Consider the following 59,529-nt stretch of genomic DNA (forward strand, 5'->3'; position numbering starts at 1 on the left):
GAAGTACATAATTATGATTATTTAAGAAATCAGTGTCTAGTTAGTACAGTATGTCAGGGCATTAACGATAGTTGGAAACGTGGGATAATTTGCTTAACGGGCGAAGCCTGTTTGCATAAATTAGTCTATGTTTCCAACTATCGTTGATGTCCCTGGTCTACTCTACTAACTAGACAGTGATGCCTTTATATTTATAGTGTCCATCCACTGACGCCAGACACAAAGACAGCCGCACGAGATTTACTAGATATTAAGCCTCCTTATCGCCAAAGACAAAGATAGACACACGAGATTTACATTTACATTATGCCTCCTTAGCTCCTGATCTGTTTAACAAAGTTTACATACCGGTAGAATGATAAAAAAAATCAACTTAGTTTACTTTCAAAGAGTTACACAGAGTTCATAGAGAAAACAAGTAGTAATGAAAATATTAATATATATATATAAAAACAAACATTTTTATTCGCCAAACCGCCACTATGCTTCATAAAATATTCCCGAAAGTGAGTAACGTAATTCATTTTTAAAAGTACATATTACATTATATTATACATGTACCTGAAAACGTTAAGAAAAAAGCGCGGAAATCCAAGTGGGACAGACTTATAGACGGACGAACAGACTCACAGGAAACCAGTAGAGAACTAAAAACCTTTTCAGGGATATGTTGCTTCGGATTCGTGATAAACAGGTCCAGTCCAAAGACTATTTGTACCTACGTAGCTATTAATAGCTACCTAGGTATTTAAAGCTACCAAAAGTAGCTATTTTTACCTACTTTATATAATTTCTGCATTTTGCGACCAAAAGACCAAACGTCGCAACATGGTGAATACCATATTTTTTGATACGGTCACACTGATGATGAATATGACAAAATTTTGGCCGATTACTTTCTGAATCGGCAATTTTACATTAGTTTCTATGCAAAATTGATAATATACGAAGTTTTCATTTTTTGGCCAAATTTTTGTCATATTCATCATCAGTGTGACTGTATCAAGAAATTTTGTGCTCGCCATGTTGCGCCGTTACTGCATTTGGCCACAAAATGCAAGTAAAGCAGAAAGTAGGTAATAATAGCTACTTTGGGTAGCTTTAAATACCTAGGTAGCTATTAATACCTACGTAGGTAGAAATAGTCTTTGGACTGGACCTGATAAAGCCACTACATGCATGTAAAACATCTGTATAAATGTACATGCACTTCGTTTTCTAGAACATGATATTGTATTTCAACAGTAGATTAAACTCAACAGCCTTCATCTTGTGCCATTTTAGGATCTTTATGACACTTTTAGTTGACTTTATACAGCTTGAGTATGTACTGCTTTTCTTTTCACATACATGTACGAAAATAAATATGAAGATGTTATATTTCTATTTGTTTTCTCTGTGAAAGTTGGTTGAGCTGATTTCTTGATACATGTAATTCAACCGAAATGTAAATTTCACAAAGCAAAAGGTTAGGAGCTAAAAATGCCTAACATGTAAATCTCGTGCGGCGCTGTTTTGTGACTGGCGTAAGTTGGCGGGGACTATTGAAATTGACACAGGAGGCCTCTTGTTATTTCAATCGATTACACAAAATTTTTAATTCATATTTCAAATTTTTCAAAATTAAATGTAAAGGAATCATTATCTAGTTTGTTGGGTATGCCAGAGACATCAATGACAGTTGGAAACGTGGAATAATATATGCATAACGTGATTCGCCCATTATGCAAATTATCTCAAGTCTCATTCTATCGTTCAGAACCTGGCATACCCAACAAACTAGACAGCGATTCTTTAAATAATTGCAGTATTATATAAATTCAAAATAAAGATTGCAATGAAATTGTTACAATAGCTAATGGGTACTTAATTTCAATTATATGCTTTAATTCTTTAAAAATCAAATATTTTGAGTTTTAATAAAGCTTAATCCTTTTATATATATTTCCTTTGACATGATCCTGACGCTTATATCCGGGTTAATGAAACATACTAATAAATTCTATACAAATATTGTCCGGAGGAAAAAAGATCCTGATTATTTGAAATACCGAGGCTCTGCTGTACCTCACTTTGGAATTCAAAATGAATCAATAGATGAAAATCGAGTTAATTCATGAATATAAAGGGCTGGGACTAAAAAACACGCTGTCTATAAGCCACAAAGAGATTTCAAAGATTATGATAAGTGTAAACTGGAGTTAACATCTTAGGTCAATATTGCAAAAAGAAGATAAAGAAAAATTCTTAAAATTATAACATCTTCATTTTTAGCTCTACTGGTCAGAGACCAGAAGAGCTTATGCGATAGTAATGCGTCCGGCGTTCGTCCGTCTGTCTGTCTGTCTGTAAACAATATTTCAAAATGCTACTCCTCCTACAGTTTTGGTCTGATTTCAATATAACTTTGCATACAAGTAGACTACACTAAGGTACATAATATACAGTTATTGACTGGGTATGAGGGCAACATATGATTTGTTGGATCTGAAGGTGAAAATGTTGCCCGAGGCCGCAGGCCAAGGGCAACATTTTCACCTTCAGGTCCAACAAATCATATGTTGCCCGAATCCCAGTCTATAACTGTTTTGTTATACCCTTCACTGCTCACTTAAGATTGATAAATTTAATCAATACACGCTATATTATCAATCATTTTGTATGGAAAATTATGGCTTCTTCAGTAAATATAACACATCAAGCTGAGAAAGAAAAAAATCAATTATATATCTAATGTATCACAAAAATTATTTATCACAAAATGTACTCTTCCCTTCTTCCTTACCTAGCTGTTAGCAACAACTCTTGTAGCTCTTAACTTCGGCTATTTTCGCGTCGCCGATATTTCACGATGATTAATTAATTGTGACGTAACAGACGAGTGACGTTGCGGTCTAACAATTCTTATGTAAGACCGGTCAATAGTGAAATTGTTAGACCGACGTAATAAACAGTTCTTTTGTTGGACTTTTTATAAGTAATAAATATATAGAATGATATTTATAAGGGTATAACAATTCTTTTTATCGGTTTTTGATTTCGATGAACGGTGTTGGTGTTGTTACTAAAAATAGAAATTTCTGCGAAATTCTTTCAAAATGCTACTCCTCCTACAGTTTTGGTCTGCTTTCAGTATAACTTGAAGTAGACTACACTAAGGTACATACTTCTGTGTGTTGGTTTTTGATTTCGATGAACGGTGTTGGCGTGGTTACTAAAAATAGAATTTTTTGTAAAATTCTTTCAAAATGCTCTCCTCCTACAGTTTTAGTCTGATTTCAATATAACTTGGCACACAAGTAGACTACACTAAGATACACAAATCTGTATATCGGTTTTGACTTCAATGAACATTATTGCCTTGGTTACTAAAAATAGAAATTTCTGTGAAATACTCTCAAAAAGCTACTCCAAAGACAGTTTTAGTCGGAGTATAATATAATGTGGCATGCAAGTAGACTACACTAAGAACAAAAAGAGACTTATTCAAGGATCATTATTCTATTTATTGCTGTTGTAAAGTTTCAATTCCCAACTGCTTAAGTACTTTCTTCTTCCTTTGCTTTAAGTACAAACCAGTAGAGCTTCAGTCTTGACAGAGACTTCTGGTCTTTACTCGTACTCTTATGTAAACTAAGAAATTGGACATTTAGAAAATACAAAATATTGCAATTGAACAAAAAAGCAACCAAATATTTATAATTTTGCTGTTTTATTGTGAATAATTTGGGGATTTTCAGTTATGTAAGCTGAAATTCAAATGTATGCAAAACGGGAACAAACCACTCTAAGATATTCAACTTCTTCTATTCATTTTATAAACACCAGTATTCTTTTTAAATTGTCCATTTTGTTAGCAATTTACAAACATATTTTTATTCAGATAACTTTTATCACCGAGCTAAATGGTTTGTCAAGATTTTCATTGTGTTCAAAGTAAGATCATTTAATTAAGATACCCAGAGCTTCAAGAATCGTAAGCATGTTTTTACCACCGAAATGACATCACAGCGACTTAGTCGCCCGTGTGGCGCAGTGGTTAAAGCGACTGCTCTAGTGTAACGAAGTAAGGAGTTAATCCTTACGTCGCGAGTTCGAATCCAGCTGTGGGACGTGGAGACCGGTCCTTCGGATGAGACCGTATAAACCGAGGCCCCGTGTCATAATAGGTGCTCACACGAAAAAGATCCCTCACTGCTGAATGGCCTAAGTGCCGAGTATAGGACAAAATTTGTAGCTCTCCACCGGCAAGTGGTGGCGTCTCCATATGAGTGAAAAATTCTTGAGAGGGACGTTAAACAATATACAATCAATTAATCAATCACAGCTAATTACAAAATACCAGTAAAGTTTTCAATAGCTTCCTGGATAGCTCAAAAAGTTGTATAGTTTGGTCTAACTAGTATCACATTAAGTTTGAATCAGTTTACTAAGGTGTATAATTAGACAGGTAAATGTGAGTTGATTTCAATGTTATAGGAACTACTTGTATATGCTAACTAAAAAAGACATTTATAAAGGTGTTCTACTATAAAAATGCGATATTTTTCTGTATGCTAGCTCTTTCAGCAATGCATATATTTTCATGCTCTTGAGTATCGAATTAACCGAGAGATATAAATTTCGTATACAGGTGGTGAAGGTATGTTGCTGCATAAGTAAGGAAAGTTGACGATTGAAAAGTAAAAGTCATCTCGTTCGTCATAGAGCTTCGTTGTTAGATTGCCATTAACGTCTTTTTCGAGTAAAATATACTATTCTTTCTATGAATTGATTCAATTTCATGTCACTTCCGAAATAAAATCTATTGTAATCTATTTTCATGACCTACAAGCAAGTAACAATTCGAGGGTATGTAATTTATTTTCTTTTGGACAAAATTTTCATTTTTGTCAATACACAATAATATGGTGGCATACCCTAAAATCTTGAAAATAAGACGGATTTAATAATAAGCCGGTTTTGAAAATAAGCCACCTATTTCTTGCATTAAAATTTACTCGAAAATAAGCCAGTTTTGAAAATAAGCCGGTCATGACAAATCCATTAAGGACAGATGTTAAACGTTTGACGATTTCCGCGTCTTAAAAATTTGTAAAATTACTAAAGTAGTTGTTGTTAATAAAGTTAATTTTTTAGCCATTAATCATATTACATGTACGTTTGCTAAAAAGAACTTATTGCGAAACCAGCTAAAATGGTGAATTTTTTTCATGAAATTGTCAGAACAATAATTACATGTATCTCATCTAGACTTGTACAAGCTAACGATGTGTTAAAAGGTGGTAATAATTAAATAAGTAAATAGATAAAGGAAGTTTTGTTTGTAAAGCATTTAACTGCCAGGTAGTACTGCCCAAGGCAAGATCGAACCCTGCTGATCGGAAGGGCTTGGTAGTAATTACATTTCAATGTACCGCAACTGAGTTGTATAACAATGTGTTTGTTTGATTAATTTATCAAGTAATTCAATTGAAGCGGATATCTTATATATTACTTTTACTTTTTTAAAAACAAGTTTATGTTTCATGTAAATTCATATGCTGTATACAATGAAATAAACTTTTCGGGATCGGCATTCTCAGAAAATAAAGTAGACTGTACACCTGGAAAAGCCAATGAATACAAGAGTGCTCTCTTCTATTACCAGTATTTTGCAATGATAATAAGCCGCAATTTGAAAATAAGCCTGTCTTGAAAATAAGCCCCCACTTTCTTACCAAAACTTAAAATAAGCCGCGGCTTATTTTCAAGATTTTAGGGTATTCTACATAAATATGTTGCAAGTTAACATAATTTATCTTGCATGTTGGGACAGAAATACATCACCATACAATACACCAACACCTCATGCTTTAGATTAAACTGTCCAACATTTTTCAATCCAGCATCTTAGTATGTAAAAAAAAAGAACTATTAATACACTTCTTATAATGTACTTTCCCAAAATTCTTCATGTACCCTTGATAATCTGGTGAGATTTTTATAATCTCGTTAGATTAAGAATTTTAAAACAACATATTTTGTATGAAAACTAAAAACAAGGGAAAGTATGGGGGATGTTGAGGATCGAGGAATCAAACTACGCTAATGCCAGCAGCCGCAAATATTAACTCTTGGGGACCAATTTATGAAAGAACTAAGTCTAAGAATTTAAAGATAACACAGTCTTAACTCTCATCACTGCATAATTTTGTGATAATTTACTTTCATAAAATTACAGTATTAATTTTTGTAGAAAAATGGAAAAAGGGAGAGGGGGATGTTGTCACTTATTAATGCTGCAAACTAACTGCAAAATATTTGCAATTTAAGAAAAATATTGCATGTTTAACTGCAGAACACCTTGGCATATACATATGGCTTCTGACAGCTTTGAAATCAACTCAGTGATACCTGTAAGTTCTAATGATACACCTTAGTAACCTTGTGACCGAGATTCAGACCTAAAGTGATGTTTGTTAGACAAAACTGTATACCGTATTGAGCTATCCAGCAGGCTATTGAAAACTTGACTGGTGTTTTATAATTCGATGTAACATATCGGAAGTACAAACCATGTATCGCAATGTACATTGATTGATTATACATTGACTGTGACAGAAACTAATGAAATAAGTCAAATTTGATATGAAGTTATATTATTTCCTCTGTTTGTGAAATAAGTGTAATAATATTATTGTCACTACAGATATCTCAAACACATCCACCCCCCTCAACATCTAAAATGTCATCTGTACAAAAGACAGAATATTTTCTATTATATCTTGTAATAAGAAAATAGATTATAGTTGTAGTATTCAAAAAAACAAGACAAATCAGTAGCAAAGCAAATACAGATCTAAACCAACAGAATTGGGATCAAGTGCCATTGAGAAATGAGCATCCCTTGCCGAACGATCACACCCGCCGTGAGCTCCTTGAAATGTTGTTTTTCATTTATATATTTTAAAATTACTTCTACGGTGATTTTGAAGACATAATTTTAACGTTTCGAGACCCAACACTATTATTGTCGTTAAACTTCAAAATAGCGATATGTAAAGTCAGTTTCTTAAAAAGAGAGAGAGAATTATGAAGTCAATTATTAATATTTAATATTTAACACAACGTACACATTCCTATGATGAATACTTTTACAATCAATATTGATATATAGTTTAAATTTGGTTTAAAGAAGTCTTTTTTTACTAACCTTAACAATTGTCCAGAGTTTTTTTTTATAAAAATGAAGTGACAACAGCCACTGGAGAATGTTGTCATAATGTCTTTACCTTCTTCCTAACTGAAATACTGTAATATTGTTAAGGTTAATAAGATTTTTTCACCATAGATTACATTCTTGGAAAGCAGCCCAGACATTTTTAATTTGATGTTATGTTTAAACTTGCAAGTTCTTTCCTTCTTGTTTGTCCAAAGAAATTAACGAATATGCCTAATTACTAAACATACCACCGACCTCTCAGAAACATAAGATATACATGTATACGTAAAGAACACTTTGACCCCATTTATAAACATCATTAATAACTTCTTTATTTACATAATTTTTTATGTTGGGAAGCTTGCTTTGAGCAATATTATGACATTATCACCTGCATATAGAGATACTGGTTCCAAATTGTTTCCATTCCCAAGAGCATTCTTTACAGATGAACAAGCAACAAAAAAGATACAAGGAATGCCTACTCCCCTATGACACCTGATCCAATCTCTATTTTCGAGATTTGTATTGGCTGTGTTCAAAATTTGAATTGATAAAGGGACTATTGAGCATGATCACTTTACGTTATTTTCATATTTAATCAAAGCAGTACTCGAACACTTTGCCAAAGTAATTGCCACCCTTCAGGTCTGCAAAGAACGAAAAAATTGTGCTTACACATGTATTTTATACTGGAGAAGGTCCATATATCATTGATGATATTGTTTAATTGTAATATATTTTTTCCAGGAATACATTTATAGACTTCCTACTCTTGAAAAATGGCACGAAGACCTATGGGCAAGAGGAAATCATCACACCTAAAGTTAGGGTTATCTAGTGGACGTAAATGGGACGCCAAAAGTTCAGTAAGAATCAAATGAGTAACATCAATTAATTTTTCAGCTGAATGTTTCATTTGAAACATGTACGTTCTGTAAACGTGGATATTTTTACGGGATAAAATTTTGGGATTTCCGTGAAACGTAGTATGGCGTGAACCTTATTCTTAGGAAATTTGAATTTATAAAATGTATTGTTTTGCATTGTATGGAATACTATATGAAACCGTTCGCGTCTTAATAAATTATGTAAAGCTTAACTCATCGTTGATTTCGAAAAACAATTACAACACGAATATTTACACCTTTAGTTTAATTATAGCATAAGAATTTATGCAGCAGAATTATACATGATTATTAAATTTCTTTGTCAATATTTGTGCGAATAATTGTGTTTATTTATATTTGTAGTTGTCAGAGGTGGAGGAGATATTTATAGAAGCTGCAGAATATGGAGATTTTCCTACTATCAAATCTATCTTGAAAGAAAGAGAAAAAGAACAGCTTCCATTTTCAGTTGATTACACGGACATTGTTGGTCGCACACCACTGCAGTTGGCAGTTGCAAATGAACATTTAGAGGTTTGTGTGAATATTTGTGAGTACCTTAACTCAAAAACTTTTAGGGCTATGTTATTATTTAGGATAACTGATCCTCAGCCAGGAAGGATAACTCTTTAATTTATAATTTAATTCAAACATTCTAAAAATGAAGTCTGAAATTGAAATCTTTTCATGCAACAATTTTCAGTTTAGGCATCTCAATGTGATACAATGTTTGATTTGATTTGAACATATTTTATTGCGTAACAAATACATAAACGGATTGGACAGCAGGCATAGCCTATATAAGTCCTTAAGTTCTTAGAAACATTTTTTAAGTCTACATGTACCTCATAAAAATATTTTTCTTTAAAATACGTATTTGAAAAAAAAAGACTTTCCTTAACTGAAGCCTTCAATGCAGGTACCAGTGTTAATTAGCATGATAATATGAATAATAAAATGTGTGAAGTAAATAAAGGAATTTAAAGAGTACCATATAAGAATAAAAACATGAAATTTTTTAAAAGTCTGATATCTATAATTCTTCATCCTCAAATGTATTTGTACGCTTAATTTTCAATTAGAAAATGCATATGGCAGATTTTACATTTCCTTTAGATATAAATTATTGGAGATTTCGTAATTCTCCTTAAAAGCATGATAAACTTCACACTAAATGTTATATAGCATAAACATTGAAACGTATAGTTTTTTTAAAAACATACAATTTTTCTCCAAATGCCTAGTTGTTCACCACAGGCACTTCTTTTGTAAATAAAATTTAACCCATAGTACTAATAGTAACACAAAGTATCTAATACCGAATTACACTCAGTTCCCCTTCCTCAGAAACGCACTCATTTATGACGTCATAATGCACTGACTAAAAGGGAAATTACTTCGTGTTTAATAGATATACAAAGTCACCAAGAGTCTGTTATAAATACTGCATTTTCGGTCTAAACTGAGCAGTTTTGATTTTTCAAAAAATCTCAGGGCCAAAAAAGCCCTAAGTGGCTTTTGCTCTTTGATCGCTAAAATGATCTTGTTTGCAAATAAAATCTGTTCAATCGAATAGTGACTAAAGTCTTTCATACAAATTGTAAGCCTATTATTTTCATAAAGTCTATGTCAGTGCAAACCAAAACTTAATGCAACATTTTACAAAAAAAAAAAAAAAAATTAAGTAAAAAACTACATTAACTCAAATTTAAAGGTAGTATAATTTTTGCGAAAAAGAATGCAATTATTTCATGAATCGTATTTTATTTAGTTCCTGTTTGGTATTTAAAAAAAAAAGTTGGCGCTATTAGACATTTATATATTTTACACAATCGTAACAAAAAATACGCTGTGGTTGTGACTGGTCGTCAGGAAATGCTTGATCCTCTTTGGCACCTGTTTCCACTTTTGTTTTCAGAAATTAATGTTTACTGTACTCACAACTAGTTTTCTTGATATTTCATGTACAAAGTATTAATAACCATTCTAGATCCGTGCAAAGATCGTATAATTGCATGTTATATGTTTAAGTTTCGAGATTGGTTAGAATAAATGAACAACGATAATGGTGTTTCATTTTTATTTTTCATATATGAAAGGTTTTTTAATGGAGAAAATTCATTTTATAAAACGATAAAATGTTTATCATACTAATTTCGAAAGCGACAGATACACGTAATAAAGAAGTATACACGGCATAATGACTTACATGTACCGTTTAACAACGTTGTTTGGTTTTCTCATCAGTTTATTCCAGTCCGACAGGAAAAAAATAAGGTAGGTGTGTACATGTATTAATAAGCTTAGTTTTAATTCTAAAATGCACCGGTATATTTTATTTATTTATTTTTTGGTGAAATTTAGTTGAGTTTAATTTGCCGTGTGAAACTTGGGGATCACATTTAAAGAATGAGGGCGTACAAAGCATGGACAATCCCTCGTTCTGAGATAATATGTTTCTGAATTTTCAAAATTCAGTGATAAGGAATATTTTTTAAAAATCATGTTCTCAGTAATGTCATCTTCAAAACATATATTATTATTTTATTTTACCGAACGTCGTATTATTTAACAATCTTTTTTTAATTGACAGTTAAGCATATTTAGTAGAAAATGGATTTATTAGAGCCATGAAAATGAATTTGGAACATGAATGGGTCGAGTCTCCATTCTTCGTGAACGCTTAAAAGATGGAAATGTGATGGGTCAAGTCTCCATTCTTCGTTAACGCTTAACAGATGGAAATGTAATTTACATTTACATTTCATCTGTCCCAAAAATGGAATTTGAACCCATTATATATGAAAACCAAACATTTCTGAAAAAAAAAATGTACGCTCCAACAAACTTTCATTTAAGGATATCCGATCCTCAGCCAAGATGGATAACTCCAAAAATTAATATTTAATTTGAAATGCATTAAAATGAAGATGAAGCCTGCAATTGAAAATGAAATTTTTTCATGCAACAATTTTCATTTTTTTTTTCATCTTTATAAGATTCAAAGTTTTTGGAAGTCTTAGAAAAAAGGTCTTATAAAAGTTGACATTTGTATCCTATAAAAGGAAAAAATTCAATACAGTTTTAGAGAAATAAGATTTTCTTGAATCCAGACTTAGATACCAATGCTTATCAGCATGATATTAAATAAGAAGTGATTTGTGGTGTCTTGCAATGATAGCAAAGGCTTTTACACAAAGTATTATAGAATATATGACGGAAATAGAAGACAAAAAATGCCAAATAACTATAAATATCGTGACAATTTCTCTGAATGCCTGGATACCTATCGTTTTTTAACCTAAAATATATTTGTTGATCAATTTGCAATTTGAAAATACATTGCTGATATTCCAATTCCAATTCGCTTTTTCTGCAAAAATATTGGAGATTTGACAATTTTCCCTATATAATATGATTAACTTTAATCTTTAAGGTTAAAGAAATACTTTGGATAAATTCACATAACTTTGTGGATTCAGAGATACTTTTATGAGTATTTTTGATGACTTAACTGCTAATTTTATAAATCTGAGGATCGGACTACCCTAAATCACACTGACAGACATCAACAACACATATACTTAGTAGCGTAGTGGGTAACGCGTTTGGTCTGGCGCCAAACCATGCACGACGGAGAGAGAATCTTATGTGAACGTTTCCCCCTTTTTGTTTTCACATATATTTAAAACACGAGTGAAAAATACATTTAAACAATGAAATACAGAATTAAATGTGTAAAAGATTATATTAAGCGTATTATTTTGAAAAATATGAATTCTTTTCATGAACTCTTAGAATTGAGAAATGTCTTTTCTCAAAGCGGGAGATTGTCCTCGCCTTGTATGCTTCCATTCTTTATTTAAAGCATACATGTTCTTTCTCTTTGAGCATTTGTTATTTTGGCTTCGAAAATAAGAATGTTTACACTTACTTATGTACGTAAAAGTGCCAGACATAGGATGGTCTGCTTCATATTTTATTTTTTGTTATTCAGTTTGCCTTGCATTCTGTGACTGAAGTCTAATTAATTGGGTTTATGTAATTGGGTTTATGTAAAAAAAAATTAAATTGTTTGAATTAACTGAACAATTGCAAATAGTCTATTAACCTAAAATACAAAAACAAGTTCAAAATGAAACATACTTCTTTGAAATAATATTACAATTTCTCTAGTCATTTTGTCTTGATATATTTTTCCTTATTTTACAAATAAATTGAAACTGGCAAAGTCAATAAAATTGTCTATTGGCAAAAATATTTGCCCTTGATAAAGTCTTCGAAATGCAATCTCTAGTGGAATTTTCTTTTAGGTATAATATAACATGAATTATAATTCATTATGTATTACATAAGAGATTACAATTGATGAGGTTTATACGTATGACTTACGTTTTCTCCCATCTAATGATTTTCAAAGTATTCTTTTTCACTACTTACGTAATAGACTTGATATTAAATATTTGCTTCCTTTATTTAAAATATTTTGTGAAAAATAGGAAAGGATTGTATCAAAGTGAGAAATTAATTGGAATTATAAAACTTATGGTCAGTGGTAAATATTGAAAAATATTGTTTGTAATATTTTGTTTTGTAGCGTACGTCTATGCGATAAAAAAATGTCGACAATAGGTCTTTGTTAGGTTCTATGGCGTATTAGAAAAAAGTCTTTATGCCTTAGTATTTTTTTTTTTCGTAGGAGATATTATTTTCTTCATTTAGGATATATAATTGACTGCAATAAATCACGATTCATTGCTTTTTAGATCACGAAATGGCCGAAGCAAACGAGAGGCACGATGGAATTTTCCAACCGCATTCACACAAAAGATTAAAGCACAAAGAAAGCTTTGAGTTACAGGTTGAACGAGGACCAATAACCTCCCTTATCATGTATAATTGTAGGAATAATTAGAAAAATACACGAAAATACAGGATGGGCATCTACATGATTGGTTCATAAAATCATCTTCTTTGTATCTTTATGTATATATCAATGCTAATTACCAAAGTATGTAAAATTGAGCTTATATCATGTATCATGAATAGGAAAAGGCAGACTGGTGCATTTTATAATACTTTATTTCTAAATATCATTGTCATAAAGTTCATTAAATTTAGTTTCTGGTGTTGATTAATCGTTTTTTTAATTAAAAGAAATATTCTTGATTTCAACCCAGCCATGTTTATTTCATTAGATATTATCAGTATATTTCTTTCGTAAAAAAGACTTTTCAGAATAGAAATGAAAAATACTAGGAATTTGTATGGTTAATTTGATACAGTAGTACATACAATGTGTTTGTATTAATCACACCTTTATTATTTTTTTACTCTCAGATTTCAATTAATTTGTAAAGTTCGAAATTTGAGTTTTTTTTAGGAAAAATTCAAAATTAATTACCCATGAAATGATTTGTTAGAGGGGTATTTACTTACTTCTTAGGTGTTTGGACTTTGTTCTAATAATTTTATTGTAAACCTTTACCAGTTTACATTAGTTATCAAGTTTAATTTTAAAATTTGTCTTTGATTTTTTTTTTATATAATAATGAAAAAAATACTACTTTTATTATTTGTTTTATCATCATGCATACTGGAAGTTACAAGTAAGAAAATTGATGAAATGAGTAAAAATATGTTTCAAGAAATAACAAATATACGGAAGCCCTGGAGGGACATTGACTTACTTGTTATGCCTTATTTGTTATAACTTTTTTTGTTTTGACTTTATTTGTTTTGAGATTTTTTTTGTTAGTTCTAACAAAGTGTAGGTAAGCTATTGAGAACTATTAATTGTAGTTTTGTAGTTAAACGTACGAAACTGATGTGATTACTAAATTTTTATCTGTTAATTACGGACGCCCTTGAGAGACATTGACATTTCTTATGTGTTTTGACTTATTTCTTATGTTTTGACTTATTTCTTATGTTTTGACTTATTTCTTATGTGTTTTGACTTAGATCTTCTGAATTAACTTTGAATTCTTGTTATTTTGAATTTGTTATGACAAGTTTAGTTTACAAAAAGTGGCGTGAAAAATGAAGGCAACGTATAGTTTTAGAAAAAAATTCCTTGAATTTATTACTAACGACAAAATGAAATAGTAGTGATTGTCAGTTTGTCAATCATCATGCAAACTGGAAGTTACATATAAGAAACGTAATAACTTTTAGAAAATAAGAATTAAGTTATAACAACAAAAAGAATATTTACTTTAGAAATCACAACTGTACTGGACGTTAAACTTCAATTTGTTAATTAAAAAAACCACAGTTAAAATAGGACTAAATATCATATTTATCATAAAAGTAAGCCAAGCAACAGGTTTTCAATAGCTTTCTTACACTTAGTTATAACTAGCTACGAAACATTCACAACAAATAAGTCAAAACAAAAAAGTTATAACAAATAAGTCATAACAAGTAAGTCAATGTCCCTCCAGGGCTTCCGTACAAATAAGAATGAACAAATAACAAATTATCACATCTAAACTTTGAAATTATACCATGCTTGGAATGTAACAAAAAATGCATAGAAACATGTACAGTAAATTTAATTTAAAATAACCATTACATATATAGAAAAGATTTAAGTAAACTAATTTTACTGGACTTTTAACTGAAAGAGCTCGGTTCACTTTATGCATAAAACGGCCCAGGCCTGGGGGCCATAAAACTGAGACGAGCTTTTTTTATCTGTTAATTACGGACGCCCTTGAGAGACATTGACTTATTTCTTATGTGTTTTGACTTAGATCTTATGAATTAACTTTGAATTCTTGTTATTTTGAATTTGTTATGACTTTGAAAAATGCGTATAGTTTTAGAAAAAAATTCCTTGAATTTATTACTAACGACAAAATGAAATATAGTGAAAAATCATCATGCAAACTGGAAGTTACATATAAGAAACGTAATAACTTTTAGAAAATAAGAATTAAGTTATAACAACAAAAAGAATATTTACTTTAGAAATCACAACTGGGGCTTCAATTTGTTAATTAAAAAAACCACAGTTAAAATAGGACTAAATATCATATTTATCATAAAAGTAAGCCAAGCAACAGGTTTTCAATAGCTTTCTACACTTTTGATCACAACAAATAAGTCAAAACAAAAAAGTTATAACTCACTTTTTCCAAAGGAATATATAGCAGTAACAAAAAAAAGTGAGACATATATAGATCAAAAGACTTTTAACTGAAAGAGCTCACTTTATGCATCAGTTTTACTTTTGGTCTCACTTTTTCCCCAGGCCTGTAGATATATTCTTCTGACTAACACTTTATGTTCCATTTTAAACATCAAAATAAAGTAGAGACTTAGTACTTTCATTTCCTATAAACTTTTTTCTCCTTAAACACCAGGTCCAGGGATACAAGTTTTATGGAATTTAATTTTCTTTATTTTTAATGTCAACAGGTGTATTTGAGTACTGTACTCGCGAAAATTTAATTCTCGCGTACAATAGCATTTCTTAAGATTATAGAGAGCAATAACCACAATTCGGGAAAAAGTTGTCTCGCTAAAAAGCAATGACTTGTGCACCCAGTACTTTGCATCCAAAAAAATAAAACATCTATTGTAATCCGAAGAAAGAGTTCTATCAATTACTAGGTGCTTATTTTAGATGAAAGGTTGCGCTCTTTAATAAAAATATTGAAAAAAACGCTTTAAAAATTCTCCGTTTTCGTTGATTTTTTTTTTCGGGAATAAATTTAAAAATTGTATTTGCTTAAAAGGTAATCGTATCTTATTGATTGAACAGCACTTTCAAAAGAAAATCACATTACAAAGAAATTGTTGCGCGATTGACATTTTTTTTCATCATATTGGTTATAAATTTTAAGATATCAATGAAATTAGGTTATCTGTTAGCGAGTCTAAAAAGACGCATGATGATCTTCAGAAGTGTTATTCTCATAGCTTGATTTTTATTAAGTGCAGTCCAGACATTTTATGATCCAACCTTTAAATAGTTTCTTTTCTGATTTTCATTCAGGTGAAATAAAGTCTGCAAGAAAAGACAATGATTTTTTAAATTCCGTATTCAGAATGCTATTGGATTAGTTTTATCATTCAGCTTTTTGCATCCTTTTCTTGTCATAAATGTACAATTTTTTTTTTCGACCAGTAGAAAGTGAGAAAGAGAGACACTGTCTATCAAAAGTAAACAAATTTTGAACTTTTAACATTATATCCTGAAAATTTGTACAATTTTTTGCTTTCTTATAATTGTATGCCTTATATATGCCTTTATTCAAATAAATAGATAATATTTCCTATGTGTTATGTTTTATTTTACATTGCAAATTTTTCAGTTAGATTGAGATATTTTTTGAAAAATATAAAAAAAAATTATTATCTTTTAATTTAAATGTTTGCCAATATATATATTTCATTATGGTTTTAGCATATGACTCTCTTTGTCAGAAGACACCAAGTAAATAATTAAAATGAAGAAAATGATAAAACTACTCTGATATATGAATACCTAGACATTATATACGTACCCTTATACACTTTTTAGCACGAAATTTATTTTTGTAGCATGTACTCGTGTACCTTAGATACTTTGCATTGCATTGATTTGTTAATTCTCAATTTGTAATTTTAATTTTTTGTTTTTTAAAATATCCACATTTGCCAAATAAGAATGATTTTACTTGACTGCATACAACCTTAAATAAACACAATATAATTGTTTTCCCTTACAGTTAAATGTTTATAATTATGTATTTATCCATATTCTTTGCAGGTTGTTGAATTGCTCTTAGGACATTCAAATATAACCAACATCCATGAAGCTTTGCTCCATGCAATCAGCAAAGGTCATGAACACATTGCAGAATCCATTTTAAAACATCCTAAATATATAGAACTTAAGCCAAAGAACAAACGAATAGGGGAGACGGACCATTTCTTCAACCAAACAAAGGAAGACTCGCCTTTCTCTTCGGACATTACTCCTCTCATACTTGCTGCAGAACGAAATCAGATCGAGATCGTTCAGTTGTTGCTTCTACGTGGAGAGAAGATCAAGAAGCCACACCATTATTATTGTAGCTGCCAGGAATGTAGCAACAAACTGGAATTCGATGAGCTGCGTTTGGCAAAAACTCGCTTAAATGCTTATAAGGGATTGGCTAGTTGTACGTATATATCGCTGACGAGCGAAGACCCTGTGTTGACAGCTTTTGAATTGGCCAAAGAGCTTCGATATGTATCGACAATTGAGAAAAGTTTCAAGGTAATTGACATGTTACATTTTTTTGTATTTATCTGAATGATATCAAATGTTGAGAGGTTAACAGAAGCTCATTTTAGTTGATGAAAGGGATAAGAAATGTGTTAAACAATTTATGAAGAATTCTGATTTTAATGTGCAAAACTGTTGTACAGACAGAATACTTGGCACTTGCCGACCAGCTTAGTGACTATGTGGTTAGACTGTTGGACAAGGTCAGAGGTCATGATGAACTGGAAAAACTGATAAACAAAAAGCGTCGAGACCCGCAGGATGAATCTTACGATCTCCTGGCACGACTGCAAATAGCCATCCAATGCAACGAAAAAAAGGTTCAAAATTTTGTTAACATCTTAAGAAGTGAGAAAAACTGGAATACTTATATAACGAGCGACAAGAAAAGAATAATTAAATTTTAATTATAGGGCCATCTTAAAAAAAATGATCGTTTGTCCTCTCACGACCAAGTGACTAAAAATGGCCCGACACAATACTTTTTCCAGGACACGATAATTTTTTTTAAATCATTTTATTCCGTCAATAAATATGTTGAAATTTTCTCGTGAAAAAATTTCCCACCTACCTTCCAATAAAATAATTTTACACTGAATTGAGAGAGGGTAAGCAAATAATATTTTAGAGATGGTCTAGCTATATACAATGTATATTTCCTATGATGGAAAAGGGTCTTTTTTATCCGTAAAAAATACCTTTCTTACTTTATATACATGTATTTGTAAAATCGATGATTAAATTTTATTAGTTTGTGGCTCATCCAAGCTGTCAACAGAAGCTAGTAAGTATCTGGTATGATGACTTCCGGATCATCGAACGCTCCCACTGGATCACACGGATATTTATCGTGTTAGGGATATCTTTTACATTTCCATTCCTGTCTTTGTTGTACTGGATCGCTCCCAATACAAAGGTACATTTATCTTCACTGGGTTAGATTCGTGGAAGAAACAAAATGATCAGATTGCAATTTGATTCCATATCTTTCAGCAACTCCATTATTAATTATTTGAACTCAGAATATCAAATGAATGTTTTGTCTTCTTTTAGGCTGGAAAACTGATAGAAATTCCATGTATCCGATTCATTGGTCACACGCTTTCCTTTTTATTGTTCCTTACGCTTATCCTAATATCTACATTGGCAGAAGGCGTGACAGAGACCAACAAACTCTCGTTCTTCCTCTCAACACACGAGAAATATCGATGGTACAAAAATCAGAGCACTCAACCGTTGCCAGACGATTTTGCAATCCGCGGCTATAGCCCCGATATTATAACCATCCTCTTGTCTCTCTGGGTTTTTGGTAATTAAAATTTCTGTATTTTTCTTTTCTCTTTATTATGAATTTATGCAGATAACCGAAAAAGTATACGGAAGTGGTACCATCATATTACATATGATAAATATTATCTTTAATCAAATTATAAAACAAAGTAATGTCTTTCAAGTACATTCGTACTTCGGATAAATAAAATGAGCATTTTAATTTAAAGAAAAAAATATATATAGAAATTAAAGCTTTTTAAAGAATTATTTCTCATGTTTAACAAACAACTATAGAACTTTTTGCCCAGTATGTTTTTGTTGAACACCCCTCCCCCCAATTTCATGCATTTCATTGGATTATGGACTCAAATGACAAAAAAATAATTAAAAACTGGGTTACATTTATAGGTATGTTATTACAAGAAATGAAACAGGTGTACAGTGATGGAATCTCCAATTACTTTGATTCCTTGTACAATTATATGGACGTAGCAGTCCTAACACTGTACATCACTTCCTTTACCTTGAGATATCTTAGCATATTTAAGGTAAGTGACGCAATTCTCATAAAAATCTCATTCAAAATATCATATAGGAGAAAAAATTATTTCTATTATCTTCTTATAAGCATTGAGATGTATTTCGACTTTGAATTTGTCAAGGAAATTTTGGCATTACTCAATACAAAACAACTTATTCTAGCAATTTTGAAATAGGCTAGTATTATTCAAATGAAATTTTTGGGTAGTTTCATTAAGAATAATTTAATGATAGTTCTTTTACACTGTAGACTAGAATGGCTTTGAGGTACTTTGAGAATGGCTTGTCTTGGCGAGGTCTACTTTATGGCAGTCAGGAAGCAGGGGAACAGTTATATTGGATCATTGCAGGCAAGTCTAAATTTAAAACGGGTATCTAAATACAATTAAACACGAATTAACACTTACAGTTAAGTGATTTTAACTCCCCTTCACATAATTATCTGTTGTAAACTTAACCGGATAAAACGAAATTATGCAAAATCTCTTGCCCTTCGTTATTGCGTTGTTATTAATCGTGTTTTACTGTATAAAAATAGGGGATTGTTTTTGTAATTGTTTTTGAAGGAACTGTTGTAATAATATTGTTGAAATTTAATGTAACAACCAGAAATATAACTGAATTATTAATTGAAAACATCTAAGTCTAGTATGAAATGGGAACAAAATACAGAAAGAAACAGATTGTAAACAATTTCCAAGATGAAAAGCAAAATTTGATCAAAGATATCATAATTAAACCTCCCTTGTTTGCAAAACAACAGAAAAGTAATGAATTTCTAAATATTAAACTGACTTGCTTGCAACACAACAGAAAACTAATAATATTCAATGAGAAATAATGATAAGCCAGTTAGAATTATTGAATCTTATTTTTTTCAACCAGGTAACCCTTTGAAAGATAAATTACATTTTCTCAAACTTTGTATATTGTAAAATTCCTTAAATTTTGTAAATAACATTTTTTATATTTGAATTTCATTTTTTAAAAGATCGATTCTACTGGGATTCCATGGACCCACACAACGTGGCAGACGGCATGTTTGCGATGGCAAACGTCATCAGTTTTTGCCGTGTTACTCATGTATTACACGCTTATGAACTGTTTGGACCGATGCAGATTTCATTAACAAGAATGATTGGGGTAAAGTATTTTAAAGGCAGTTTAGCACAACTGCAATCAAATGAAAAAAAATGTTAAAAATACATTTATCACTCAAGTATATGACCTTTCTCACTAGAAGGTCTATGAAAATGTATGAAAATGAGAAATGTCTACTAGTGCTTTTGCATAATACTTACTGTTTAATTTTTGCATACGTGTGCTTTTTTCCAAAAAACAATTCATCTACATTTATGGTTTTGATTTTTAACGTATTCTAGGATATTCTCCGGTTTGCTGTGATTTTCATGGTAGTTTTTGTGGCGTTTCTGGTTGGTTTACACAATCTATACTGGTATTATCCAAAGGAAACAAGGAAATATATTGAATTTATCCCAAACAACATAACCACATCAGCAGAAAAAGCATTTGGTTTGTAAGTTCATAAAATTTATTATCATTTGATTCTGTGAAGAAATAAATAGATGTGTATTTCTTTAAAGTTAAAGATTAAAGTTAATCATATTATATAGGGAAAATTGTCAAATTTTATTGACCTGATTTTCATTGCAAATTATCAACAAATATAAAGTATTCTCAGAGAAATTTTGATTTCTTATTTGGTATTTTTATGCTCTTTTCTCAATATTCTATACATATTTATTCTCAAGAGATTCATATAAAATAACAAATATACACGTACTATTATGAATAAAAGGTTTAAAATATTTCACGTCAAAAACATTGAATTTTTGATAAAAAAAAAATCGTCTTTAACATTGTCTTCTTTCGGCAAGGAAAATGAAACCTTGTGCATAGGGAAGACAAAAAATTTCAATCATTTTACTTGATCCAATTCAGCCTTTCTAGTGCAAGAAAATCCTGCTGAATTCATAAAATCTTGCTGAATTCATCAATAAACTATTTTTTTTAGTCCAACGACATTTCACACGGTATTCTGGTCTTTGTTTTCCCTTGGTGAACCCACCGTGGTAGAACTGGGCGCCTTTGATCACTATTTTACTCAGAACGTCGGGTACTGGATCTTTGGTGCTTACAACATTGCTACCGTCATTGTATTACTTAACATGCTCATCGCTATGATGTCCAGATCTTTTGAAAAAATACAGGTAAATTAATATTTCTGTCTTCAAGAGAAATTAATTAGGCACATGAAAATTGAATTAAATGTGCCAAAATTTTTAAAATTGCTTTCTTTTCTCAAATATATTGAAAAGGCACAAAAATACTTTTATGATATATTAAATCAATATTGATCCGTTTTCCTTGGATTTTGGTTATTCTGGTGTCGATTTTTTTTTATCGAAAAAAAAAATCTTGGGAGAGGAGAACAAGATTAAGAATGGCATCATTCATACTCTTTTCTGAAAATACCACCAGTTTTATATATTTTTGAACATTTCCAATTTCAAAAATTTCATGTTATGTCTGTACAGGAGGAAGCCGATACCGAATGGAAGTTTGCAAGAAGTAAAATTTACATGGAGTTTATAAAGAATAGTAATGATTTGCCAGTTCCTTTTAACATCTTCCCGACCCCTCGATCGATTTGTCGGATGTTTGGTTCTTGTTGCTGTAAAAAGGGACAAAACGAATCAACCCAAGAGTCAGAGGATGTGGAGGACCCATCGGTCTGTAACTCATGCAGATCTTTTGCATAATTTGATAAAATGGCCTTTGAATGAATTTAAGAATTTAAAAAAAAAATATCTGTTAAAAAAAAACGTCCAAAGTCAAAAGTCCAATCCAATTTAAAGCCAAGCATAGTTTTACGTAAAATTTAATATTCCTTTTCCAATGATTTTTGCATTCAAGTAATAATATTACAATTCACAATTCAACGCTTTCTGCAGAATCAAATTACATGTAATGAAAATAATCATAAATTTAAATTATTCAAGTTTGTAAAAAAAATATAGGAAGTTAATACTCTGTATTAAATATAATGACTAATAATTGAACATGAACAAAGTAGGAAGTTTAATTCGTCTGAATGTAGTCTTGTTCCTTCACAGAAGCCTAAATTACCACCAAGAACTCCAGCACAGCAAAGACTTACTAATGGCTTTATGCGGAACGATTCAAACAAAAGCATAATTCGTGACGAAAAACTTACATATAGGGTATTAAATTATCATCTCATAACTAAGCTAATTTACAGTTGACTTATGAAATGGAATAGACAGTCTAGTAAATTCATTATCAAACGTCCTTTAAAACATTTGTTTTATTTTCTTTTCAATAGAAAGTAATGAAGAGAATTGTGAAACGATTTGTGTTTGACATGGAGAGAGATGTAGAGAATAGAGATGGTATGTTTTGATGTGACTCTCCTTTTCCATCAATCGTTGGGGGGATACTGAACTATTTAGCTTATTTTTTGTTTATAGCAATTATTATAGGATTAAACGTTCTTTTTGAAAAATTTATCGATGTGTAAACTCTTGACATTTTACTCACAAACTAAATAAAAGTGCGAAGCACTTTTATGTTAAGTTTGTGAGTAAAATGTCAAGAGTTTACACATCGATAAATTTTTCAAAAAGAACGTTTAATTCTTATAATTCCAATCTCGAATTTTTAAAAATATTTTAAATTATTTCTCTTTGAGGCCTCCATACAATCCGTTAATCTGGACGGCGTAGGAATACATTTTACCGTAAAGGAACGTAATCGAGACGAATTTCGATAGAGTTCAACTTAAATTGTCAAAACAATCGATAAATAAACTTATAACAACTAATGGAATGCTATTTAAGTCAACAAATATCGTAATTAAGTTTACTTCAGAATAGTTCGTCTTTGACCATGGCCATGTTGACATTCTCATTTGCAGACAGACGACGCCTTCAATTTGCACTTGTTTATTCAAATATTGAGGAACAATATAGAAAGTTAATAGGAAATTGATGCTAATAGGGCAAGAGCAGGTACGTTTCTTTTCCCTGTCAAAACGATACAGACTGAGCTTATTTTCTGCGTATGAACGTTGAGACAGCGGTTTTTAAAATTCACACTCGTGATCGGACAGTGACATAAACATTTTCACGGCGTCCATCAGTTAGGCAGTCTAGTATGTTGCCAGTTTTGTTTTACTTTAAGCCCTAATTAAATTTAAAGTTCTTGTATTCATTATTTAAAACAGACAGAAATAACTGCTTTCATTGTTTATACGATAACCTAGTAGTGTTCAAGAAAGTAGTACTGATTGAAAGAATTTATCGATGTGTAAAAATTTTCTGGAACGTGTTCTCGTCCAATCAAAACACAGGAAATCAATAGATAAAATGAAGATTGGAATTATCATGATATCAAATGAATAAAGATTTTAAAGCCCAAGTAATATTTTTTCTTCAAATTCTTTTACCTGAATAGAAACCTAAATTCTTTAACCTAAATAGAAAGAATCATTACATAATTGTAAAAACCAGTTTTCTTTGCATTTCAGCTGAACTTGATGAATTAAAGCAGGACATATCTAGTTTCCGATATGAAATTTTGAACCAAATGCAACAGAAGAAAAGACACGTCAAAGTTGTTGAAATTAAAGTCCAAAAATTAGAAACAAAACTAGATTTTCTTATTCAACAACAGAGGAAGGTGCTGCAAAAAATGAATCCTGACGTATTGGAAGATTTGCCAGAAGAACCCGAACCAGCAATTACATCGAGCAGACGATCGAAACTCACCGACAGCTCTTATTGGTCGATTGATAGTGCGTCATCAGCAGACGAACAGTATCATGCAAGTGAAGGCATGGAAAATGAAAGCATAGGCGGAGATATTTCGAAAATTGAGGAGGATCCTTTGGAACCACAACCAGAAACATGATTTGTTCCCCTTTAAACTTCTGTTAGATCTTCATATAGTTCTTTTGGTATTTTGTCTTGTGAAGATAAAGAATTGGTTTGTGGAATGGAAGTCTTTCCTCGATTTTTTTTTACATTTTTTATTGTGATAACCTAATATACATATCAGACTCTTGTGATATTTTGTTTTGTAAGTTCTTGTGCTGTTGGTTTAAATATCGGGTGGATTCTCTATGGGTTCTTGTTGTCAGGACAACGTCCCTTTCCCCATATTCGACTGTACGATATTTTTGTAGTTATCTTGAAAACTACGTTTTGAATTATTTTTGTTTTAAATACGCGCGGGAATTCTAAATCAACATTTGATAGATTAACGAAAAAAAAAGATGTGAAATGATGTCAAATACATGTACTTCTGGCCTATAATTTCTTTTGCCCCCTCAAAAAATAATCGAAAATAAAGACAGATTTTAAAAAGTCTCAAAGAAGAATTTTGTTTTATCAATAATATATTATAATATGTATACATGTAATGCTGTGTTACGACTAGTTGTCAAATTTACTGAGTTTGTATGGTGCACATTTTTAATTTTCAGAAAATGGCATTCTTTTAAAAAGCATTTTTTTCTTGATATTGTAAATATTCTAAGTTCAGTTATCATCATAAAAGCTTTCATTTCCATAATCCTACAACACACGTTTTTCCCTCCAGATATAGTTATCTGTACTTTTTTACATGTCACATTGAAAATGTTGTTTGTTATATGTTGATGTTCACCAAAGTCTTTATTGTTTTGTATTGTTAAAATTTTAATAAAATAAACATTAAATTGACATCTTTCTTAAATATATATATTTGCTCTTCATCTTATTTTTTTTTTCTATCTGTCTCTAATATTGTATAAACTCTTCGTATATGAACAGAGATTTATCAATGAAATAGTAATTTTTTTTTTAATCAGTGTGGAATATCAGAAGTGGTCCATAACGAAGATTGCTGTAAAAAAAATCTTCCTTGACCTAATATAAGATAGATGAAAATAAATTATACATAAAACTGTATAACAGAAATATGTTGCTAAATCCAACTTTTCAAATAGTATATGTACAGAGATTTGTATGAGGCAAAGGAAAAATCAAAGACTTAAAAAATTCCAAGCAATAAAAAAAATGATAAATTTGATGCTTACAAAACATTGAATTTTCTGTTTATTATATTTTTAAAAAAAATTCTTTGAATATCCTCTATTTGTATGACTTTTCCAAGCAATAAAAAAAATGATAAATTTGATGCTTCCTTCATCAGATTTCAAATCCTGACGAAAGTGTTGGAGGCTTAATTGTAAACTCTCTGATAATCTCCTCTCTTTAACAAGAGGCCCATGGGCCTTATAGGTCACCTGAGCATCACACAACGACTTTCCAGTGATTGAATTTGGTTCATATTTTAAGCCAGATGCTATGGCATTCACAATTTTATATTTTATAATTGTTATATACCCAACAATTGCTTAGTTTGGTTACTTAATACCCATAGGTAGGGTAGGGAAACAAAAAATGCATTTCAACTAATCAGTAATATTCAGCAATAATCTGAGTAGTGCCCCTACCACACATGAACCCCTGACCCTAGATCCACACATTGCACAATTTTTGAAAAGACACCCTCGCTTATCAAAAATATCTGATTAATACAAACGAGCAGATTCCAAACAATTAATTCATTTTCAGTATATAAGTAGAGCCCCCCCCCCTCTATGATACCCCTGACCATGGGGCCTTGCATTTCACAATTCTGGAAGAAGGGCTCTTGCTCATCATAACTATATAAGTAGTTCATCTGCTTAATACCCAGGAGCAGAGAAGTAAATTTTCAAAGAATTCATGTATTTTAACTATATTTTCAGAACTATATAAAATTCACAATTTTGGTTGAGGCACTCTTGATTATCATAACTATGTACTTAATTAGTTTATTTAATACCCAGGAGCAGTGAAGAAGACCAGATGTATTTTCCCTGAGCCCCACCCTAACCCTGGGGCCATAAAATTCACAATTTTGGAAGAGGCACTCTTGCTCATTATACATGCAACTATGTACTTAATTAGTTTATTTAATACCCAGGAGCAGTGAAGAAGATTTTCAAAGAATTCATGTATTTTCACTATATAATCAATAGAGCCCCACCCTAACACCAGAACCTCTGACCCTGGGGCCATGAAATTCATAATTTTGGTTGAGGAACTCTTGCTCATCATACATGCAACTATGTACTTAGTTAGTTTATTTATTACCCTGGAGCAGAGAAGAAGATTTTCAAAGAATTCATGTATTTTCACTATATAATCAATAGAGAGCCCCACCCTAACACAACCCCTGACCCTGGGGTCATAAAATTAACAGTTTGGTAGAGGCACTCCTGCTCATCATAACTATGTACTTAGTTTATTTATTACCCTGGAGCAGAGAAGAAGATTTTCAAAGAATTCATGTACATGTATTTTCACTATATAATCAATAGAGCCCCACCCTAACACCAGAAACCCTGACCCTGGGGTCATAAAATTCACACAATTTTGTACTTAATTAGTTTATATAATACCCAGGAGCAGAGAAGAAGATTCTCAAAGAACTCTTGAACCTCATCATAACTATGTATTTAGTTAGTGTATTTATTACCCAGGAGCAGAGAAGAAGATTTTCAAAGAAATATAGCATTACACTATATAATTAACAGTTTTAGCCATCATAACTATGTACTTAGTTTATTTATTACCCCAGAGAAGAAGATTTTCAAAGCCACTATATAATCAATAGAGAGCCCCGCCCTAGCACTAGAACCCCTGACCCCAGGGCCATGAATTTCACAAATTTGGTAGAGAACACAATGCTGATTACAATCATGCAAACAGTTTGACTGCTTGATGTCAAGGAGTAAAGAAGAAGATTTTTAAAGATTGCATTTATTTTAGTGGATTTGGCCCCACCCCTCAGGGTCCAGGGGGGCAGGGATCATGAAATTCACAGGTTTTGTTTCCCTTTACCCATAGATGCTTTGTGCCAAATTTAGTTGAAATTGGTTCAGTGTTTGCAGAGAAGAAGCTGAAAATGTTCAAATGTTAACGCACAACGCACGACGACGGACGAAAACGGATAGCAATAGGTCACCTGAGTAAACTCAGGTGACCTAAAAATCTAGGAATGATAGGCTTAAATTCGGAAAAAATGTTGCGACCTCTAATCTCTAAATACATGTTACAATAATTTCGGAAATGCAAAAAGTTGAGGATAAAGAAGAGATAAAACAAAATTCTATACGCAATACAAATCTATAAAGAGGGCAGAAAACACGGACCCTTGGAAATTACAGTAGTGGGATCAGGTACCTAGGAACAGTAAGCATCCCTGTTGACCAGTCACACTTGCCATGAGACATGTATTGATCAGGTATGGGAAACATTCCTAGGTAGTCGAATTCAATATTAAAAATACGCTATAAATTAAAAAGGTCAGCTAAAATACGACCAAACAAACAAATAACAGACATAAAAATTCTATTTGTTAGCAAGATGTCATAGAGAACTAACGAAAAGCAGACTTAAACAAGGTTGTTGAGGTGCCTGTAACATCACCATATTTGTCAGTAGTACGCCCTTGTTTAAAATTGATCGTACTAAAAACATGTTGTTGAGTATAAAAATAAGACGGGAGATGTTTTCTTTTATCTCCGTTAAAGAAACGGTATGTGCTAATCCCGCACAGAGATTTTGATTGGCTAAAAACTGTTTCTAAAGTTACATCGAAAAAATGTCGTAGTGCTTTTATGTTCATTCGTACTCTTGCAGAAAACTAAGACAGTTGTGAAGATTTATCTCAGTTAGCAGAATGATAATTATAGAAATTGGGACATAGGAGAAGTCATCAAAAGGTTCATTGACTGATGAAATAAAATTAGGGAATGTGAAACAATAAAACTTTCAGAAGAGTTTCAAAATTTTTGCTTGATACATTGATTTTTGTGTCGATTTATCATCAAATACAGGCTTGTCATAGTTACTTAGCTATGTCGACGTTGATTTTAATGACGTTCATCAACGTCACTGCATCATTGACTTTACATTACATCATACAAAATTTCTTATATACATGTACAAAAGTAACATACAAAAGTAACAGCAAACATACATTTTAAATACTTTATTGAAGCGCTCTACAATTCATAACATGCCATTCTTTCTCAAGTAAACAACATTGATAAAAGATACTTCGTTTGCACTGCTTACTGGGATGTTCCTGGTCTTGTAGTTTGATCCTAGCGGGTTTTTATGAAACCAAAATATCCGAAAACCAATATCATACAAACTTTTAAGAATAAAAAGTTTTTCCCTATCACCCATAGAGTGAAATTCCACTAAAAATTGCTCTACGTTTAGAAGAAGACCGTTATCAATAATTTGTTTCAAAACAATCCATTCTGAACGTTCGATGTCCATTTTCAGGATTTTTATTGGTGTCTTTACATGCTTCAGATCTTTTAGGATCCCTTCAAAAGTGTCTACATTCCAGTACATTCTTGCTCGTTGCAATAAACGTTTACTATTCCACAATCCCTTGTTAAAAAATCTTACTTTATCTGAACGTTGATGGTCCTCCACACCCATACTTGGGTCGAATGAATACACCTGACATCCATACGTGTTTGATATATCGTCATCGAAAGAAAAATCGTTTTCAATTCCAAAAGAGTACACGATGCAGGGTGATTTGGTCTCTGATTTCGGCATACAATCATGGCAAATGTCCCATCCACCATCATTGACTTTACCCATTCTTACAATATGCTTGCAATGAAATTGAACCGTGGAAAGGTATTCATGATATAACGAAATTGCTAAATCAACACGAGACAACTTTTCCCACACATTCTGTGATGTTGGCAATAATAAAAGATTGCTGTTGACTTTACTCTTAGGTCTTTTTCCGCCGCTAGAGACACTAACAAAATTAAGACTTATACATTGATATGCTCGGTTATTGTGTAATGGAACACAGCTGTAGGGTATATCAAACCACACTAATCTAAAATCTTGCTGATACAATAGCTGCAAAACGGAAATTAGGTCTTTAACACCTTCACTAAAATACATTAAAGAATGTATTTCAATTAAGAACTGACGCACACTGCCACCGTCAGATTTCAAAATGTTCCTCAACAAAACCAAATCATCTCTATTTGTGATGGAAAACGTAACCAAGTCTAACGTTCTCGTTTTCTTGAACTCGGTTTCCAATTCATTCACCTTGTATTTATGATGCTCACATTTGCAATAGGCTTCAACATGCCTGACGAACACTGACTCATCAAATACCGAATTCGCTGAAACAACACTGCAGTTGTAAGGCGCTGGGTCCAAAAAGTCTAGGCACACATACCAACCTTTTCTCTGAATCTCGCCAAACCGGCGGAGCCTTTTGCAATGATGTTGTAGAGTTCTTGTATACATCTCATATAGACAAAATAAGGTCTCATAATTATATTCCTCCAGTTTCTCCTTGAGTGGAAACACAACAGTAGTCTCCTGTACATGCGAAGAGTATTTATCCCCAAGAATGTTCACACAATGTTTTGCTGACTTCCGTTTGATTATGAATATTCCAGCTAAGAAAAGGGAGATTCCCGCCACCAACAATACGTATTTCTTGGCACATCTCATACTGTACTTGCATGTAGTCATGGCTATTATAGTCAAAAGACTTCACCCCTGGACGTTATAAACGTATCAAACTGAACTTCTACAGACAAGTCTGGAACATTCTTTATGTCACTTGCCCTCTGTTTCACGTCAATGGAACAATGAGGAAGCGATAAGCATTTGGTCCACATCATTGAGTCTTGCCATCTTAAGTCTAACAAATATGTTTTATTTGACCACCTATATAAACGGACCTCTAAAGTCACTGACGGGTTTTATGGAAGTATATGCATCATTGCGTTCACAATTTAGAAAAGGCTGCAGAATCAAAGTCAGAAGTGTCATTGATACAATATACACGAAAATAAACATCAAAACATTTATACACTGATCAGTCCATTTCTGCGTGTATTTGTCCATTTTGTTAGTAGAGGTAATCAATAAAATTCGGTACTTAATATAAGTCTTTTTAAATTTCAACCAACATTCATTCCCGGTCTTTGATCAAAACACATGCCTGGTCAAGTATGTTGAAGATAATGCTCTTATGAGACGTAATCTTTTCAAAACATACCCCTGACCTCTTCTGTGTGAACTATTGCAAGCTTGCCACCTTTATCTCGTTTTAATATATTTTTGGTATCGAGGATTAATAAATTAACAAGTTTACCACGTGGATAAGTATACACCATGACAAATGATAATCTTGGCGAACAATCGTTTTAAACTTCTATCTGTCGTGTATCTAATCAATCAATCTTTACATACAGTCAATTTTTATAAAGCGCACAATAAATTTAAAACACAGAATTAAAAAGCCCAAACACATTTATTTCTTAAGCTACTCCGATCCTCAGTCAGGAAGGATAACTCTTTAATTTATATTCAATTCAAAGTCTAAAAATAAAGCTTGACATTTTTCATTGTATCGACCATGGCGCAAAACTTACGAAATTTAAACGAGCATCATCGACTTGTTTGTCAATAACTTACCTAGTTTTAAATTTTTTTCATAGATAGAGCATGCTCTCGCGTATCGAATCACCTGAAAAATATAAAGTCTGTATGCAGGTGACAAAGGCATATTGCTGCAAAAGTAATTAAGGGAAGTTGACGATTGAAAATCATCAAGTTTATCATAAAGCTTTGTTGTTAGATAACCATTAACGTCTTTTTCTAGTAAGAGATCCAAATATGAAACAGATAAGCAAGACTCTATGGTATCTTTTACCTCAAGCTCACGGGGAATATATCGTGTCGACATAAAAATTGAGTAAATACATGTAAATTGACTGAGTGATAATTGTTATCGGATTGATTGTTTTTCGGATCACCTGTGACCTGTCATGAATGACACAACAAGCCTTTTCTTCGAGAGATTAAACAAATGAAAATAAACAATTAATGTAAACGATTTCAGTTATTTGTTATCTGCGACATATTTATAATTTACAGAGCTGGTTTTAAATATTTTTCTATTTATAGACGGGACGACATAGTTTCATAATCTCGTAGTCTACACATGTGCACACACAAATCGGTATTGTAATTTTCATCTGTAGATGGCAGTTATCATAGAAAAAAACCTAAAACATTCAATGAATAACTTTAGACAATCAATGATTTCGCTTGGGATAAAATACATGGTTACTGTGGTTGTAATAAAGCTGATGAGAGAATTTGGCTATGTTCATCGAGGGTAAGTAAAAACATGATAGCCCATACAAGCAGGTTATATCCAATGTTTGTCATTCTGCTCTCCAGCTACAACCATATGTCTACACCACCGGCAAAGAGAGCCTCGGCATTTAGTTTTTAGCTATAAAGATATTTATTATATTTGAAAAAAAGTGTAAAAGTATCACTAAAGATATTGTGTTAAAAAAAATAAATTATTATTTCTATATGATAGCATTTATCTTTCTTTATATATAAGAGTTACCAAATACAGAATATCGCAGATATATTTCTTATCCAATGCTGGGAACCAAATATATTTAAATACATGTAAATTGACAATACGTCGGCCACAAAATGTAAACGATTTGAAACAAATTCTTTCAACCCCATTTAGACGCATCTCTGCAGAGGAAACTATAATGCCAATTGCGTTACAAACATTGCAATAGACGTCGTCACAATGCTTTTAGAACGTCGGAATATGAGGCTTTATTAGGACATTGACCGAATAAAGCTTCAGTTTGTTAGTTTGCCTTTATTAGGTCAATGCAAAGGGTAGTTGCAGGATAAAAAATAGGTTTGCTAATAACGGGGCGCAATTTGTTTAAAAATGTGTGAATTTTATAAAATATGATCATCATCAACATTGCACTTCACTGAAAGTAACGCCCCCTCCCCTCCTGACTGAGACAAGTACTTCATACATGAGGCATAAATGATTGGTTATAGGTTCGAGGCATACAAATGTATCTGGCGAATGCACGTTTTGTTTTGAGGAAATTTGCATAACTACAGAAATAGTGCAAATGACAACAAGAACAGATATTTTCAAGATATATCTTTACTTCACAAGTATTAAATGAAAGACAAATACTGGATATGACAAGTAACAAAGACAAAGGGTTTGAAAGAAGTCTGTATATGGAAATATAAACGACAAAGGTTTTCAACAAAGAAATTGTTAATAACCATTGGGACAAAGATATCATATCAGAACCATGCCTTCTAGCCATTTCATTTACATTCGATTATTCTCCTTAATTTTTTAAATTTAGAAAGAAAAATTATGCAATAATTAAAATACCTTATTATATCACTCTTATAAAGAATGAAATTCCTAGAAAATAACTACTCAAGCTTTCCGATATGGCACTCCGTCAAATATAGTCTAACTATCTTAAGTAAAAAGTTGACTGATCTACCTAAACATCCTAATGTTTCAAAAAATGTATTGCACTGCATCATTTCAATATGTTACCTCAAATCAAAAGATTACGTGGTCCAGTATCTACTGTGAAAACCATGTGCAAGAAATAAAATAAAACATAATTTTATAATTCCAAAACAGTTGCTGGCATCAATAATAGAATAGTTATTTAACACTTTGTAAGTTATATTAATTTGGCAAAAAAGTATTATTCAGAAAGTTCAAATTTATTTCTTAATTAATTCATGATTATAATAATTTTTATTTTTGTCTCTTAATATTTTTATATTTCAAAATCAATACTCAATCTAAGGCATATAAATCTGAAACACTGGCACGTACATGTATGGTCTTTCATGAACTCGACATACGTAAATGTTTACACATATTAAAAACAACATATGAATACCATGACAAAGTATACTCATAATGTATTTATAGACTTTATACATTCAATAAAAATACTGGTCATATAAAAATATTCAAAAAGTTGTCAATATTATAACTAATTTATATACGCATCTGTCATGTTGAAACGGTAACGAATATAAATTATACGTAAATATAAAATCATAATTTACCTTTTCTACATTGTTGAAAAAATGTCATTCATACATACATCTTTTAAAATGAGAATCACGCAAGTACAAACATACCAGTATTTATTTATACTTCAATGGTTACTTTTCTCTATCGGTAAAACCTTGCCCTTTATCAATGTTTATGGGCTTATTTTTTACAAATTTCTTACTACATTCATTACTCTGAAGTGACCGATTTTAGTAAATAATAGTAGGCAAAAAATTAAGGAATCTGACTGGCAAGTCTTTAAAACCATCCTTTGTAATCTTATGTAATACAAACTCTTTCTTTTCATCAACAATCCCGCTTTCCAGTCGTAATAAAAAACTATTATTCAGAATTGGGCGACTTTGTGCCACCTAATAGGGAGGCAGCGGAAGTAGGCTGATACGTCATTCTCCTCTTCCGCAAAAATGCCTCAATGTCCTCTTTCGAGGCTTGCCTCAGTTTCTTTTCTTGTGTCGTCAGAAGGTCCTCTATTGTAGTTTCTTCAGTCATCTCTATCACTCGTCGCGGCATTGCAAACATGGACCCCTGGCGGTATTGTAACCCTAGACGACGGAAGTGAAGTCGTGGAAGATTGTTGGCAAGATCATTGTCTTTGAGGTTAAGACTGAGTTCACAGTGATCAGCCAAATTTTCAAGCATTTCTATTTTGGTTGGAGCGTAAAATTTTCGTCTGGCTATCTCCATACAAGCATCGAGAAACCCTTGATAGCATAGCCCTGTAAACATAACCGTAAAATTCTTACTTGTTTATTAGGAGATCAGACGAATCAAAATGGCTGTTAAAATGAACACCTAAAAAATGTATATATTGTAAGAGATGATCTCCATTATATAAATGTTTTATGAAATTTCGGCAATTTAACCTTCACTGTATTAAAAGGTGATTTGTGAAGAACGAAGTCTTAGTACTAAGTGAGCACAACCCCTCTAAAAGAGAAATTAGTTTTGGTCTTTGGCCAGTACTATGTGAATAGGAAATAGAAGTCATTATACCAATTCATGTGAATTATTAGAGATAGTACCATTTACCCGGTTATTAACATTATTTCCCATGTACCAAATAAAGTACAGATATTTTCATACGTGTTTTGCCCGCAAGTGAATACAGGTAAATATGCCTATGTGTATGCAAATTGTGTTAAAGATATGGATTCAGTTCTTTGTGCCATTCCGATCAGCAATATTTTGAGAAAAACAGCATTATATATTTGTAAAAATTGGTCCATTAATATAATATTAAAATTTGTTGAATTTAAATGTATATATGCATGTGTTGTTATGAAATTATAATTGAGATTAATATGTATATGTAACATTTTAAGCAATATTTACCCACGTATTGGGATTTTTTTTTGTTTGCATATAATATACAACCTTATAACCCCTCTTACATCTATACTAGCTATGGTAACAATAAAATCATATCCACTTCCAAATGTTACCCTGAAGTCGATGTAATACAAATCATATAAATTACATGTATATCTACAATGTATTGCATAAGTGCTGAGCAGTCTAAAAAAAAGTGCCTATGACGTGAACGTTAATTCAAACTATAATGCTCTACATCAATCCAGTGTTGAACTCCATTTAGAACATTCTGGGCACCCGTAACAAAAGCTCTAAAAAAGACATATACCAGCGTTACCACTGACTACGGACCCACCGTTGCATTTCTTTCCTGGCAAAAAATAAAGGTGGTTTCGAATGATATTCTTGTAGTTTAAATATATGGTGGCACATTTCTGTCTATAATTTTCAGATAAATTGTCAGAATTTGTCTTTTAATTTCAAAAAAAAAAAAAAAAATTCAACCGAGATTTATCTCTCTTACATGTATCTCATAGGGTCAGTGACCTGAATATTTTTTTTTTTTTTTTACAAAAATGTAAATGATTTTATATGACATTTACCTATCATCTGAAAAAAAAGACAGAAATATGGTCAAGGAGGAAAGTGATACGCGTGAAAAAAGTGTCTGGGAAAATATTAATTACTTAAAAGCATAATTATTATAGTCTATATTATACAGTTATTGTTATATATTATCTCTCAGATATTATTTATATATCAGAGATTTGTAATGATACCTACCAATAGATTTTATACCAGGACCTTTGAACAGATGAATATTATTTAAAACTCAATGTCTTTTTAATAATTTGCTTTAAATAACGCATTTCTTATTAAAATTTGTGTACTGTGCTCTACCCACTGTTACATAAACTTGTGTGCCTTGTGAAACAAATAATTTTTGAATTACTCATATCATAAATGTTTTTTGAATGATAGATGGTATGTTCTGAAAGAAAACATTAGACCAATTTTACAAAAAAAAAAAACTTAGTAGTCCAAAAACTCAATGTAAATTTTACAAAATTAATGTTTCTGTTAAAATATAAATATGAAATCTTTTTTTAATCGATGAAAACCATTTTCAAATTGATATGCATTTGAAAGTTATTTGCAGGAATTATAGGTTTAATGATCTTAGTCATAAGTTGTTTTTATAAAAGGGTCCTAAGTTGACCTAGAACTGATCAATATATTCTTTTCTGATTTGTACAGAAAGTGAACATGTTTTGTTTCAATTAAAAGTGCATCTTTCTTTTTTTCTTTTTCTTCATTTTTTTTTTTTTTTTTGCATTTAACAGAGAGGACTATATATTTTATATCCTGGTATTTAAAAAAAATTACAGCTACAAAACGTAGGTAGAAAATGATTTTCAATTTATCTTGTATATTTTTACAGGATCACTTTAATTACAAACTGGATTATAGGAAATGAACAAAGTATGCTCTAGAATTACAAGCATGTGATGGATTTTAAGATACCAAGTAATGTCTACTGGAAACCAATCTTAATTAAATTGTAATTAAATAGGATACTGGCTGGTATTGCATGATTAGATTCAGTTTTCATCATGTTCACCTATACATTAAATTAATTAATAAAACTTAATTAAAAAACAATGGTTATGTAATTTTCAGTTTAATCAAATGATCTATATAGACAAATTCCATTTCATACTTGAATGTAATGCACTGTCAAAATTCAGGAAAAGGTATATTAATGAGTACTACTTTACTAGACCTAATATTTTGAAATTTTCTCAACTGATGACAAAACAAGATGCTATGTCAATTAAAAAACTTTGTATGTTTATATAAAAAATATACGATTTAGTCTGTCCTCCATAATTTGTTCCCCTTATTTATTTCATTATTACATGTTTTATTTATTATTATTTTTTTCTTCATTTTCTTTTTCCATTTTTCTCCCATCTCATTTTCTGATTGTGTATATCATATACTTATACCTCTGACCTGATTATATATATATACATGTTGTAAATATTTATCTTTGTCCTCATGTACCATGTATTTAATATGGTGTTGAGCGAATAAATGAACTTGAACTTGGTAACCTATTTTTCTAGACCTTTTAGGAAATAAAATATATTTTAATTCTTCAAAATTCAATATAAACTTATTACCTTGAATTTAAAATAACAGTATATCTTAATGATAACTGTATATTTCAGATGTGTTAATTAAATTAACTAATTACCAGAGGTCCTCTCTGGATTCATGTGATCCCAGCGCCTCTGTAAATCTATGTACATGATGTCCACTGCAGCGTTTGTCATACCTTTTCTGTTCAGTCGACATTTTCTATAAAGAAATTGACAGAATTTCTATAGTGGCATAATGATCAGCATTTCCTTTTAGAAATGTGAAAGATCATGATTTCTGAAATGTTCAATATATAATTCCTATGCTAAAAAAGGTAAGTCTGTTTTGGAAATTTGGAAAAAAAAAATATGCAGAGCAAACAAGTTATTCAAAAGAATTTTAAAAGCATTAAAATGTAATAATGTTGATTTTTCACTTGACCATAAGATTAATTTGCATTAGCATACTACAAATGCTTTTAAATCATGTAAAGAAAATAAATGTTTTATTTTGCTGTTATTCCATTCTAAAGAACATTCAATGCAAGCTAAATGACAGTTGTATGAAAAGCTACCTGGCAAAGGTTCTGAATCCAGTTGGACCAATTCTTAAAGACCCCCTGATTCCCAGAAAGTAGATAAAAAGTCCAGCAACTCTTTCCAGAATTCTGAATCTCTCACACTCTTCATCATATATGGCAGGATACAGCTGCTTTAGACAGCTTTCTTTCAGTTTATTTTCATAATAGTTGTCCACTTCTTCGTCAATGTCAGTATCAAACTTCAGACTCGATTCCCTTTCATCATCCGAGACTGTATCTCTTCCCGTGCTTTCACCTGCAGGAAAACATATTTGAAATTAACGTAACATGAAAATATTGAAATTTTTAAAAATTCATAGCAGTTTCTTTGTTTCAAAATAACCTGTCAATATAAGGAATTAATTTTTCTTTATAAGTTGACCAATATTTTCTTTGTATGCTAATATGCTTCTTAATCTGAATTGATCACCACATGGACATTCACATTTATCTACATGACTTGCATATTGTTAATGAAAGCTAAGGCATCAAATAAAACTGAATAGAGATATGACCTTGTGATCAATAAAACAATAAAATATTATCCAAAAAAAAAATAACAATAATAATAAAAAATAAAGTTGCTGTGCTTCAAGAAATGAGAAAAGTTCATTTAAAGATATTTAAATTACACCCCTCCTCCTAAACTTAAAAAAATAGACAAAACAGATATATCATAAATAATCTTTTTTTTTTTTTTTAGAGAGAAATGGCTTCAAAACCATTTGATTTCACATTTAAAATTAAATTATTTTTTTAAATTTATTGAAAATGTTTTCAGTGTTATCTCTATATATTCGATAACAAAAATTGACAATTTACAAAATGATTTTAGTGATCCCAAGATTTGTTTCCCTTCATTTAAAAGAACATGCCGACAAACCTCATAACACAGGTAAAAGATAATGTTTATACTAAATGAATTTCATTCCTGTATTAAATTTAATGAAACCAACTCAATTCCTTCCTTAATCTTGAAATGTACATTAATTATAAAACATCAATATATTACATTTGGAACTGTTTAACTGAAATTTCTATGCCCATTGTATATGAAGCAGGGACTTTGTGTTTTAATAACACTGGAGGTGTAAGAAGCTTGCATAGGATGCCCTCTGATTAATTTAGATAGTCGTTAATATCAGATATGGTAATTTTCTAATCAAATAGTCAATGTAGAATACCAAAGGTGAATCTAGAAAGCTAGGGGCATACTCCTCATTATTTTGCATTACAAAAGTACAAATGCCTTTAATTTCAGCAAACATCATTATCTACAGTGGAAGTACATAATCAATACTGATGATTCTGAATACACAAAGGAAGCCATTGGAACTCTTTTGAAATAGGAGGATGTTCATGTACTTGGCAATCCAATGCTTCATTATCTGGCAGCAGAAATTATTCATAAATGGCTTTAATTTGTTGAAAGTAATTACAATCCCATCTATAGATTTTTCACGGTCATTTAATGATACTGAAGGAAAATTATAGAGGGCTTTTTATTCAGTATTGTATATTATACAAGTTTCTCTTTATACTAGTACACGCCTAAATAATATTCTTATTTTTTTTGTATTTGATTCTCAAACCCACTTCTGACATAAAATTACCACATGCATATATTCAACTGATTTCCTTGAGGCGGGATCAAACCATTAATACATGTGCCCTTAAATTGACTGATCCTTGATTCCTCTTGCAAAATAATTTAAACTCCAGTTGTATCCAGTGAGATAAATGCACAATTACATGTACCCCCAACCATTTGACTGAGGAACAACTCCCCCTCCAGTTCCTTATATTCTAGATATACTCCCCCCCCCCAGGCACAAACTTATCCCCCCAACTTACCTTGACTGACAACTGAATGATCTAAATCCATGTGCATTTCTGACATCTGTTGGGTGACATTAACCTCTCTCTTCTCCTCGTCAGACTCATCTGCCTTGATGATAACAATGGAGGTCCTCTGTTTTACCAGAGGCTCTGGCCGTTTGGTCTTGTGTGAGGTACTGGCCTTGAGTTTCCTTAGCATTCTCTTTCTCTTTCTTTTTCGACTATAACAACATAGAGAAGATGCAATCAGCAATCATCTTCAGACCAAGCTTTAGCCAAACAGATGTTTCTTTTTTTTAAGCTGACTTAATGAAAATCAATTCATCTTCAGACAGTGCTTAACTAGCCAAGGAGATAATTATCTTTTTAAGTAAATTAATGAAATAACTAGTCTCCCACTGGTGTCGCATATGGCTCATTGCAAAAGAGTACATATACATTTCAATAAATATAATAATAATGTGACCTGTATAGTACAGTGCAGTTGATTCCAATAAAATGTGATCATTTATGCTGTTTTTACATTAATTATGAATGATATTGATATATAATGTTTTCTTTGCAAAACTAAAAACATACTAATATTTCAGTTTTTCCATTGGCACCACATGAAGCAATGTATCCCTGATAAGTGGGAATTTAATTTCTTCATCCTTTGGACTATGAACATATTCGAACACTCCTGGGGCTACTTCTTGCTCACTATCCAAACTGAGGCTGGGACTTGCATTGACTTCCAGCAGGACTGGCTTCAAGTTATGGAGGAGGAGAATATCAAAACCTAGCACCTATAATGAGAAAGGGAGTCAAGTATGTTAAGATTTTTTAGTACAAATGAACAGTGCATTAATGTAGAATGTAAATGTTTAATGTAGTACAGTGAAACTTGTTGCTGTGTAGTCCTAGACCTTGACTAATATAATATAGTGTAATATGGAATGTTGTCTTATCCAACCAATGTCTTTGTAATCATTGGTGCTGGATTAGACAAGTTTCAATGTAGTTTTTTCCCTAAAATTTAATTAGTAAAAATTAAGTGTTTATGAAATAATTTTTTGTCACTCTTCTGTAAAAGGTTTTTGTAGATACCTTAAAGATGTGCACATGCTGTTTTTACTTAATATTATATTTTATTTTAAAAAATATATTTACTTCAATTAAGAAAAAGGCTGGTGAAATAAAATCAAATAAATATAAAAGCAAAATTTCATACACTATAGCTTAATGTAAATATATTAAGCAAAATTTAATTGCCAATTTAGTCAAACTGATTAAAATACATCTTTCAATTATCTTTAAAATTATCTTATTCAATCTGATGGCACATATTTTATCATGCAGATCGAAAGGGCTAAAAATACAAAACTAAGTAAAGAATGCCAGATTTGGTATAAGCACTTAAGGTGATTTAAATAAAAAATATAAATTGTGTAAACTCTGCTAACTGTGTCATGATTTGGTAGATATATACCAACTACTTGAACAAAGGGATTTTTAAATTCACATGGGTATATATTTCAATGGTTTATAGGCCTAAAACCTATTTCATATTTGAACTCAAACTAGAAAAGCTTATAATAAATATACTTTCAGATATAGCATTCTTAATAAACCTGGACCAACACACAGGAGACTTAATTAGGGTACAGAATTAATGCAGTAAAACATTCACATGCACAGTGTAATATTGTTATCGATAATTTTTAATAATGACTCATCTACGTGATTTTTAGCACTGTTTAATTCTCCTGTAGTGAATAAACTAATCTTTACCCAAGATATCGATAAAGCTTTCGTTGGCTGATTAGATTCCGCAGACCTGAGATTTTGAGATAATGACTAGGTTCAATATTATTGAGGCCTATGGCTGGTTGTTTACAGTACATGATACAAGCTTTAAGAAAAAGAACCGTATTTCTTAAAATGACACAAATTTTGAAACTGAATTGTTTCTGTCAGTTTGAACAAGTTCAGTGTTCTTATTATAAGGACTTATCGATAGATTGCATGAACACACTTAATTGTAACAAATAAAATCCTGGCTATCAGTGAAACCAATATCAAAGAGTGTTACCAGGTTTAAAATGTCAACCTTATCAATCTCTAACAAAAACAAAGCCCGACTGTTTAAGGCTTAAGCAAAGAAGACTGGTATACCAAAAAAGGTCATTTAAATTTTGATTTTGGCCTGAAATGACTCAATATTTTATGAAGTGGAGAATGTCTCTTGTTTAAATTTGCATTACTCTCCAACAGCAATAAAGATGTCAATTTCAGAAAAAAATGTTTATATATTTACTTGCAGGTTTAAATATTTCTAATGTGTATATTGACATTTTAATTTTATAGTGTTACAGATCGTGATTAAGATTGGCAGGATTTCAAGTTTCAATCAAACATATACTAGTAATTCTTTCCTAGACTATGAAATTAATTATGAACTTTGAAAATTAATATTAATGTTAATCAAATTTTGTACTGTGTATCATCCAAAAAGAGTTTCATTCACATTTCTTTTTTATGTAGAAAAGTGTGGTTTTAAATGTTCACTTGATAGTTTACTGTTCCACACATACATGCATGTACATTTAATGTGCATAAAATTCAAATAATTGCAGGTGTGGTTCAAAATGGAATAATAAACTTTTATAGCACACACCTACTTGGAAATGGTATTGATTATGTAAATCTTATCTCAGCACATTAGGGGTGTATGCAGAGAACATTTAAAGAAAACAAAACTCTTTAAAGAGATAAAGAATGAGGGTATGGTATAAACATACGTAATCATACATAACCACAACACATATTTCATAGTTAGAATCACGATAATTGCTGCATTAAGGTGCCAACAAATCTCAATCCTGTAGCTTAATCTTAATTCTTTTATTTATATGTTTTAAGACTTAATAATGCAAAGACTGGAGAAACTTAATTTCATGTTCATTGTTATGATCTGAGCAGTATGACTTAACTTTACCTACAAACATCTGAAAGTATATTTAATAAATATCCTCTCTATTTAAACAATATTTCAGGTACATGTACTTAATAGTGTACTTTAGAAATAAAAAAAAATACTATCATACAATGCATTTCTAAAATAAGAAAGCAACTGTATCTGTATGTCCCCTTCTTTTTGCTCCCATTATGGTTTTTCCTTTTTTTGGTGGGGGGATGGGTGGTATTCTACACATAGAGGGTTCAAATTTACACAGTTTTGTTTAACATTGCATGACATTTAATTCGGCAATTCCTTTAACATATATTTCAAAATCATCAAGACCACTTTGGGAAGGAGGAGGGGGGGGACACATCTATGAACCTATAATGAACAATTTTTTTAAGATACAAGTGTAAACAAAAGATAGTCTAAAGAACTGTGTGAGCTCGCTCTAACAAACCTGAAAACAGGAAGCTCCACTTTTTCCTGGTGGCATAGCTGCCTGATACTCCACTTTCATTTCTGGTACAATGGCCACAATGGTTCTGCACACAATTCTCTCTATAGATTTCCATACTTTATTGCTGTCGTGTCCATTCATGGCAATTCTGCGCAACACACTAGACAATGTCCTCTTGCTTCCTTCATCCTCACGTTCTGAACGATTGAATGTTGAGCTTCGTTTGTTTAATGAGTAATTAGTTAAATGCATAAAAGACTCATGTATGTTTTTATTAGTTGGATTTTCATATGGAACAGTAGAAAATCTGGCAAGTCCCTCTCGGCAAATATAGAATTCCAATGGCTCTAAACTTTTCAATAAGACATAAATTCGTAGATCAAATTTGAACTTGTCAATTAAATACACATTTGACATATACTCTTGAGCAACATGGCATTTGCCATTATAAGATGAGTATTCATTGGGTTCTCTAAGGAGATAAATTCCATCACCCTGGGCCCCAGTGTCAGGTTTTATTATGAATGTAGGTTTAGGTTTCACTCTTCTCTCATGAAGTTTTCTTATTTCACATGAAAATTCATGAAATTGAGCAGGTAGGTACCAGGTCCGTGGATAGAAATCATACTCTGTTGGGAACAGGTCTCTCAATGTGTCCAGGCATCTGAATAATGTCATCTTGCTGCATATTTCACCCATCCCTACCATTACAACAATGAAAATTTATTAAAATTTTATAACAATCAATGGATCACCTAAGTATTTTTTTTCCATGTGGTATTAATTGCAACTCTATGTATGGGGTCAAAAAAATTTCTGCAAAAGTTAGTCTCAGCATACTTAAAGTATATCTTAGGCACAAGTAGGCAATCAATTAAAAGGAAATTTAAGAAATTTGCAATAATTTTAACCTAAAAAATGAACAGAAATTTCAGATTCTGTAAAACTATGCCCATAAAAAAGATATTTACAGCTCCTGAATTTAAAATTCAGAGAAAAAACTATAAATGATGAAAGTATCAAAATTCTATTATGCATGCATTGATCAATTTCCTAATGGACTAGCTGGCTGATTATCAAAGACTTATAGTTCATTTATGAAGAGGGAAATCTATGCAGGCACTTCAATAATCAGTTAATTAATCTGGGAATTCTGAAACTTTTAAAGGTAATTGATTATCTAAATATCTTATTTTTTTTTTAAAGAAAATGTGTTCACTGTTGCGTAAATATATTAAGGTAAATAATTTAGTACACAACTGATAAAAACTACACATTGAATTCAAGTCTGAAACCTTCATGGGATTTTCCTTACAGAATACTGTTTCAATTCATTCTTATTTTCTAGTTCCTGTATGAAATTTTTATGAACTCTTCACCTGGAAATTTATTGACTTTTCCTCCATATACGTCTGGGTTATCTTCATAGTGAATTGCATGCCAATGCACATCACAGCTATTGTCTTTACGGCCAAATGGATACTGAAATTATAGATAAGTTATTAATAAAGTACCACAGCAGGCAGAGTAATCTGAGTTAATTGTGCAAAGTCAAATATTGATGCACATTGATAATTACTTCACTTGATTTCAAGAATTTCACATGATACAATGAAATATTTATTGGGTATAACTGTGCAATCTTTAAATAGGGAAGCAATTGATACATTTTCATTAGATTAATCATGTCAATTTATTTGAATCGCATTATCTTTAAATTATATTTTATCAAAAAACCCTAGGACAATACAGTAACAGCTATCCTACTAAAAATGTTATTGTAAATACATATACATGTATAGTCACAAGCACATCCAATCAATTTATAGCTCCTGATTTAATTAGTCAAGATGTATACCTCTTTAAATCCCAATTCTCTGATGCACATTCTCAAAACATCATTGTTAGACCTGGCTCTAGATGTATCAATGGTGATTGCATACTTAGGAACATATCTTGATTCTTGTTGGGCTTTCAGACGCTCTTTTTTCATATGCTCCTCTCTTTTATGGCGCAAATGTAATTCCCGTCGAAAGTCAGTCATTTTAAAATTTGTCGGCTCGGGTTTCTTCAAACTTTCCAAGAGTGACTTGGACGCAGCCATAGTTGGATTGTTTCAAATGCTGTCTTTATTTCTACTGTTTCATTCCCATGCTTTTTTTTAATTTGTTCGTATAAAAATTTCCAATGCACGCTTGAAGTATTTTATTTACGTTAATTAACCATTTTCAATAAATATAAACATTATTAACTCGTTAAACATCATTCAGCCGCTTTTTATTTACCATGTAATTCAAATGTCGTGTGTCCTGGCTGGTTTAAATATCTCGGCAGACGAACATCAATAATGTACGAGCATGACGCACTTGTTTAGCCTGTCCGCCATTGGACGCCCTCGCATGACAACGATTTCTTACTTCCGCTCAGCGAGTAAACTCCTTGTCAACCCGTAGGAGCACACTTTTTTCCGATTAAAATTGCAATGATAATATTTCCCTAGTTTGCATATTTTATTTGAAGGAGCCCCGGATTTATGATCTTATATTACACAAGAACTTATATTACATAAGAAAAAAATTATTTGAAGTTACACTCTGTAAATTTCACTTTTCCCCCCATGACTAATGACGCAAATAACTCCTTTCTTATATCCACAAAATTCGAACGAACCCAATACAATTTTAATTTTGTTTCGTTCATGGCCACTTTTTTTCTGTTTCGTGGCCATGAAAAAAAATCCCACAAAGTTCAGCGTACAGGTATAGAGTATATAAGTCATGCGCGGATCTAGAGGGGGGGTTGGGGGGGGGGTCAGGACCCCCCTGGAATTTACCAGGTTAAAAAATGTATATACTAAAACAAGAAAAAAGTTACCATTGACCCCCCCCCCGGTAAACGCAAATATGCGTTAAATGGGTATGAAAAGTGAAATTTTTGTGGCAATATAAGTCACCACTACCCCCCCCCCCCCCCCCCCCCCCCCCCCCCCCCCCCACGAAATAGGTTTTTGACGTTTAGGCGAGATTGTGGTTTTAGGCGAGATTATGGTTTTTTTTTTTTTTTTTTGCTTGTCAAGAAATTTCTGGGATTGGATTTTTTTTTTGACTGGGGTGGACCCCCCCTGGAAAAAATTTCTGGATCCGCGCCTGAATAATTACCATGTTTACTGTCGAATGAATTAAATTTTTCGAAATTTGTTTTCACCTGCATGCAACCTAATGAGTCAAGAAAGAGCAGGTTCCGGGACCATAAAACTTGGATAAGCTTACTTTTAATCCGAGTCTCACTTTTCTATTAATTCCTTTGGTAAAAGTGAGACTCACAGAGACCAAATGTGAGCTCAGACAGACAGACGGACGACGAACACCTTACTATCGCATAAGCTAGTCTGGTCTCGCACCAGTAGAGTTAAAAATGTGAGAACCAAATGACAACTGTTAATATAAAAAAAAATTAAATAGTATATTATCAGTGTTACATACATACAGCTGTGATACGATACTGCTGATGCACCATCAACGCCCTCGATCAGCCGAGGCCATCCCTCATTGTGTGTTTCGACCTCTAGCTCGGTACACTTCTGGATGGGGGTGGTGGTGTGGTTCCACAGAGATGATCAGCCACTACGCGTTAGTGGTGGGTATTCAGCTACTAGTCTCTCTTTTTATCCATGCAAACTCAGCATATTTAAATGATCTTTCTGCTGCTTAAAATATCTTGTGGACTGCTGTTCTTCTACTTCTCCCTGTCACCCCTAGCCCAGAGAACACCCTCCAGACTGACTGTGCCAGGAAGCCTAGATACAGGTACATCAAACGTCAAGTTTCAGGTCTGCCATCCTTTCTCCCTACCTTCTGCCAGCAATGAGTCATATTTTGCCTTCTTCCTTTCATGGGCTTCATCGCATCTTTCATCCCAGGAAACTGTCAGCTTTATGACAACGATCTTCTTTTGTACTTGATGACCACAGTACCACATCAGACCTAAGATTAGTTGGAATTATATCTGGGAATGTCAGTTTCTGACCTAGATCTATAGCCAGCTTCCAATCGTTTGCCGTTAATATTCCGTGGGTCTTCTCTTCTCTCTTCTTCGCTGAATTTCACCTTCTTTTACAAAGCAAATCGGTGTATGTTTCACTGTTGTTTGTATGCTTTTATTCTTCCCATCTTTTTCTATGATGTCTGCCTTCTCTTTTAGAACCTGATTATGACGCCATGTTAATCTTCCGTGTGATAATGCCCCTGGCTGGAGGATAGAATGTGCTGTAGGATTTCCCTTTTTCCACAAAGGGTACACTTGTGTACTCTGGTGTTTCGGTCCATCTGTGGAGATTGGCTGGTGTTGTTAGTAGATCGTACACTGAGCGCAGTGAAAATTTGTAGTTGGATTGGTGGGTACTGTATACAGGGAAATTTTCGCCCCTTTCGACCTCTTTTTGATTGGGCGAATTAAAAACGGGGCGAATTCGAATTACACAGCATAGAGAACTATGAATGGTCGAATTTAAAACGGGCAAAATTGTTTGCAAGTGCAAAAGGGCGAAAATAACACGGGGCGAAAATAACCGTGTATACAGTATTTCTAGATTTCTGCCCTGGATAGTTTCCGACTTCCCGTTAATCTACTTCCAATCTTATCCAAAACCCCTGGAATCCCAGCTCCGTGCCTTAGGGTGTCGGTTTTCTTCCTCTCTGGCTCGGATCTCTTTCTGCTCCATGCTTCGTCTCTCCGTTTTGTCAGTCTTCTCTTCTTCCAAAAGCTGCTTTTGGGTGTCCCTAAACCTTACCTTTCCACTGCCACTGTTCCTACAATATATTTATGTCTCAATCTGTACTTCTACTTTAGATAATCGGACCTGATCATCTCTTCAACCCTTTAAAGTCATGACAACCCTAGCTTTGCTGGCCTTTAACTCTTTCACTATTGATGTAACAGGAAGTTGTAGTTGGGCTGATCTGCAATACAAGCCGATTGATGTTAAGCTTACTTGGTATACCCCAAACCATTTCCTGACGTGTTTATTGATGATTCTCTCCAATTTCTCAACTGTTGATGTTGATATCTCGTACAGCAATGCATCAATGGCTATGCTATGCGTGGTTACAGAGGGCATGTTGGTAAATCCATACTTTGAATTTCCCTGGCAATACTGTTTTGTCTTTGTTCCTCATCATCTTTTCCATTACTAGTTGTTCTATTTTTTGAATGTTGGATTTATCTCCAAGTGTTTCGTCAAACCATTTGCCTAAGCACTTTATAGGGTTTCCGATAATAGAAGGAATATCCCTGATTGTTAGCTCGATCTTCTGTGTAACTTTCCTCCCTTTCTTTATTACACGTATCACGGATCTTGACTTCATAGGTTTAGAAGTCAGTCTTGCCCATGCTCTTTAGCAGCCATCCTGCTTGGATATGGGTACCTGTTGTTATTGTAAGATCATCCATGGACCCTCTGTTTGGTTGTTTCTGATGTTGTTTGATGTCTTGGGACCTCTGGTTATGACAATGATTTTGCTTATACTTTATTTTTAAAATCATTTTTTTCCAACTTATCTGCAGCACAATAAATTTTAACTATCATTTTACATGACCATATTTGCTGCATGGGAAAGCAGATTAAAAGATCTCGTAAAGGTTTCGTACCCATATAGAATGTCAATAATGGATCAACTGAATGCTAACTAATTTTCAAATTAATCAAAAGCCAATTGCTCTGCTTTTGCATTAATTGCCATATGCCAGCACTGCCAGCCTACATTTACATGAAGTAACGCTTGCAAGAACAGCACAGAACAATGTGACAGATGCTTTTGTGGTTTCTTTAAGGAGTATTGTGAATCACCATGTCCCAATACATGTTTGGCATGTACTGCTGTACGGTTTGATGAGAAATGCAATTTCAAATGTTTGTACTGTTTTTATGTCACAAAGACTCTGTAGCATGTTCATCATGCTGGCCAAACTATTGGGGACAAAAATGCGTGAAGAGATATGTCACGTATGTAGCACAGACAATGGTAGTGTATTCATTGTGCTCAGGCCGGGATATTTTGGAGATACATGTAAGAGTAATAAGTACTAATCAATGTGGTCACTGCCGGTGTGGTCTTTGTGACAGGGCTACCGAACGCTGTCAGTTTGGGTGCAGAGATGGGTTTTATGGTCAATCATGTGAAAATCCATGTCCTCTAAAATACATGGTTTATAACCAAACTGATGGCCAGTTTGAAATATTCATTGAATCTGTGGGGACATTGGTTAAATTACAGATGTCCCACCAACTTTGTGTTTTGCAAAATATCGACAGGATATTATGGACATCAATGTGATAAAACATACCCTTCTCACTGTGAAGTCTGCAATGCTTCTACAGGTGAGTGTCGGAAGTGTATTGTATAATTGCCAAGAAACGTGTTGGCACTGTAAAAATTTGGCTTGTCAAATGGATACAGGGTTCCGTTGTGTGAAGACGGATGGGTTGTGGATAAATGTGACGAAAAATGCATGCCCAACTGTTTCTTGCTTTTTGAAGATGAATGCTTTGCATGTAGTTCTGGGTTAAATGTGTTTGTGATATCAAATGTCCTGAACGTTGGTCTAGTTGATATCAGGATATATAATATAAGAAATTTGTTTGAAAGTTCTGTGGATATAGCAAATCTTAGAAAAACTGTTCATGTATAATGTCCAAATATACGAAACCAACATTCTATAATGAGTGGAACATGTGGAAATCTAACTCTGGATGGTATTTATCAAAAGGTGTCTGTTGTCCATGTAAACATCGTGCCGGTGAAAATCAGTTTTGTTCCTATGATGGAAGCTGCATTAATGGTTCTGAACCTTACTACTATCCAAAATATCAAGGTTGCGATACTTTCTGCAATTTGGAGCAATGTGTCTGGTGTGTACCTGTACCCTTCCCTGAGCATGGAAACATGTGTGTAGTGTGCGAGAATGGATACTTTCTGTAAAAGAAATGGTAACACTGTTATTCCTGTGGTGAGCACTGCAAAGGAGGATCAGAAAAGTATAATACAAAAACAGGTTTCTGTACGGATAAATGGTTCGGAGATCGATGCAACTCTACGAGTACGACTGCCATGATGAACACTGTGCAGAGTGTAATAATACTGCAACCAATTGTCAGTCATGCTGCAAAGATGGTTATTACGGTAAATAGTCTAAATATTGTTCAAATATGCGACAAGCTGTACAAAATGTTCTAGAGACACGGGATCTTGTCTAGAGTAATTCTTCGATTCTCCGAGGATTGCATAAAGACTTGTCACATCTGTTTAAAGGATAAAACTTAGTACAATGTTTTAGGGATTTTTTTTTACATGGTTGCAAAATGGGTGGTTTGGATTGAAGTGCAAAGGAATGTGTATGGAAGGATGTTCATATTGTAGTGTAGTTAAATGTTATAGCTCTTGTAGCATATGGAAACAATGTAGCTGCAACAAAAATGGCGAATTGAAATTAGGCCGTGTTGACGGATGGTATGGAAATAAATGCAATCTTCCTTGTCCTACCGAGTGCTCAAAAATGTAACTCAAGTAATCCCTGTATGTCTAATTTACTTGGGTTAAAATGGAAAGGAAAAAGATGCGGCTGTACTTGTGAAAATTGCAAAAGCCAACTGTGTTCAAGTGATGGGGTTTGTGATAATGGTTGTCAAGAAGGCTGGTTTGGTAAAAGATGCTTCGATAAATGCATGTATTTAAAAGGTTGTAGATTGTGCTCAGATGGTTTCAAATGTGAAAATGCGGCTGCCAAATTGGTTATAAGTTGTCTGGAAACCAGTGTATTGCTGTTTGTGATTTCTGTCTTCAAGAAGATTGTGAAGCACAAAGACTTGTCATTTACATTGGTTTTAACTGCGGTCAACAACTCCTATAAAGCATCATATGCGACACTTTTGTTTATCTGGCTGCGTAAATGGTTGCTGTGGAAAACAATGTGACCAAGAATATCCCAAAAACTGCATCTTGCACAGCAGATGCTTGCTTCAGATGCAATACTAGATATGACGTTAAGGATGGAAACTGCAGTAAGAATTGTGCTGGACGTGATCAAGCTTGCAGTTGAAACTGCATATCATGTAAACCAGGATAAAACCCTTATGTTCCATTTTGTACCAAATAAAAGTAGGGTTACTATAATAGGTATGGCGTGTGTCAAAAGTGCAGCAGTGCATGCAAGAGTAGTGCATATGTATGAACTACTGCACAGTATTCAAATTGTTGTGTAGAGGATTGGGAAGGCTTACTGTGCTATATTCTCAAGAATTAATGGCACAAAATACCAAGCACAGATTGTCAAGGTTTATGTCTGACATGTAATCAAGCAACAAAACAATGCAGTTCCTTTATTGCAGGAATATGTGACATAACTTTGAACAAAAATATTCCTCTAATTGTGAATTTGTGACCAGCAAACAATGGAGTGCCTTGTTGTATGCATTAATAGGAAAGCTAACTCTTTTTCATGTAATAATATTACCGGGACGTGTCTTCGAGGAAGTGAAGAGGAGTGATATGGAGATCGTGCCAGCACATGTACCCCGGAAAGATACCGATGGTTTATGTGAAAGAACCCAGAGAATGTGTACAGAGGAGGGAAGGAATCAATTGTAGTGGTATATTAGTTATCTAACACATTTTTTTTCATCAAATTATATCACGAGTAATTAATCTCCTATTTGCTGTTTAAGCGACTTATTGTTTTTAATCCAGACACAGTTCGTAAAAAAAATCTTCGATTTTCATTGAAGAATTTCGAAAAACATTTGATAGAAATTACTACAGATAATAATTATCATTATTGTAGAATGTAGTATGCCGCTATACCGCTTTTCCAAAATGTTTAATACCATGTTTTCTAGTTTTAAAATAATAGCAAATTGCAACCAAGCTTATGCACTTTGTAATCAATAAAATAATTTGGTTTTAAAAAGATAAACAATGTAAAAAAAAATTAATAACAAGAATCAATATCTCACAAGTATCAAGAGACACAAAGAAAACAAAAATTAAAACTTTGCATAGTTCAAGATAACTTTTAAGGTTTTTTATATACATATATTTAACGACATGCGTTTTTAAAAAGACATCACATGTACATCAAACAGAGATCTTGAAGCACTCTGTGCTCCTATTGGTTCTACCATTATTCCACAAATGAACTGTAGACACTCTAACAATATAACAACAAATGCCAACATAACATAAAATACACTTTGTAATCAATAAAATAATTTGGTTTTAAAAAAAGACAAAATGATAACACATGTAAAAAATTTAATAACAAGAATCAATATCTCACAAGTATAAAGAGACAAAAAGAAAACAAAAACTAAAACTTTGCATAGTTCAAGATAACTTTTAAAGGTTTTTTCATATACTAGTATTAAACAACATGCTTTTTAAAAAAAGACCTCACATATACATTAAACAGAGATCTTGGAGCACTCTATGCTCCTGTAAGTTCTACCAATATTCATCAAATGAACTGTAGACACTCCAACAACATCACAACAAATGCCAACATAACAACATGAAATACAGACATGTCAGTTTATATTCAGGGAAATTAAAGGGAAACTTCAAGATTTTATATAGTTTTAGATATGCAAAGTAAAATGAATATTTACACATTGCCAACAAAAAAAACTTCCAGAGAGGTACACTATAAAAGATTAAATAGACAGACAGATCAAATATCACATGTTCCAGTATAAAAGTACCAAATTGAACATACAGGTGCCTTTCACCAAGGCACCATATTATCACTGAGTGTTAATAACAGAAAGAAATGCAAAACATTTGGTTGAGATGTAAAAAACATTTTGAAAACAATGTAGAAATCAAAAGAGAATGTCTCATTGAATAATTTTTGATAAATTGAAAGAGATACAAAACATATACTCAGAAGTCCCTCAAGCATTTCAATCTTGGTTGGTGCAGAGAAACAGATTTTGGATATCTCAAAGCAAGCATCAAGAAAGGCCTGGAAGGATAAACCTGCAAAATTCAATTTAAAATACGCGAGTTTAATGGAAGTTTAAGAAAAAATTACCTCAATTTTTTTTAATCTTTTATACGAGATATAATGCTTACAAATTAACTAAACTTAGTTGTAGAATTATTCAGTATTATGTGTTATTACATATTCAGTCTCTGATACTTGACCATTGAGAAAAAAAGAACATACGTGACGAGTTAACTAGAGGAGCTTTCGTCAGCAAAGCTTAATATTTCTAAAATTTACAGGCATTACATTTTAATGTACTAGTAAGAAGTCTCTCTTAAGACTGCAGCTCTACTGCAGATCAAAATTCTGCAAAAGACATTTTGAAGATAGATCAGCCTGCCCTACAGACAAATGCAAAGATAAAATGACAATGGACACTTTATCAATGCATAAGCTTTTCTGGTCTTTGATTAGTAGAGTCCAAGAAAAAAATCTTTCCTTCTAATTGCTTACAAATGTTTGATGCCTCTGGATTCATGTTGTCCCATCTTCTCTGCAGGTCAATGTACATAATATCTACAGCTGCATTTGTTAGTCCTTTCTTGTTTAGCTGACATTTCCTAGGCAACAGTCACCAAATTAATCAATTTATAGATTAGAGTATTTAGTGAGTAACTTTAATTATATTAGATAGCTTTAAATACCATACAAGATAAAAATTATTATTTCAAGCAATTTAAAGCAATTGAATTCCTACTTTATTCACACATATTTGAAAAAGAAAAAAAATATGCCAAGCAAGCAGATAGAATCTGTCTAAAGTAACTTCCCTATAAGCATCTATTCATTATAAGCATGTTTGCAGTAAGCATGTTTTACTGTATATATACACCTTGCTGTATGGTAGTCTTTTTAAAAAAGCTTATATACCTAATAAAAGTTCTGAAGGCAGAAGAACTCATTCCTGGGGATTTTTTCACTCCGATACAGTTGATATAGACTCTGGCTGCTCTCTCTAGAATCCGGAACTGATCACACTCTTCCTGATATAGATCTGGATACAACTGCTTCAGACAACTGTCTTCTAGGTGATGTGCTTCAAGGTCCTCTGGATCTGGATGTTCCAAATGGATTTCATCTTTCAGCTCCTGATCATTATCTGAATGAGGATTTTCAATTTTTGCTTCATCTGAAAACAATAATTTATTAATCAGCTAAAAAATGTCAAGTTTTTCAAGAACTTTTGACTAGGAATTAAAATGAGTTATATGATTTCATTTACTCAAATTAACAACTCAATTAATATCTTTATAAAATTAAACTCTAAGACTTACACATTTATCTGCTGTCAAGGACATACGTTTGTTTTAAAAAAAAAACTTCAAAATCTGTACATATATTAGTTGATAATGTTTTTCAAACACATAACACACCCATATTGTATTCTTCATCAAGATGAAACTCTGACAGCTGTTGGTTCATGTGGTCCTCCTCCTCCTGCTCCTCTTCCTCTTTTAACTCCTCAATGTCCTCTTTGTCATCATAAGCTTGGATACATGTCGTCACTTCAGAAGATGGTCGTGCAAGCAAAGACTCATGGGAAGATTTCAATTTCTGTAAATGCATCATTCTCTTTCTTCTTTTCCTCTCACTGTAAGTCAGATAAACTGTCAGATATATCACAGCTTTTTAAAACATGTTTTAAAACTCTCATCCATGCAATTATCTTGTTTGTTAACAAGCGTACCAGTGTTTTCTTTTGTGTGGTGACATCACTAGGAGTATCGTGTCCCTTATGAGGGGGAACTTTACCTCCTCGTCCTTTGGGTTCCTGACATATTTCATTACCCCCGGAGAAACCTCTTGTTCACTGTCCATATAAAGACTGGGGCTTCCATTAATCTCCAGGAGGATGGGTTTTAAATCACTGAGAAGAAGGATGTCAAACCCAAGTACCTGTTTAACATGTTTAATAGAATTATAACTTTTGATTTTTGTATTCATGCAGTTGAACTTTGGTATCTCAACATTTAGATTTGTCAAATGTCAGTGCTGAATTTTCAAAAACTTGGGATGAGAAAATTAATGAGTAAATTTAAGAAAATTAATAATAAAAAAATCTAAGTATGGTCATTTTTAGTCAATCAGTCTGGAGAGGGCAAACAAACATTTTTTTAAAGATGACCTGATTTCAAATATTTTATAAGCTTCACACAAACCTGAAAACATGATGGACCATGTTTCCCTGGAGGAAATGCCTTATTCCAGGCCACTTTCAGCTCTGGTACAATAGCGACGATTGTCCTACACACTACAAGTTCTATATCCTGCCACACCTTAGCACTGTCCTGTCCATTCATCTCAATCCTCTTCATTACACTGCTTAACGTCCTCTTACTACCCTCATCATCTTCCTCTGAATGACTGAAATCCTTGCTTCTCTTATTCAGAGAGTAATTGGTCAAATGCATGAAGGTTTCGTGCATGTTTTTCTTTGTAGGGCTTTGATAGGGCACAGTGGAAAACCTAGCCAGGCCCTCCTTACAGATGTAGAATTCTAAAGGTTCCATACTTTTCAGAACAACATAAATTCTGAAATCAAACTTGAAATCGTCAATAAGATAAACATTGGCCATGTATTCCTGAGCTACATGACACATGCCTCTTTTTGAGGGATAGGAGGAGAGATAATCTTTGGGTTCGTTCAGAAGAAATATACCCTCCCCACTAGATCCCCCGTATGGTTTTATGATGAAGGTGGATTTCAGTTTCTTTCTTTTTGTTTTCATATTTTGGACTTCACTAGAAAATTCTTCAAACTGAGCAGGAAGATACCATGTTCTGGGGTAAAAGTCAAAGTCTGATGGGTAGAGGTCTCTCATGATGTCCAGACATCTAAATAGGGTCATCTTGCTGCAGATATGCTCCATTTCTGAATAAAATACAAATACATTTTCATGGGAACCTTTTAAAAAAATCAAATGTTCATTAAAATTACATATTATCAATCTCCATTGTACATGTACATGTAAATTTAAGAGTTATATTATTTTTCTGTTGTTGTTTTATTGTGACATAACTGTATGTATTTTTTTTTCTTAATATACCTTATATGTTTATCCAAGATGATTAAATAAGAGTGTGTTAATTAGAAAAAAGCCTAAATCCATCTAGATCTATATAATACAATGCATCATCCCAAGTACAATGTACATCATCATTTAGACTTTATCTGAGCACAGAATAAAAATACCTACTTGCAGTTTTACATTTTTATTATAATAATACATGACATATTATGACAATTTCAAACCTGGAAATTTATTGACTTTTCCACTTGTTGCAGCAGGGTTGTCATCAAAGTGGTGCTCATTCCAGTAAATGTCACAATGTGCATCTTTTCTGCCATGAGTGTACTAAAAATAGAGGGCCTAAATATGTGTTATTCATGTTTTGAAAGCTTGAACGTGGTGTTTTGTCATACATATATACATGCATGTTTTGAATTTAAAATAATTGTAACCCATAGATGTATATTATTATAGTGTCATGCTGTTCATTATTTCACAAAGCAAAGTACATATATTTTCTGAATTTTTAAACTCTACTATAAAAGAATGAGAAGAATTTATTATTTAGCAGAGGGTTTATAAATTTATATACCTCAACTAATCCCAGATCCTTCACACACATTCTAACGACATCAGTATTCGATTTGGCTTTTGAAGTGTCAATCGTGACGGCATGTTTTGAGATACGCTTTCTTATAAACCTTGAGCGTTCTCTCCTTGGGCTGGATACACTCATTTTGACAAACTTTTTGCCAGATGATTTTTTAATGAATAAAACAAATGTCCCGTTCGTTTTAAAAGTTCTTTTCAACACATTTATCGCATAAACGACAATGATTTTCTGGTATTCATAGCCATAATGTACAATAAAAAGTTCTAAAGTATGTTGTCACCTCAAATAAACCCTTTTGTTTGTGTTTTCATCGTGACTCACACATTTCGTCCGCCATTGGACGCTTTTAGCATAACAACAGCAACATTTCCGTTATGGGAGATAACTTTCATAAAACTACGAGCAGAGACAATCACAAATATTCATATCACAGGGGCTTGCTCCCGGCGTGTAATAATCATTTATTTAAAAAATTAATATACCGTAATAATAAAACTACACATATTATTACGGTATATGAATTTTTTTAATAAATAATTATTACACGCCGTTAGTAAGCCCCTGTGATTATACTTTAAAATATTTATAATATTAAAATATTTTAGAACTAATATCTTTGAACATTCGAACGAACAACTCAATGTCCAAAAAATATGAAAAAATTAGTAAGTGCAATACATATAATAATCTCATACTTGTCTGTTCTGGGCTCTAAATAGAAATAAAATAATCTGTTCTCTTCTAACATGGATGATAACCACTATAATACTGTAATAAATTATTGTGAGTTGACTTTAATATGCTGTTGTCAGTGTTGACGTCACAATTGCCCGATGACGAGATTAAACGCAAATAATTGAATGACGTAACTACGGAAGCGTATTAGGGCCGCAGCAGTATCTTTTTTAAATTTGTTTTAACAAATTATCAATTTGTTTTAACAAATTATCAATTTGTTATAGCAAATCAATAATTTGTTATAACAAATTAATAATTTGATTTAACAAATTAATAATTTGTTATAACAAATTAGCAATTTGTTATAACAGATTAATAATTTGTTATAACAGATTAGTAATTTGTTATAACAGATTAATAATTTGTTATAACAAATTACTAATTTGTTATAACAAATTACTAATTTGATATAACAGATTATTAATTTGATATAACAGATTATTAATTTGATATAACAGATTAATAATTTGATATAACAGATTAATAATTTGATATAACAAATTAATAATTTGTTATAACAAATTAGTAATTTGTTATAACAGATTAATAATTTGTTATAACAACTTAATAATTTGTTATAACAACTTAATAATTTGTTATAACAAATTAATAATTTGTTAAAACAGATCAGTAATGTGATAAAACAAATTACTATTTTTGACAAAATTTGAAATATATACAGATCTACGAAAGCCAGGTCAATTCAAAAATCTTATTATAAGTCGGATTTCTGAAAATAATTTGTAACTGTTAAAGTTTTTGGCCAATAATAAAGCTTTAGTGGGACTATTGAGAGCTATTCCAGCAGGCTCTTTTTTTTTATTATAAATAATTCACGCATTACAAAAGAATTGAATGACTCATTAGATATTTAATTTGAAATTTTACCAAGCGCTACCCACTCAAGAATATTGTGTGTGTGTGTGTGTGTGTGTGTAATTTCGTTTTCCGTGGAAGGTTGTTAAGGTATGTACAAATGATAATTTATCTGCAAATTCATTTTGGTCAATGTTGCCTTTGTTGCTCACAGCTTTATACGGATCCATGGGTGTTCACCACAGGAGCAGTTCCAGGATTTTGGGATTTAGTTTAAAGATGTTATTCTTTATACATGAATTGGGTTGAACAGAGGCATACGAAATGTGTGCTATGACCGAACTGTTGGGAAGGGGGGGGGGGGGCACGTATGGGTAAAGTTTCATTAAAGCTTCCAATAATAAGCTACACTGTAAAAGGAATAGAATCAAGGACTTTGATGCAATTTATCATGGCATTGATGTTTGAAGTGAAAACTCTGAGCTGCTAAAAGAAACATATAGGTGAAAAGCTCTGCAGATCGTGTGTTTATTGTTTCCAAATTCAATATTTTAAAGATTTTTAATCTGATAGAGATTCCATAGTTCTGTGTTCATGTCAAATGTCCAAAAATAGTAATTTGTTATAACAAATTATTAATCTGTAAAAACAAATTACTAATTTGTTATAACAGATTACTATTTTGTTATAACAAATTATTAATTTGTTATAACAAACTATCAATTTGTTACAACAAATTATTAATTTGTTATAACAAATTGATAATTTGTTAAAACAAATTAGTAATTTGTTTAATCAAATTACTAATCTGTTTTAACAAATTGATAATTTGTTATAACAAATTGGTAATCTGTTAAAACAAAATAATAATTTGTTATAACAAATTATTAATTTGTTTTATCAAATTATTAATTTGTTATAACAAATTACTAATTTGTTATAACAAATTAATATTTTGATATAACAGATTAATAATTTGTTATAACAAATTATTAATTTGTTTAAACAAATTAATAAAAGATACTGCTGCGGCCCTAATACGCTTCCGTACGTAACAATCATCACTACAACAAACCAGACATAATGATAAACTGTCAAAGAAAAGTATCTACGTGTTCGATATTACAATGTAGCTGCAGAACTGTAGTCTGTAGCTCTCCGAAAAAATATAGTGACAAACGATGCATTTTATCAGTTTATTCAGATGCCTCGATTCATCCTGTTTGTAGAATACCAGTCAAGGACTTTGATTATGCACTGCCTTAAATTTGTAAGAGGATGCAGTCATAATATTATGTAAGTTTTTTTTGGATATTATTTAAGAGTCTTTTAGTCTAGTAAACATGCATGATTTTTTTTGGTTTGCTTTCAATCATTATAAGTATATGATAAGTCCCGACCGTCCCATCCACTTTTCAATTGCAAAAAATATTCTGTCGTCTGAGGAAGTAAGTTGACACAATCAACATCTGATATATACACAATGTAGTTGAGCTTTTTAATTTTCTTTGTTTGTTTGTTAAAATATATTTCAGAAATTACTTTTTTCCGTTGACTTCACAATTAGCATGTAACAAATTGCATGACGTAACAACAACCGATACATTAACTTTTATTTTTAAAAATTCTGAATCTGAACCAATCATGACACGGCCATTTATTCTTTTTCTATCAAAAGCAACATTTACTTTTTATGCACTGCTTGATTCTGGGAGGGGACACAGTTTCAGACTTGATTTTTATAGAATATTTCCCCAATTTTT

The 59,529-nt window shown here is 32.1% G+C and overlaps 4 protein-coding genes across 6 annotated transcripts; 1 reads left to right on the forward strand and 3 right to left on the reverse strand.

The window, feature by feature from the left end:
* The first annotated feature begins 7,986 nt into the window (after positions 1 to 7,986).
* LOC134232991 (short transient receptor potential channel 7-like) lies at positions 7,987 to 24,582 on the forward strand. Its single transcript, XM_062714986.1, has 15 exons — positions 7,987 to 8,073; positions 8,458 to 8,628; positions 16,856 to 17,347; positions 17,500 to 17,676; positions 18,108 to 18,272; positions 18,410 to 18,665; positions 19,037 to 19,176; positions 19,419 to 19,518; positions 20,160 to 20,311; positions 20,551 to 20,705; positions 21,204 to 21,399; positions 21,727 to 21,921; positions 22,306 to 22,413; positions 22,536 to 22,602; positions 23,739 to 24,582. The coding sequence occupies exons 1-15, from the start codon at positions 7,987 to 7,989 to the stop codon at positions 24,119 to 24,121; spliced, it is 2,844 nt and encodes a 947-aa protein (XP_062570970.1). The 3' UTR covers positions 24,122 to 24,582.
* A 3,700-nt stretch (positions 24,583 to 28,282) lies between these two features.
* On the reverse strand, positions 28,283 to 30,024 carry LOC134232994 (uncharacterized). Its single transcript, XM_062714987.1, has one exon. It carries the CDS (start codon positions 29,833 to 29,835, stop codon positions 28,318 to 28,320), a length of 1,518 nt encoding a protein of 505 aa, XP_062570971.1. The 5' UTR covers positions 29,836 to 30,024; the 3' UTR covers positions 28,283 to 28,317.
* A 3,560-nt stretch (positions 30,025 to 33,584) lies between these two features.
* LOC134232980 (tubulin polyglutamylase TTLL11-like) lies at positions 33,585 to 44,975 on the reverse strand. 3 transcript variants are annotated; one of them, XM_062714971.1, is made up of 9 exons: positions 44,409 to 44,975; positions 43,930 to 44,032; positions 42,551 to 43,251; positions 39,726 to 39,934; positions 39,162 to 39,367; positions 37,302 to 37,563; positions 36,843 to 36,946; positions 34,938 to 34,952; positions 33,585 to 33,987 (listed from the first exon to the last, which is right to left on the reverse strand). In XM_062714971.1, the coding sequence occupies exons 1-9, from the start codon at positions 44,652 to 44,654 to the stop codon at positions 33,593 to 33,595; spliced, it is 2,241 nt and encodes a 746-aa protein (XP_062570955.1). In that variant the 5' UTR covers positions 44,655 to 44,975; the 3' UTR covers positions 33,585 to 33,592. The 3 variants fall into 3 exon arrangements, with proteins under 3 accessions (XP_062570955.1, XP_062570954.1, XP_062570956.1); XM_062714970.1 differs by lacking the exon at positions 34,938 to 34,952 and adding an exon at positions 35,366 to 35,386; XM_062714972.1 differs by lacking the exon at positions 34,938 to 34,952 and having other exon boundaries at positions 44,409 to 44,974.
* Positions 44,976 to 52,324: 7,349 nt separating this feature from the next.
* Positions 52,325 to 56,577, reverse strand: LOC134232973 (tubulin polyglutamylase TTLL11-like). Its single transcript, XM_062714965.1, has 8 exons — positions 56,192 to 56,577; positions 55,842 to 55,944; positions 54,748 to 55,460; positions 54,276 to 54,484; positions 53,962 to 54,179; positions 53,459 to 53,717; positions 53,042 to 53,148; positions 52,325 to 52,578 (listed from the first exon to the last, which is right to left on the reverse strand). Exons 1-8 carry the CDS (start codon positions 56,333 to 56,335, stop codon positions 52,325 to 52,327), a joined length of 2,007 nt encoding a protein of 668 aa, XP_062570949.1. The 5' UTR covers positions 56,336 to 56,577.
* Between the last annotated feature and the right edge of the window lie 2,952 nt (positions 56,578 to 59,529).

Source organism: Saccostrea cucullata, unplaced genomic scaffold (genome assembly GCF_032062105.1).
Source record: "Saccostrea cucullata isolate Sc308-1 unplaced genomic scaffold, CSIRO_AGI_Scuc_v1 ctg56, whole genome shotgun sequence".
Taxonomy (NCBI): Eukaryota; Metazoa; Mollusca; class Bivalvia; order Ostreida; family Ostreidae; genus Saccostrea; species Saccostrea cuccullata.

Excerpts from the sequence above, each read along its gene's own strand:
- LOC134232973 (XM_062714965.1), bottom strand. The coding sequence starts at position 56,335 with ATGAGTGTATCCAGCCCAAGGAGAGAACGCTCAAGGTTTATAAGAAAG. Across the intron at positions 55,945-56,191 it reads AGGATCTGGGATTAGTTGAG|TACACTCATGGCAGAAAAGA; the intron begins GTATATAAATTT and ends CTCTATTTTTAG. Across the intron at positions 53,718-53,961 it reads TGATGAAGAATACAATATGG|ATGAAGCAAAAATTGAAAAT; the intron begins GTGTGTTATGTG and ends TATTGTTTTCAG.
- LOC134232991 (XM_062714986.1), top strand. The coding sequence starts at position 7,987 with ATGGCACGAAGACCTATGGGCAAGAGGAAATCATCACACCTAAAGTTA. Across the intron at positions 8,629-16,855 it reads TTGCAAATGAACATTTAGAG|GTTGTTGAATTGCTCTTAGG; the intron begins GTTTGTGTGAAT and ends TATTCTTTGCAG. Across the intron at positions 22,603-23,738 it reads AGATGTAGAGAATAGAGATG|CTGAACTTGATGAATTAAAG; the intron begins GTATGTTTTGAT and ends TTTGCATTTCAG.
- LOC134232994 (XM_062714987.1), bottom strand. The coding sequence starts at position 29,835 with ATGACTACATGCAAGTACAGTATGAGATGTGCCAAGAAATACGTATTG.
- LOC134232980 (XM_062714970.1), bottom strand. The coding sequence starts at position 44,654 with ATGGCTGCGTCCAAGTCACTCTTGGAAAGTTTGAAGAAACCCGAGCCG. Across the intron at positions 39,368-39,725 it reads ATGGAAAAACTGAAATATTA|TCGAAAAAGAAAGAGAAAGA; the intron begins GTATGTTTTTAG and ends ATGTTGTTATAG. Across the intron at positions 37,564-39,161 it reads TCATTCAGTTGTCAGTCAAG|GTGAAAGCACGGGAAGAGAT; the intron begins GTAAGTTGGGGG and ends GTTTTCCTGCAG.